Source organism: Zingiber officinale, chromosome 2B (assembly GCF_018446385.1).
Source record: "Zingiber officinale cultivar Zhangliang chromosome 2B, Zo_v1.1, whole genome shotgun sequence".
Classification (NCBI taxonomy): Eukaryota; Viridiplantae; Streptophyta; class Magnoliopsida; order Zingiberales; family Zingiberaceae; genus Zingiber; species Zingiber officinale.
The window spans coordinates 148,347,632-148,401,363 of record NC_055989.1 but is presented as its reverse complement, the minus strand read 5'-3'; the positions used below and the strand labels follow the sequence as shown (position 1 = coordinate 148,401,363).

At 37.5% G+C, this 53,732-nt stretch overlaps 6 protein-coding genes and 1 non-coding gene across 15 annotated transcripts; 3 read left to right on the top strand and 4 right to left on the bottom strand.

The window, feature by feature from the left end:
- Positions 1-6,155: 6,155 nt before the first annotated feature.
- On the bottom strand, positions 6,156-9,449 carry LOC122047745 (O-fucosyltransferase 13-like). 6 transcript variants are annotated; one of them, XM_042609204.1, is made up of 6 exons: positions 9,256-9,449; positions 9,096-9,190; positions 8,904-8,989; positions 8,702-8,790; positions 8,397-8,618; positions 6,156-6,995 (listed from the first exon to the last, which is right to left on the bottom strand). In XM_042609204.1, exons 1-6 carry the CDS (start codon positions 9,384-9,386, stop codon positions 6,263-6,265), a joined length of 1,356 nt encoding a protein of 451 aa, XP_042465138.1. In that variant the 5' UTR covers positions 9,387-9,449; the 3' UTR covers positions 6,156-6,262. The 6 variants fall into 6 exon arrangements, with proteins under 6 accessions (XP_042465138.1, XP_042465140.1, XP_042465139.1 ...); XM_042609206.1 differs by having other exon boundaries at positions 8,904-8,974; XM_042609205.1 differs by having other exon boundaries at positions 9,096-9,187.
- Positions 9,450-9,570: 121 nt separating this feature from the next.
- Positions 9,571-12,432, top strand: LOC122047744. The gene is made up of 4 exons (XM_042609203.1): positions 9,571-10,019; positions 10,097-10,321; positions 11,930-11,955; positions 12,028-12,432. The coding sequence occupies exons 1-4, from the start codon at positions 9,645-9,647 to the stop codon at positions 12,257-12,259; spliced, it is 858 nt and encodes a 285-aa protein (XP_042465137.1). The 5' UTR covers positions 9,571-9,644; the 3' UTR covers positions 12,260-12,432.
- A 97-nt stretch (positions 12,433-12,529) lies between these two features.
- TRNAG-UCC lies at positions 12,530-12,601 on the bottom strand. The gene has a single exon. It is a non-coding gene; the product is annotated as a tRNA-Gly (tRNA).
- Positions 12,602-14,183: 1,582 nt separating this feature from the next.
- Positions 14,184-15,664, top strand: LOC122047742 (bidirectional sugar transporter SWEET4-like). The gene is made up of 5 exons (XM_042609200.1): positions 14,184-14,330; positions 14,397-14,433; positions 14,507-14,888; positions 14,998-15,117; positions 15,354-15,664. Exons 1-5 carry the CDS (start codon positions 14,288-14,290, stop codon positions 15,546-15,548), a joined length of 777 nt encoding a protein of 258 aa, XP_042465134.1. The 5' UTR covers positions 14,184-14,287; the 3' UTR covers positions 15,549-15,664.
- A 109-nt stretch (positions 15,665-15,773) lies between these two features.
- LOC122047743 (protein kish-like) lies at positions 15,774-19,402 on the bottom strand. The gene is made up of 4 exons (XM_042609202.1): positions 19,228-19,402; positions 19,014-19,120; positions 18,126-18,160; positions 15,774-16,005 (listed from the first exon to the last, which is right to left on the bottom strand). The coding sequence occupies exons 1-4, from the start codon at positions 19,228-19,230 to the stop codon at positions 15,938-15,940; spliced, it is 213 nt and encodes a 70-aa protein (XP_042465136.1). The 5' UTR covers positions 19,231-19,402; the 3' UTR covers positions 15,774-15,937.
- Positions 19,403-19,735: 333 nt separating this feature from the next.
- Positions 19,736-22,143, bottom strand: LOC122047741 (protein IQ-DOMAIN 21-like). 2 transcript variants are annotated; one of them, XM_042609198.1, is made up of 4 exons: positions 21,895-22,143; positions 21,459-21,803; positions 20,562-21,023; positions 19,736-20,495 (listed from the first exon to the last, which is right to left on the bottom strand). In XM_042609198.1, exons 1-4 carry the CDS (start codon positions 21,976-21,978, stop codon positions 20,001-20,003), a joined length of 1,386 nt encoding a protein of 461 aa, XP_042465132.1. In that variant the 5' UTR covers positions 21,979-22,143; the 3' UTR covers positions 19,736-20,000. The 2 variants fall into 2 exon arrangements, with proteins under 2 accessions (XP_042465132.1, XP_042465133.1); XM_042609199.1 differs by having other exon boundaries at positions 19,736-20,492.
- Positions 22,144-32,724: 10,581 nt separating this feature from the next.
- LOC122047739 (ABC transporter E family member 2) lies at positions 32,725-38,940 on the top strand. 3 transcript variants are annotated; one of them, XM_042609195.1, is made up of 13 exons: positions 32,725-32,785; positions 32,899-33,049; positions 34,074-34,159; positions 34,266-34,363; positions 34,446-34,563; positions 34,646-34,735; positions 35,463-35,767; positions 35,847-36,042; positions 36,120-36,305; positions 36,739-37,008; positions 37,270-37,515; positions 37,862-38,006; positions 38,611-38,940. In XM_042609195.1, exons 2-12 carry the CDS (start codon positions 32,947-32,949, stop codon positions 37,979-37,981), a joined length of 1,818 nt encoding a protein of 605 aa, XP_042465129.1. In that variant the 5' UTR covers positions 32,725-32,785; positions 32,899-32,946; the 3' UTR covers positions 37,982-38,006; positions 38,611-38,940. The 3 variants fall into 3 exon arrangements, with proteins under 3 accessions (XP_042465129.1, XP_042465130.1, XP_042465131.1); XM_042609196.1 differs by having other exon boundaries at positions 32,743-32,785; positions 32,904-33,049; XM_042609197.1 differs by lacking the exons at positions 32,725-32,785; positions 32,899-33,049; positions 34,074-34,159 and having other exon boundaries at positions 34,278-34,363; positions 34,446-34,501.
- The last annotated feature ends 14,792 nt before the right edge of the window (positions 38,941-53,732 follow it).

Below are 53,732 nucleotides of genomic sequence, written 5' to 3'. Positions count from 1 at the left end.
ATTCAGCACATCAATCGCTCTTTTTTATTCTCTTGGTAATGAGTGTCTTAACAACTTTAGTTCTATATATAAATCTGATCCATCAACATCAGAGTGTCCATCATGTGTTAAAGACTCTTGAAGATTGACACATGAGAGTGTAAGAGATCATCATCATCAATAGACTTCAATCTCTCCAAACTAAATAAAAACTCAAACATTTCTTCATATTGTTTAAATTGTTCAAACCGAGTTTGAAGTGAAGAAAGAGCTTGATCAATTATAAATAGGAAGTAATTAACTCGAAAAGATTCTTTAGGAGACTGGATTACCTCTTCACTATTGATCTCATCAAATTACCTCTTTCTTCGAATGATGCATTTTTCTCGAAAAATAGGTTCAATTCCCATTTCACTTGCAATATGTTCAGCTTCAATTAATGTTTGATCAAATCCAGATTCTCTAAACTCTTGGAGAGAAGAGATAAGTCCCTTTAATTGTCTAATAGAAATATCAATATCCATATTTTTTGCTTGGAGAAACTTACTAACAATGTTAATCTCATATAACAACTTATACCAAATTACCATTCCAGACACAAACTCAAAATTCTCAAGCTCAAATGATGCCAAACACTCAACTTCACTCTTTATTTTTGAGTCATCAGAAATGTTTGCCAAATCAATTAAAGCATCTCATATTTTTGAAGTTTGATCTTTTATGGGCTTCACACTTTCAACATGTCTTTCCCATCGTGTTTGTGATAATGGCTTGACTGTAAGACCTTGCACATGATCTTTGAAGATTTGCCACCGCTTGGTAGAAGAAGAGAATAATGAATATATGCGTTGTATAACACCGAAAAGGGCATTGGTTTAGGACAACATTTCACCATATCACATAATGTGAGATTAAGACTGTGACATCCACATGGAGTGTAGAAAGCTCTAAGATTAATTTCAAGTAATCTACTTTGTACACCCTTATGTTTTCCTTTCATATTAGATCCATTGTCATATCTTTGACCTCTTATATTATCAATGTCAAGTTTGAAATTGTTTAAAATATTTTTAAGCTCTGTAAAAAGCCCAAGTCCTGAAGTTTCATTAACTTTCAAAAATCCAATCCAAAATTCTTCAATCGCTATTGCATTTTCTAGATCATCCACACATCTAATTACAAGGGGCATTTACTCCTCATGACTTGCATCTAGAGTGCAATCAAGTATGACAGTGAAATACTTTTCATGTTTAATTTTTGCAATAATTGAACATTTTACTTCAGCTGTCAACATCTGTATCAATTCATTTTGGATTTTGGGTCCAAGATAAGTGTAATGAATATGTCTTTATTGAGCACGCCAAAGGTGCTCCTCCATTATTAGATCAAATTCAGCAATCATTTCATTTAGCTGCAAAAAGATTCCATTATTCTCAACATAAAGCGTCTCATTATCTCCCTGAAGTGCCAAGTTATTCTTCGCAATTCTTTGCACAACTACAATTATTCTCTTCAATACTTGTTTCCAATATTATCTCTCCTTGTTAATTGCTACTTGTATATTTTCATCAATTGTCTTTTTCTTTCGAAGTCTTCTTTCTAATTCAATCCAACTAGTCATGTAATCAATATGATCTTTACTAGTTTCATGAAGATTGAGACATCAACTGATATTCTTCCAATCTTTGTATCCATCGTCAGCTAGATGACCAAGTTTCATTGTGGTTCTTTGAGTCTTGAATAACTTGCAACAGAAACAAAAGATCTTGTCCATAGAAATAGAATACACTAGCCATCTTCTGTCACTTTTCTTACCATTTAGCAATTGTCTCTTATAATGTGATGGATTGAAGTGTCTATCGGTGTTATCAAGAGGAAATAAAATATCATCATCTTTTCTAGGACCTCTTTCAACTAGAAAGTCCCTAATATTTTGAATTTTGTCCGAATTTCCTGGATCATCAACATTTAAAGGAAACAAGATCTCTTGATTTATATCTTCATCACTGTTATTTTCAGGCATATTGACTTCAACTTTATCATTTTCATATCATTTTGGGTCTTCATTTTGAAGTCCATTCAATTAACTATGTTCCTGATCATTCAACTTATTATCAATGTCATCCTGATTCACTTGTTCTACTACTTCTGTTTGCTCTGCTATTTGGTTGTTAGTGAAATATTTATTAAGACTTCCTACTTGGCTTTGAATTAAAGCTTCTTTCTTTTGTTTTTTCTTCTTTTTTTCCTGCTCCAAATAATTATTTTCTTATAGGAAGCATGTTTGCTAAAAGCCTAAATATTAATCTGCACCAACAGTTCATAGATTAAAAAAGTTCCAACATCTAAATGCATGAAAAATTCACCAAATCATAATATATGTAAATACCATCCTGCTAAATCATAATCAAATTTTTATCTAATCATAAAACTAAGGCAGACTAATCATATTCTTGGAGCACCCTCATTCAACCAGTAAAGAAGCAAAAAAGAAGAAGAAGAAGAAGAAGAAGTGATAGTAGATTCAAAGAAGTAAAGCATCATCTCAAAAGAACATAAATAGAACAATACTATTGTATCTTCCTCTTTCGCTTCCATTGTCTTTAAAATCTGCACATACTCTCCAATCTCAAGCCCTAATTTATAAAAGTCATGGTAAAAGAGACATTGAAGAGAAAAACTGGATGCACATGGTATCAGAACCACTAGAGTCGAGATGCAGGGTTTCACATATATTGTTAAGTTGGAAATGTAGAAAAATAAACAAGATGTCATTGAAAGTTCAATGCCTATATATTAATTATGAAAATTGTTAATTTACAGGTGATGAAGATAATAATTTTCATCAAATGACTTGTATATTAAACCATTCATAAATAGTATTTATATTTGCCATTGTTCTTACGTTTTGGCAGCCTGTCTTCCTTTTCCAATAGCAACACCAAAGTATCTCTGCAGGTAAACATTCAACAAGTAGAAGCTTTAGGTACTTCAATAAATTTGGCAATGTTGAACAATATCAGTAATGTATTCACATAGAATCACTCAAAAGAAAAACTATTAGAAGTATGAAAAGAGCGGTATTTAATATATAGCATGAGAATTTTCATAAAAGGATTGTGGAGAAATTTGTAATCCGTAATTGAATGCAAGGCTCAAATTAAGACTAATATACAACTATGAGAACTCACATATGATATTCTAGAGGGTTCAATCATATATAACTGAGGTCCCTCTCTGTCATAACCACCAAGAATAATCCCACACCCAAAAGCCCTGAATAAAACATAGTCCTGTTATATGGAATTGGATAAATGGAAGGAAGTATTTCCATTAATCTTCAGATAAGCACCACCAAACACAAAGCACCGACACCGCAATCCTACTGAGCCACTAATAGAGTGTACAAAGATGGACATAACTCGCAACACGATCTACTAGCTCCTTGACAGGGATGGATTCCCCATATACTTTGTACATCACAAAACATAGAATATATCATATATGCAAAACTAGTAAAAAAAAATAGTTGTTTTGTTGGGCTTCTGATTAACCAACATCGATTAATATAATCTATTTATGTTTTAAGGAGCATCTAACTATTCAAAATTAGAACAAGATCATGGTATAACCTACAGGTTAGAGATAGCATCTAACTATTCAAAAGAAGTAATAAGAGAACAAGATCATGCTACATGTTGATGCAATACCTATGTGCACAAAATGAACAAAAAAGAAAATTTTAGGGATTTGAGAAATTTTCTTCCAAGCATAGCACAAGATTCAGCAAGGACACAACTCACCGGTCTAAGAAGCAGGTTAGCAGGAGGGGAGATGATCAAGAGCAGTGCGAGCGATTAAGTAACTGCAACTCAGATCGCCTGTCACCACTGAAATATTTGATCGGGGCAAACTGCAACAATGGGGGGAGGCCGGAGGGGGGAGCCCAAGCCATCGAGGTGAGCGGAAGAACTAAGAAGGTGAATCAGCCGTCGTTGAGTCGCCGATGGGATCAAGAGCAGTGACACAAAGCCATAGAGGTAGAGCTGATGGAGAAACGACGGAGGAGGCTTGCAGCACTTCTGCCGTTGCAAAGGGGCGAACTGGATGTGGTATGCGGAGAGGAGAAGCAGCAGTATATATATATATATATATATATATATATATATATATATATATATATATATATATATATATTTTGGTGCCCCTAAAATTTGTAGGCCCGAGGCACTTGCCTCACAAATTACATTAAAGGTCTGGGTCTGGTTGAAACAACTGCCATCAAATGTTTATTCAACTTCTATCGATGTGTGATTGAAGTGTTCTGAGCTTAATATTTAAGAAGGCATAATGTTGTCGATATCCAACATTTGTTTGAAATGCATGAATAAAGACATAGCTTCCCTGTCTTATTGGATAGTCTTGATTGTATGCATTGGCAATGAAAAAATTACCCCGTCGCTTGGAAAGACTAGTTTACTTGGGGAGATCATGACGTTCCAACAATTGTGCTTGAAGCAGTCACATCTATAGACTTATGGATATGACATTCCTTTTTTGTGATTGTAGGGTCATGTAATGCTATTAACGTGTTTAACGAATCACCTTTATTCAACATCGTCTTGCAAGGAAATACACCCGAGGTTAATTTTATAGTTAACAATCGTGGCAAAAGGCGAATACGCTTGCCCCCAGCGCCCCCGCCAAAACAATATACAAAAGGATACTATCTGACTGATGGGATTTATCTAGAATGAGCTACTTTCGTCAAGAACTTTTCATGCCCCAGGATCCCAAGAGAAAATTATTTAAGGGACGACAAGAGGCCGTGAGAAAGGATGTCGAGCGGACATTTGGAGTGCTCCAATCTTGATGGACAATGATAAGAGGTTCAATACGATTTTGGTACAAGGATAATTTGAAGGATATCATGTATACATCTATTATTTTGCACAACATGATTATTAAGAATAAGGGAGATGCAGTAGCGAATTGGTCGGATGATGAAAAAGATCCTTCATCACAAATATTTCAAGGTTCCACCCCAAGAATTTCAAGAATATCTCTGGAGAAATTGTGAGCTACGTGATAATCAATTGCATCATCAACTTCTAGCCGACTTATTGAAACATATCTAGGCACGCTATCATCGTAATCAGTAATAAAATAATTTATTAATTGTGATAATATTATATTATTTATTTTATATATGGTAATATTTATGTATTTTTTTTAATTATTAATGTTATTCTAAATGTTAGACATATATGGATTTAAATTTTAAAAAAATAATTATATATAAAGTAAAATATGAAGGAGAGATAAAAAAATATATATAATGAAAAAAATATGAGATCCATGCAAAAAAAAGTTATTGAAAGATTTTTTTTTATAATAAAAAAAATATAAAAGTTTCTATTTTTGATGTAATGTGGATATGGTATTAAAAGAGCTCTTTGAGGATGTCGCTTTTTGTTTTTGTGTTTTTTTCCCTACCCATGCCACATCATCGAGGATGCTCACGGAGCTCTCCCCAAATGGGGAGCGGCTCCCAACTTTTATTTGCCACATCATACAATGGGAGCTAGATGCCCTAACAGAATTTTTTAAAAAAATATTTCTAAAAATTTATTAAATTCAAAAGCTATTAAATGATTTTTTTTTAAGATTAAGATTAAGATTAAATTATCTATCTATTAACGGCAGATATATTTTGATTGTATAGCAAAATGTGTGTGTTTTTTTAAGGATTGTGTAGGAGCCTGTGTATCTTAATCTCTCCATGGTCGATTCCTTTAATTATTTAATCAGATTAAAAAAATCTTTCTATGTCTCTTCCCTTCAATTCAGATCGAATATCAGTTTATTCATCGGATCTTCAAATTCGATATCCCAAGCTAAATGGAGTAGAATATAAAAGAATTTTTTAAATCTGAATAAATAATCGAGTAGGGTGATTTTTGAATTCAGATACGGAGATCGATATGGTAGAATCCTACTAATTTCTGATTATATCTCGTCCCGTCCGTGCATTTAATTTTCTCATACAGTTCCAGGGAGGAAAGTTGAATACTGACGTAAATGAAGATAAAGATAAGAGGATATAAAATCTGATCCAAATACCCTCACCACCTGTGTCGCAGGTAAAACTCAGGTCATAAACAACAAAATAATTCTTAGTAAAGAATGTGAATCTTCGGCATTAGCTAATATTTAATTGCTTGTCTTTAAAAGAGCAGTTAAGAGTTACACGTCAAAATTCCTTTCATCCAATGACTTTTTTTCACAAAATTGAATCACAGAAACAATCTGGTAAAGCAGTACCCCTTCCCATCACAAAATCTTCCCTGTGAGATTTCCATAACGCATCAGCCAGCTCCACCCCTTTCAGCCCGATTGAAGTAAAGTTTGCATAATCCCTCCTGCTCAGAACCAATGTTCTGTGATGTTCATTCACTGCTCTCATTGCAGTTACCATCTTGTCCATGTTTCCAAAATAAGTCGCTACATATGCATCACTGTTAATCGAAACATAGTAATCCAATGCGGCTTTAGTGTTGCCATGCATGGTGAGAAAATCTTCTGTTTGCAAGAGAGATGATTTAGTATGTGTGTTGGTGTAGACAGATGCGAAGCCTTCCGTCTCCATAAGACCATCACCAGCTGCCAAATAAATTGAAGTATTGGCAGGGATTTTAAGAGATTGGAGGATAAATGCTGTTTCTTTCGGTGTCAAAGGGCATTTCCCACGATTCCTCCAAGCACGTGCAGCATCACCAGTCCATGGTTTTCTATCGCCGCGTGCAGATTCAATAGAGTTCATGGATGCCAAGGACAATCCAGAGTATTCACATTGGCTGTATGCCACCATATCGGGTTCAAATCTGAGATGTAGAGAAAGGAAAGGTTTTGGTATCAATTTGAAAAGTTCAGAACCTTTAGCCTCCAAGGCCTTATTGAGACGCAGTGCTCTATAACACCCTTGGCAAAGGGCAGCCTTAGCATATAGTGGATACCTAAACCAAACAAAAATCATTAGGATTATCATTTGTTAACAATTGTTTTTCTTTCTATGTAAGAAAAGAAACGATCGGAGGAATCTGTGATCGTTGTTAAATCAAATAAAAATTAACCAGCTTTAAAATAATTCTATTGTATGTGAATAGCTATTCAAAATAATTGTAGAATTAAGAGATTCACATCTACACCAGTACACATAAAATATGCTAGTTGGAATTAGTATATCTAGATTAAAAGAATCATTTAAAAACTAAAAGATTTTAAATAGAGCAATCTCTATTGTGATGGGTAAGTCGTTCCAAGAAACATTCATTCACTAAATTTAGGGTATGAATATGAATTATGATCATTCAAGTGTCACATAAGCGGTAATTGATTTACAAGATAATTAAGGCATGCAAAAGGCAGTTGTTTCTTTACAAGATCATGAAGGATAAAAGCTACAGATGCTACACCAAATTGTTCTGATAACCAACAGTAAATTAAAATAAAAGTTCAGTTAATTTGCAAAGCTTACTGGTGACTATCAATTTTCTTTTCAAAGTATTTAACATTCTTTTCAATTATCATCAATTATTAAAAATGAAAATAAGTAGCATGATTTTACATATCAAAGCGAAAACAAAATGTAAGTAAATAGCCACTACAAATGAAAAGAGTTGTCATGACCAGATATAAACATTTGTAAAAAATTGGAACATTCCAAGTTGTTCATCTGGACATTATAGACGATGGCTTGGATATAGAAACAACAGATCAACTGTTAAGATGCTGAAAAAGATCATTTTCCATGAATAGATGGATATTATTGGTTTTGAGACTAATTCTGGAGTATCAAATGAAAGCAAAAATAGGTGCCATAGCAAAAGAAGATTCTCCAATCCAGCTTTAACAGCATGTTACCTCTAGTTAATTTCTCATACACACAACAGTTTGCTTCTCCTTTGAGGAAGATAGTATTTAAATAATCTAACTAATCCCCTAGCATCTTCATGCATATCAATAATTGCATGATTCAGTAATTAAGAACATAGGATTCTAGTATTACAGCAACCCACAAAAGCACTTCATCTACAGAAACCTTAATATCAACTTATGTGGGAACAACTGAAAAAAATCAGTGCCTTGTTATTGTAGGAAAGAATTAGTTTCTTTTCTTTGCAAAAGACAGCTAACTGGGTTAAGTTATATAATTCTGCCATGTTTATGTGCACGCCACGAGAAGCAAAAGAATTATGGTATTTTATTAATTTATATTTGATTTTTTAGTATTGATATGGTAAGCATCGATTTAAATGTCTAGTAGAGCTACAAACTTGTCTTATGATAGAGACCGAGAGAGCCTAATTTCGTCGATCCTAGAACATTTGCTATAGTAATGGTTTTTGAAAAAATACCTGTCTCTTCTCTGGCTCATAGCTGGTGTTAAAGATATAAAGCGATGTTCCAGCAACGCAGGGAGCACTGCCTCAACATAATCAAACTGCCCTTTTCGTTTGTGGCAATCCACCCTGAAAGGTTCTGTTGAAGCAAAATCTTCAGGCAACTCTTTCACAACTTGGACAAAACCTTGAGTTTGTTGAATAAAGTAGTCTACATCAAACACATCGGCGAAGCCACTGATTGAGATCAAGATTTTCAATCAGCAATAATTGACTAACGATCATTCAACACTACTCTTTCAGCATTCCTACAATCATACCTCGACTCATTCCAGTAAGCCGCCACCTCAAACTTTGGCAATACCAGAGTAGCATTTAGGATTCGAGCTATGCCGATCCCGTCGCAGAACTGAAATTGGGCATAAAGCAACGACTTTTTCATCGCCATGAAGAAAATCAAGGAAAGACGAGGAAAATAAAATAAATAACATATATTTTACAGATAGATTGAATCGCACTCACGTCGCGTCTCATCTGATTCAGGCCGCCATAGCAATCCACCCGGATGTACCCGTTGGTCTTCGCGGGCAGAGCTGCAGCATAAGAATCTTAACCCCGCTACGATTAAAAAAAAATACAGTTTGAGCAGATCTCATTAATAATAATCTTAACCCTAACCCTAAATGATGGACAGAGACTGAAAGGAGGGCAGACCAGCTAAAGGTGCGCTCTTCCACCAATTGCACGGCTTCCAATCCACCACCCTTCGCGCGCTCCAGATGTCGGACTCCTCCGGCGAGAAGGACCTGCTGAGGAGCAGGATAAGATGAGATGTGACGATAATGGGAGGGAGAGAGATAGATCTAGTACTCACTCGAAAGGATTAGAAGCGGTGGGAGAGAAGAGGAAGGCGGCGAGGAGGAGAACAGGAGGGAGTAGGAGGAAGGAAATCAGGAGGCGGCGGAGGAGCGGATGCACTCGGTGGCGCCACGAGGCCGACGACATCACGATCGCCGAAGATGGTTCCTGTCGGCGTGTTACTAGCGACGACGCAGGGATTCGGAGTTATTTCATCTTATACAGGAAATCAATGATGTAAATTACTGTTCTTTCTGGGCCTTTTCAAAAATAAACCCCGCATATTATATATCGCACATATTATTTTCCTTATTAAAAAAAATCGCTTTATTATTTCAAAGATATTTCCTGGTATTGGAACACGCTGCGCGTTATCCTCCCGCTCCCCGCCGCCGTCCTCGCCAAATGCTCCGTTCTCACAGCCTCCTCGTCCCCTTCGCTTCCTCCTCCCACCGCTCGCCACTTCCCCCTCTCATCGTCCTTCATCGCACTGCCGCCAGTGGCTCCAATTTCCTCCGCGCTTCCGGCGGCAGGCAGGCCCCCTTGGCCGCGCTCCGACCATTGCTCGCCGATCTTCCTGAAACTGATGGTTCGCAGGAGGATGCACGAGGTATCGAGGACGGTCCCGTAGAGCTCCCTTCCTCCACCGGGTCCTCCATATTCGCAGTCGATGATAACCCTACCCCACTCCAGGTCTCCACCAGCGTGCTTCTCACCGGCGCCATCTCCGTCTTCTTGTTTCGATCCCTGCGGCGCCGCGCCAAAAGAGCCAAAGAATTGGTATCCTTCTTTCCCTCTCTCTCTCTCTCTCTCTCTTCATTTTCCTGTTCAGATTTTAGGAACTCGATGTCAAACAGAGATTGCGAGCGAGCGGAGTGGAGAAGCCGAAAACCCTAAAGGACGAAGCTTTGGAGAGCTTGAAGGCGATTGGCGCGTCGCCATTGGAAGCAGGAAAACCACCCTCCCCACTGCAGGCATTGCTAGGCGGTATTGCGGCTGGGGTCATCGCCCTCATACTCTACAAGTTCACAACCACAATAGAGGCTTCTCTCAATCGTCAGACCATTTCTGATAATTTTTCGGTTAGTTTCCATTGGCAATTGTTTTTGCTCTATTATTTTTCATCTCTCAAATTGAGAATCATCTGTGACCGTAAACAGGTTTGTTAGTCAATTAAAACTAGACATGCATAGTCCTGTCCCCATTGCCGAGCAGTTTCTGGTTTGTTTGAAACTGCCTAAAAGTAGATGCAATAGTCCATCTGCAGTTCAGAGGGGAACTGCATATACTAAGAACAAAGAACAAGCTTAGATCCTAAAGGAGTTGCTAAACGAGTTCTCTTATTATTCCAATCTGATACAAATGATTACTTTTAGTTACAGTTAGCGAATTTTATGAATGCAGAATGAGTGTCAAAAGAATGTTCTAAAGGTTTTGAATCGCTTAAGGTTGACTGAGACTGCTTCTTGATTTTTCAGAGTTTCAAATTGTTTAAGGTTTGATGGGTCTTGAAATTCAGAGTGCTCTGGTTCAGAAAGAATTTTTTTTGCCTTTTAGGAGATGATTGCCGATAACCAAAAAAAGGATCACAAGGCCTAAAGTGAGAGAGTCTAACTTTTAGGCTCAACCTTTTGTGGATAATTGGTCTAAAGGAGTGTCTTGACCATTCAGACTTCATTTGCCTGCTGTGGAGTTATCCATGTTGGATGAGTCAATGAGTTTACCATCCTAGTAGGTAAAGCTCTAACAACAACATGATAATACACTAGAAGAAATTTGAGACTTGGAGTATTCCCTACAGATGCCTTGCAGAAATCAAAATTGAGTAAAGAGTTATTGTCCTCAAAATTCAAAACTGAGTTGCTTGTGGATGTAGTTGAAGTAGATTAATTATTTCAATGAAAAGAAAAATTGGAAGGAGAGAGCAGGAGCGGGAAAAAAAACAGAAGAAATTATTGACTGATGTAAGAGATTGCAACACGTAAAAATCTTGCCAGCATTTTATGAATCCTCTTACTTTTTATCCTTTTCATTGTTTTCTGCTATTTTTTATCCAGCAAAAATATTGAATCTGTAAATATATACTTACTGTTTTACGGTTCTAGCTTAGAACATCCACATCAATATCTCTAAAATTTGAGATAAATCATCCACTTTATTAAATTTAGACAATCATTTTTCACTACATACTACATCAGCTATTCTAAAATTTTCATTATCTTTATTTTTTAATTATTTTCTTCTCTCTCTCTTTCACATTTTTTATTATTTTTTCTTTCTCCCTATATAATATCTACCTTTTATTATCCAATCAATTCTCTTTATTTTTTCTCTCTTCCAAATCAAATGATATTCTAATGTTTAGGGAATGAATTTCATTACCTAAATTTAGAGAATTACTATTCATGGAATCTAAATTTAGGGAATGGATAGAGTAATTGATGTAAAATTTTGTTTTTTACATAAAATATAAAATTTAAGATAAATTTTGTGTTTAGGAAAATTGATGTCGATACTCTTACTGAAAGAAGCTCATTTATGTAACTTAAGTTATGCCGTCAATGGCCTCTTCATTTTTCTAGCCACTGAAAGAATTCTTCTCAGAAAGCTTTATTTATGTTTTCCGGAAGATGATTTACTACGAAATGTATATTTTTTTCCTAATACAATTTCATTACAATGTTGTTCAGGTCCGACAGATAACCATCACAATAAGGTATGCCCTTTTTTTCCCCTAATGCGGTTTTTTACTTGCAAAGATCTGAGCTGTGTTACATACATTTCTCAGAACTATTGTCAATGGGATTTGCTATCTCGCAACATTTGTTTTCGGTGTCAATTCTGTCGGCTTGATACTCTACGCCGGACAGTTAGCTCTTGGTTCCTTCAGTAATGCGCCTGCTACTGTAAAGGATGATACTCGGCCCAGTGAAATGGCTCCAGCAGAAGGCACTGCTAATGCTTTGGAATCCAGAACGGATGAAGTGCCACAGAACTCAGACGAAACTAAATCACCATAAAAAAAAAAAAACCTGTTTGTATTTGTATGTGTAATTTAGTCATGCATTTCTGTGTTTTCTTTGCATTTCATGGATGCCAAACATTTTGAGCTCACTGGTAACTGCAGTGCGAGATCCTAAAACACAGGACAAATGATTTATTCATTATTGACTTATTGTATTCGTTTGGTTAATCTAATTTGACTTGAGCACTCGATGCTGATTAGATAATTCATCAGAACAATTGTATTAATTCCATTGATCGGGAACAGAGAATGAAAACGAAAAAATTGCGTTTGCCGGGAGTCGAACCCGGGTCTATTGCTTGGAAGGCAATTATCCTAACCGTTGGACTACAAACGCTAGTTAATGTCTTTCAAAAAGACAAACTTATAGATCTAATAAACCTCTACTGTGCCAGCGGGACAAATCAAGCAAAAAATAGATTATTAATTAATTTTAAATTAACTAGCTACTTATTTATCCACGCACTGCTTCGCATAAGACGGTAAGCAACCTCAGTTAAATTAAGTTTCATAATGTTTAAATAAATGAGCTTAAAATAAATTAAATTATTAAAATAATTATTTAAATTTGACTTAATTTATTTTTTATATGAACTTGATTTAAGCTTAACTTCAGCTTAATTCATTAAGCTTTATTTAACTTGGATTGAGCTTCATTCATTTAGGTTGTAATTCAAATTGATTATTAAGTTTGATAATATAAAATTATTTATTTATTTTTAATTTTTTTATTTATTTAGCATTTAATAAAATTTTATTGATAAATATTATTCACAAACATTATTAACGAATATTAATTATCTAAATCTTATTTATCTAATTTAACAAATTACTCAAATTTATTTATTTAATTAATTTTATATATTTTAAATGAACATAAATAATTTTTTATCAAATCGAATATCAAATTTATTTATCAATATTTAATTTATTTACTACATTAGTGTACATTAGTATGTGCATATATACTAATACATTAGTATGTGCATATATATATATATATATATGCACATACTAATGTACACTAATGTAGTAAATAAATTAAATATTGATAAATAAATTTGATATTCGATTTGATAAAAAATTATTTATGTTCATTTAAAATATATAAAATTAATTAAATAAATAAATTTGAGTAATTTGTTAAATTAGATAAATAAGATTCAGATATATATTATACGGATCGTACGCTAAGTTATGGTATGTGCCACAATAATTGAGGTGTCAATTAAATTTTGCCTTTATAATTTAAGGATTGAATTATAATTTTCAAATTAAAAAATTAAAATTAAAAAAGATTATAAATTCTCACAAGATATATATTTAAGATGCTTAATAGTTTTTTTAAATTTATTTCTCAACTTCAGATTAATCACAAAACCTTCCAAATTACATTTATATTTTTCTGGCAGTGGTATATAAGTGGATAGGATAAGTCTTGTAACGCACACTGAGTTATTATAGAGACTTTGTTTTCTACTTCATAAATGCTCGGTCTGCCATTTGGTCACTCATCTTGATCTGAAACCAAAAACTCCAAGCGCATCACGAGTCTAAAGAGGCAAGGAGGAAGGTGGATTCCACTAATTAAATTCAAAATAAGAGCTCAAATCTATTGCATTATTGTAATAACTTACATTCAAAATAAGAGCTCAAATCGATTGAATTATTGTAACACCTCCTGATATATAAAGACCATTGGTCTACCTCCGAAGCTAACTCTGATAATAAAACAATGGCGACGCTGATCTGAAACACGGGTGGCCACTATTTACAGACATGGTGCCAGATCAGGGAAGGGAAGAGGGAGAGAGAGACAGAGGAGTTGGTCGCTAGCTTCGCCCCCACCATGCAGTCACCATCCCATCGGTACGCTTCAATTTCAAACTCTCGAACAAAGTGCCACTCTCTTTACTTCATCCATATCCGTCTCCGTCTCTCTTACTCACGCTACTCCCAACCTTACCTTATTATATATTTAGCTACCCTTTCACTTTCTCCTCGCCCATTTCACAACTTAATCATGGTTTCTGCCGACGCCATTCGCACGGCAGTTGGAATTCTTGGTATGTACTGCATGCAATCTATTGTTTTAATCGCACATTTTAATCTCTCTGTCTCTCTGTTTCCAGGGAATGCAATTTCACTGGGCCTCTTCCTGTCTCCACTGTAAGCAAATCTAGTCTATGTGTGTAAATTCTTGTCCATTTTTTGGGGGGAGTTTAATGGATGGATGTGTTAGGCCGACATTTGTAAGAATATGCAAGAAAGGGTCGGTGGAGGAGTTCTCGGTGGTGCCGTACGTCGCGACGCTGCTGAACTGCATGATGTGGGTGGTGTACGGGCTGCCGGTGGTGCACCCGCACAGCACGCTGGTGCTCACCATCAACGGCTCCGGCATGGCCATCGAGCTCGCCTACGTCCTCCTCTTCCTAATCTACGCCCGGAGCGGCAAGCAGCGAGCGAAGGTGGCCGCCATTCTGGCGGCCCAGACTGCCTTCGTCGCTGCCGTCGCACTGGTGGTCCTCACCACGGTGCACACCAACGACCGCCGCTCGATGGTCGTCGGCGTCCTCTGCGTCGTCTTCGGCGCCATGATGTACGCCGCTCCCTTATCCGTCATGGTAAGTAAACAACATACATTTAATGGAATATTAATTATATTTTTCTGGTAATTAAATGGTTGATAATTAATTAATGAATGATTTTTGTTTTTTTTTACTGATGTGGCAGAAAATGGTGATAGAGACGAAGAGCGTTGAGTTCATGCCACTGACTTTGTCGCTTGCGTCGTTGTTTAATGGACTTTGCTGGACTGCTTACGCGCTCATCCGCTTTGACCTTTACATCACTGTGAGAATTCCTGAGATGGTTAAAATCTTTTGTTAATTTACCTATCACATGCGATGTTTGGAGAGAGAGAGATATGAGAGATGGGCACTGTACGAAACTGCAATCATGCAGCTATCCCATCCCAGAGATGGGCAGTTTCGAAGTTGCTCGTCCTTGTGATACAGAATTCAGTCTCGTGAACCATTCTACCGAGTGACGCCGATGCATCGTCTTCATTTGGCCTCTTTTGCATGCAGATACCTAACGCGCTCGGCGTGGCGTTCGCGGTGGCGCAGCTGGTGCTCTACGCCGTCTACTACAGCTCCACGCAGCGGCAGATCGCCGGCCGGAGGCGGAAGGCGGCGGAGGCGGAGATGGCGGAGGTGGTGGTGGTCCAGGCCGTCGACGCTAACAACGACAAGGCTGGAAGTGGCGCCGCCGCCGCCAAATGACATGGCAGGAAGAGTTTGAATAATATGTACTGTGCTTTAATTTCCGTGGTAAAAAATTGAACTATGACTCGTCTACAACATAAAATATTTAAATCTTCTTGACTATTCCTGCCGAATTGACCCATCCAGTCTCACTCAATTCATCCAAACAACGCCCCTAAATTTTTGTAATTTAACAACCATCGAGAGAAGAGTTATCTGCTAAATCAAATAAAATCACAGACGATAGTGTAAGAGGGAAAGAATGGAATTGTACTTCAACAAATGTAGAGACCGCTAATTACAACCGTCTTCAAACTCGCTAATGGAAAATTAATATTGTTGGTGCAAAAGAAGCCAGAAGTCCACCAGCAAGTAAAAATAACTCGTTAAGTATAACTTACATTCAGTCAGAAAATAATGATGGAAATACCCATTGCAAAGCAACCCAAGGCTACCCATGGGCTTAGTCGTTCGCCTGGAGCAAAATCAAGATGGATGTCATGTAAGATATCAGGAGTATGACACATTGCAAAATTTTGAAAAAAAACTCCACTGAGATTTTGTTTTATTGCATAAATGGGAAGTGTTGGGCAACCTATGCCAACGAGTGGTCATCAATTTACATATATCTTGGAATTACCATGCAAGAGACATAACACAAAATCGGGAACATCCAGCAAAGCTTCTGGCCTTCCTAGGAGTTAAATCCAAATCCAAACTTTGCAGTTGACAATGAATTGTGTAAAATTCTTTTTCTAGGCTGTTTCGAAGAAACATAACTTGCAGATCAATGGTAAAGAAACATGAGTCCGTGCCATTTTTTAGTTTAAAAAAATATATCTTAGCATTAATAGGCTACCTACCAAATCCATAGACTGAATTTTCAAGCTCCCAATCACTGAGCAATCACAAAGCTAGTAGATGCCATTGGTAATGTTCTGTGCTTGAGATGTTGAAACTGGATTCAAATTGTTCATTGCTCCGATTTTCATCTTTTGAATTTCTTATCAGGATAGCCACAGAGATAAAGTTTGATACACTATCCATCTATCAGCTGAAAGCGACAATGTGATCTTAGTCGACAATACAAGCTATTATAAAATAACAGCCAAGTGCTTAGATGTGGACAAACTGAACTGAAGCAAGAGAATTGTTGTCAAGAAAATCTCCTGTTGGAAGTGTTGAGGTAGGGGCAGACCCCATTCATCCTAATTCGGACTCTCGAAAGGAAGACATAATATATACTGACACAATGGCCCTGGGCCCTTAATTTGAGAGGTCCCAAAATTTTTTTTTAGTATTATATATTATAGGCATGTAATTGAGACATTGAATAGTTGGGCCTAAATTCATATTTCAGAATCTTTTAATATTGTCTTTTACTTTTATCTTTTTGGACATGTAATTGGAGCATTGAATAGTTAGGGTCCAAATTTATTTTGGACTTTTTTTTTTCCACCCCGGCCTCCTATGTAGAAGGACCGGAGCTGCAACGGAGCACCCACTGTTGGACTATAGGTGAAGAGCATCCTAGCTTTAACATCCTTCCTCCCGACTCACGCCTACGCAGACACTATTAGAGCTGTGCATTTCCGAATGCAAGACTGTATTTGTGGAGCCTCCAAGCTTTGACACAAAGGCTTTAATAGAAGGAAAGAAATTGAAAGATAGAGAAGTTTATCTATAGTTAATGTACGATTTAAACACATTAGCCTTTGCAAGATACTGCACGCTATATCGATATATCTAACTATCCTGATGTTGGAAACTATATAATCATTTTTAAGAAGGGTATAATAAGTACTCTGCAAAGAAACAATTGAAAACTAAAATATAGGAATAAAATGTGTTGGCTAATAATACATCCTCTAAGATTGCTAGAATCATGAAAAATGGGATGAGAAACTGTTTAATTCATATATAGGGCATGTGGATGAGTAATACTAATATGGAGAAGTAACTGTTGTGAGTATCACAAGACTAGTTCTCAAAGAAGCCTGAAACTGCATATAGATGAAAAGAGTTGTAAAAATAATATATAAATGTTGATGTAACTTTCTGATAATGTTATTCCTGCTCCGCTCAATAGTAGTTTAGTATTTAGATTACAAAATCAAGTAATGAAGAATGTAATATTTAGGAAGGAAATGTGACTAGTCAGTACACACAACAAATGGCTGGAATCAATAAGAGGGAAGAGCAGCTCATCTCAAAAGAAAAATATTAACCATAATTTCCACTGATATTAAAGTATTTGCATGAAAATTGCAAAAGAAATAATCAACTGCAATCATCAACCCTAAAATATGAGGGATAGATATATTAATCAATTCATTTTTTACATTGTGTGCGTGCCATTGCAACATGCAAAATAAATCATCTTCAAACCATGTTTTTCCCAATTCATTGTCATATGCATATACTTAGTAAACAACAAACGCGCATATTCCTACAAAATACTTTTTTGCATGTCTACCTAATGCATTGCCAGCATAGAGAACAAGCATGATTCTGATTCTAATACAGCATAAGATTTGGAAAACCAATGGAAAATTTTACAAACTAATTCATTCTAAACAGTTAATGATAACATACCTATTCTAGCAGCCTTCCAGAAGAAACCACGAAACCTGACAGAAGTTAAACTACAAAATCAAATCCTGCAAATTATTGGTAAAGATAACGATTAAATCACTAAAGAAAATAACATCTAGAACGCTTTATGATGTGCTTCAACCCATTGCCCCATGAGAAACGTGTGTTCATTCGGAATAAGACAATGCTCATGAACAATTGTTGCAACTTCTGCTGTACAACTTTGATAACACATGAACAACAACTTTGGGGCAAATTTCAGCAAGGGGTAGCAGTAAACATTAGTGGGATGACTAACAATCCTGACGAGCACCTAATAAGGAAATCTGAAAATGCTTTACAACTGAGAATTTGTTAGGAACATGATAGTATTCGACAAAATTACCACAAGGATACTCATACTTGCACTCCTTTTCAATATCGAATGACCTAAAACTTTTACACTCTTCTGCAAAATCAAAAGAGAACTGTTGATCCATTTTTCAAGTAACAGGAAACATCTTGAATATGGGATTTTAGACTTCTGTTCCTAGACAGAGTGTTCCAAACTATCATAATGATCACAATGTCTGTGTGTCAGTTGAAGACAACTCTAAAAAGTCCCCTTTGCTTCTCCAATGTCTTCACCTCCAGGTTCCAACTTGATTATATTCTCTATTTAAGCTACCTTACAAAGGTGTCTCCAAAAGAAAGAAAAATAATAAGAAAAAACTTTAAAAACTTAAAAAACTTTCCTGCTTTACATCCTTCTCCAACTCACAAGTCACCTAAATGATACAGATTCTCAATGAACAAGCCCTAGAATACTAACATGAAATGGAATCATACAGAAAAGAGAATAATTTCGAATACAAATAAGAGGAAACCTGGGAGACTTCTGGTAATTACCCTGTCCTTTGCTCGAGAATGGCAGGGAATTGCATCTTGATGTAGGTGCAGGTGCAGATCACGAACAGCACCACCATCAGGAAAGAATGGAAATTGAACAGCGCCGACTGACGAAGCAGCCAAGTGTCAGCATCAGTAATTCCCCAAATCGATCGGCAAGGAATAAGGCAAGAGTCGATGCACGAATCAGAAAGAGGATATGGATTTCTCTTACCATGGGAGGCGATTCCTAGATATCAATCGAGGAACTGGGATCTGTACCGCCGCGGGATACCGCAGAAGGACCTTGAATGACGATCGCCGGAGTTGCTCTTTCTCTTCCAGGGTTACGACTCGGCTGCGAACGAAACCAGTTTTCGTCGAAGCCCCTCGTTCCAATTGTCTGTTGCCTGCTACTCCTTTCCCACGGTAATAAAACGCTCAGTAAATTTTCATTTTACCCCTGCAACTTTAGTATTTATGAAAAAACTCCCATTGTTTAGCAATGGGATGATTGTTAAATGAACCAAATATTTATGGACAATTCAATTTGATAATAAACATATAAGATTAGGATTGGACAACTCAGTTCAATTAAATAAACACACATATATATTCATATATATATATATATTCAGCTCATTAATATTTATAAATTATATTTATTAATAAAAATTTTCACAATATATTAAATAAACAAAAAAATTTAAAATGAGCAAAAGGACAACAAATTGTTGTGAATGAACACGTACACTTCCACTTAGAATAAATGTAAAGAACTTAGCATACGCATACAAAGAGTACACCACAAATAGGCACAAAAAGGAAAACAGAACCTTTACACAAGTGCTTGAACTTAATATTTTAACCGGCGAGTCCGGTTTGATAGCATCATTATTTTTCATCATGAAACAATTTTTTTGTTTTCTTTTCTTCAATGGAGGATCAAACGAAGCGGATAACAGAGATCCTCCCTGCCCTTTCTCGGAGCGGCGGCGCGTTGTCATATCAGTCGCAGCTGGAGTCAGGACTATAGCCAGTATGCTGCCTTCTCTGCGCATTAAGCCTAATTCCGTGACCGGGGCTTCGAGCGGCCAGATACATTGACGTGCCCCCGCCGGAGCTTGATGAGTCGGCAGCATGGCCTGGGCGTAATCTCCCAATCCCTGTCTTGGCCATGGCTGGCGGTGGCGCCTGGGCCCGCGCCTTGGCTCTGGCGGACTGCGTGGCTGCCATGTAACTTGGAACCGCGGCCCGTGGTCGGGCGGGCTCATCTTTGGAGTGGTAGGAGTAGCGAGTGGTCGGATTGATTGGGCTGGCTCTTCCAGGGTCCATCTCGACCGTCTTCTCCGAGAGGCCGTCCATGGCGGCCGTGGCCGTGACGTACGAGCTCACGGGTGGCGGCCGGAGGCCGCCACGCCTGGCCTCCCACTGCTCCACAGCCATCCACCGCTCAAGCCAGTTCCAGCCCCACTGGGGTTTCCCCTGCTCCGGCGGCCACTGCTGCAGCAGCCGTGAGAACGTGCCGTATTGCTATGGAATCGACATTTCAGTGACGGAAATAGTTACCTGATGCGTGCAAGTGTACGCGTAAGCGAGGGCTCTCTCGCGGCGGACCGCGGCTTCGTGCTTGCTCTGGGAGTCGGCGGAGACGGCGTCCATGCTCTGCTGTCGTCCGTCCCAACCCCTTAGCGGGCTCTTCATCGCGCACATGGGTCGTCGATTGGTTGCGTCCCCCTCTTCGCCGTCACCATCGTCGTCTTCTTCCACGTCGAGGCGGTGGTAATCCTGCGTCCCTCTGCTTTTCATGTGACTGAGGCGGTAGGTGTCGTGGTCAGTCGGGGAAGGGGAGAAGAGGAGGTTGCGGTGGGTGGTGGCGAGCTGGAGGCGGCGGGCGCGGACCAGGGCCTGCACGCGGACGAGCGACTGCATGCAGCGCAGGGTCGTGTACGCCTGTTTCCGGACCTGGTGGCCTCGCACCAGCGCCTGCAGCTTCACGAGTCCCCTCAACGCTCGCCGCGCTCGCCGTGCCTGCGCAACAATTGAGTGATGATAGTACAACTCTGCTTCCTTTGCTAGTTTTTACGCAACCAGTTAAGTATTTCTTCAATCACGGTTAGCGTTCTGTTCTTGCCATCAAACTGAAGGAATTTGAACGGTGCTAGATCATGTGAAATACCTGGCATTGCAACTTTTTTATTGGTAGGACGTTGAAGCGAGATAATTTTTCGTTCCAAGCGGTGTGCCAGTGGTGCATTTATGACAATACAAATTTAATCGGTTCATGTGCGCTCGCCAAAAATGCCCTTCGCAATGGGGCAATGGCAATGTTTGTAACAGCAAAGTTTCCGCAGTGAAAACGGGGAGCTTCGATTACACGTCTAATCGCGAACCGTAATGCGTAGAGAGAGAGAGAGAGAGAAGCAGGAGGAGGAAAGGAAAGGAAAGGAAAGATCGGAAACGCACCAAATAACCACGGTAGAAAGACTGGATGACGACCGCCGCGCGGTCTTTCTTCGACGTCCGCGAGCCGCCCGCCAGCCACACCGCTCTCGCCGCCGCCTCCGCGGCGGCCGCTGCAGCCCTCGTCGCCGCAGCTATCGCGCGGTCCCGTTCCACTACCACCACCCGATCATCCTCCTCCTCTTCCTCTTCCTCTTCCTCGCCGCCGCCGTGGTTGGTCGCATCCGGCGACGTCTCGACTGGGAAATGTTCCACGGACAAGATCTCGGAGGACACCTCATTGTTCTCCTCCGCTTCCGACGGCGCTGCCGCTGCGGCCGCCGCCGCCGCCTCCCTCTTCCTGTCCCTCTGAGGCGAACAAGAAAATCGGCACAGCGAACGTCAACCGGCATTTAAAGATCGAAGGCGACAGAACAATCCAAGAGAAGAGGAACATTACCCGGCGATTGGACGGCGAGTGGGTCGCCTCCTTGGACTTGAAGACCTTCTTCACCGTCGACAGCCAGCTCGTCTTCTTCCCCATCGATCGATCTCCGGAAGGACGACTGAGAGAGAGAGAGGGAAGGAGAGACCGGAATTGAAATTTCTGGTGGTGAGGAGGTGAGTTAGTTGCTAAAAGTGCTTGCTCTCGTGTTTGCCGTCGGGGCGCCGATGGAATTTATGGCGGTCACGAGGCCGCGTCTACCCCCGTTAGAGATGGATCCCATTTATAATCACGGTATTTTGCCATAATACGACGGTTCTAGCATTGGGAAATCAGTTATATTTTACCTCCATAAAAGACTTGATTCCAGATCTACCAAAGTAAACTTCAATTCATAGCATAGTTCTGAGTACCAATGCATCACTTATATAAATTTATTTCTTTTGTCCTTTTGGATGGATTTAATAGTTAGTGTATGAGATGTTGTCAATCTCAATAAAATTAAGATGAATTTCTCTATTATATGTTAGTCACTATTTATGTCATATAGATACCCATTATTTAGAGTACCATATGATATTTCTTCCGAATAAAAAATTTAGAAGGTTGGATATTGGACAACTTTTGAATTTGTCTCATCAATCTATGGGACTAGGCATCCATCTCTCCAAAATTAATTAGACCGAAAAATTCACACATGTAGTAAAAAACAAAACAACAAGATTACTTTGTATACTAAATTTTGAGAGAAATTTTGTTTTCATATATATATATATATATATATATATATATATATATATATATATATATATATATATATATATAGACGCTTTAATTATAATTTTTTTTGTTTGGTTAAAATAAATGAGTTGAATTTCTAGAATAGACAAGATAAAAATATAATTATTATTGAAAAAATAGAATACATAATTATTTATAGATTTTGTTTTAGTTTGATTTTAGTCTATCCAAAACCTGACACATTCGACCCATAAGAACGTTGTGTTCCTCTCACTTGTCTCCTATAAGTTTCCCATTCGATATATAGCAAATTGTTTCTCCCACACCTCCTAATAGCACCCTCCACATTTTGTCTCCCTTTGAAATGACTTTTATGCCCCTCTTTTTTAAAATAACAAGTTATTTGTATTTTTTCAATTTTATTTAGTTTTATTTTTTTAATCATTTTTTTTTATTAATTTTTTATTTCTTTTATATAATTTTTAAGATATATCATAATATCTCCCTTTCTTTAAATTACCTTCCTAATTTGATACTTAAATTACTTCCATCAAACTCTTAAGATATGTCAGAACCTCTCCTCCCTTTAAATTACCTTCCTCCAACCCTTGACACATGACACATGACACATGTCAAAACCTCTCACTCTTATTAAATTATTCACCCTCCAACCCTTGACATCTATCAAAGCACTCCTATCTTTAAATTACTTTTCTTCAATTCTTGACATATGTTAAAACCTCCCCTTCCTTACCCACCCTTCAATCCTTACATGTTGAAACACCCCTCTCCCTTTAAACTACTCCTTCCAACCATTGACACATGTCAGAACCTCTCCTCCTTTTAAATTACCCCTCCTTCCAACTCTTGACACATGTCAGAACCTCTCATCCTTTTAAATTACCCCTCCTTCCAACCCTTGACATATGTTAGAACCTCTCACTCTCTTTAAATTACTCATCCTCCAATCCTTGATGCATGTCAAAACACCTCCATTCCTTTAAATTACCCCCTTTAACCCTTGACACATGTCAAAACCTCTCGCTTAAATTACCCATCCTTCAACTCTTGACATATGTCAGAACCTCCCTCTTTAAATCCTCCTCTCACAATTCATTTTCAGTCACTCTTCAGTCACACCTCTCTCCACTGTTATCTCCCTCTCAACCTCTCTTTTTCTCTTCCTAGAACATAGGTATCTTGTTAGCAATTACTTTTCGTAATTCATAGAAGAAAATTATGGATAACTATTTTGGTTTATTTTCAGATAGTTGGTCAATTGAGAATGATGTTCCTAGTGGAGAGAGTATCTCCAACAACAGTCATGATTATACAGCTGAATTTACCCCAGATCAAGTTAGTTATTATCGTTGTTTTATGCATATTTGTTATTTATTTTATAAGTAGAGAAATTATGTTAAGATTGGATAATGTCATATTTATATGTTTTTGTTATATTTTTTTATATAGATATTTAAAATTAGAGAAGATATGATAAATTGGGTGAAGACAGTTGGTCTGAAGAATGATATTGTAACAGTTATTAAAAATTCTACTAATTTAAAAGGTGACAAGCTGCCAAAGTGTCATCTTGTGTGTAAAAAAGGTAAAAAGTATAAGTCACAATGATATCTAGTTGATGGGCAATCCTTAAAAAAAATACCGAGACTAAAAAAATGTGAATATATATTTGAGCTGCGAGGTATACCAATACCTTCAGATGGTGTGATGTGGAGTTTAAGGGTTGTCTGTGGTTTTTATAATCATCAATCAGTAGAATATATTGACGACCATGAGTACTCGTATAGGTTAAAACCAATAGAGAAAGAATTTATATTCGATATGGCCAACAACACCACACCTCATAAAATTAGTAGTATTTTGAAGGAAAGAGATCCGTCAAACACTACGGGGATTAAAAGTATTTACAATGTCATTTTCACAAATAAATTTGCTAAATGGAGTAACTTAAATTCTATTCAGTATGACTTGAAACAATTAATCAAGAAAAAATACCTCCATAATTACCGTACAAATCCAAACACCAACGAAATCATATAGATATTCTTTGGGTTCATCCAAAAAGTCTAGAGCTGTTTATTAACTTTTCATCAGTGTTGATCATTGATGTCACATACAAGACCAATGAGTATTGGATACCACTATTGGAGGTTGTGAGTCTTGTTGGCGCAGCGGGGCCGGCAAGAGGAGGTGAATTGGTTGAAAAAGAAAATAATACCTTTCCCATTCTTTCAACTCAAATTAAAAGCAACAATAATAATAACTTAAATTAACAACTAAAAAGATGAGGCACACTATTTACTTGGTTATTGTTAATCCAAGAGCAATGAAAAGCTCTAAAAGATCTCCTTCATGTACGCGAAAAAGCCTCTTACAATCGTTAAATGCTCAGACAATTGCTAGGAAAAGAATACAGGAGTTGATTGTTGATTTCCTAGGTCCAGGGGTCTTTTTATAACCCTTGGAAAATCTTATCCGTGGCTTGAGGGCGCCTTCCATAGAATTGGAAGGTGCCTCTAGCGAGGCACCAGTAGATAAAAGTTTATCCACTGCCAACGACAAAATCTACTTGGTCGAAGGCACCTTCCATGTACATTGAAGGCGCCTTCCATGAAGGGTTGAAGGCGTCTTCCATGCACATTGAAGGCGCCTTCCAGCAGAAGGCTTCAGTAACTACCGAGCTTCACTCTCTTCCTCTGGCTCTTTCGGTTTGGTGATTTTGCTCAACCGAAATAAGGCTCACCTGAACCCATTTTTTGGCCTTCTCCTCAAGCAAGCTTCCGCTCCAACTTCTCGTCCATCGGAACGTCACGCACGCCCTTCTCATCCATCGGTGTATTCTTCCGCAGCACCTTGTCACTTGGATGTACTGAGCTTGTCGGCTCCCTTCCTGTGTCATCCTTCTCGCTAGTTGCGTCTTCCGCTCGACTTCTTGTGTTCCTAAGTTCCTATACACTTAGACACAAGCATCGATCACAACATAACCTAACTCAACTTGGTTGATCACATCAAAATTATCACGGGGCTCAACAATTTTCTTCTTTTTGATGTGCATCAACCCAAGTTCAAGTTAGGGTAAAAAAAACCAAATTGCAATAACATAAGTTTTGTAAAGAAATTGCAAAATTAAGTTAAGCATTAACATGCATTAAGTTGCAAAATTAAATTAGGCAATAAAATGTGATTTTAAAAAAGTTTCCCTTACTCCCCTTAAACTTGTAACTATTTCTCCCCCTTTGATCACATAAAAAAAATAGGGAAAAGTAACATAGAAAGATAGAAAATTTTGAAATTCAATTTTAGGAGTAGTTAAAAAATAATAATTTTAAATAGAATTTTGAACAATTTTTCACAAAAAAAAAATCATAAAGACATACTTTGACATAAAAAACTTAACTTATTAGTTAGTCAATTAAACATTTATTCCAATAATTGGCTTCTAGGCTGTGGCAAGACACTAGACCTTCTTAGATATTGGAGGTTGTGGATCTTGTTGGCGCAGCGGGGCCGGCAAGAGGAGGTGAATTAGCTGAAAAATAAAATAATACCTTTCCCATTCTTTCAACTCAAATTAAAAGCAACAATACTAATAACTTAAATTAACAACTAAAAAGACGAGGCACACTATTTACTTGGTTATTGTTAATCCAAGAGCAATGAAAAACTCTAAAAGATCTCCTTCATGTAGGCGAAGAAGCCACTTACAATCGTTAAATGCTCAGACAGTTGCTAGGAAAAGAATACAGGCCAGAGTTGATTGTTGATTTCCTAGGTCCAGGGGTCTTTTTATAACCCTTGGAAAATCTTATCCGTGGCTTGAGGGCGCCTTCCATAGAGCTGGAAGGTGCCTCCAGCGAGGCACCAGTAGATAAAAATTTATCCACTGCCAACGAAAAAATCTACTTGGTCGAAGGCGTCTCCATGTACATTGAAGGCACCTTCCATGAAGGGTTGAAGGCGTCTTCCATGCACATTGAAGGCGCCTTCAAGTGCTTGAAGGCGCCTTCCAGTAGAAGGCTTCAGTAACTACCGAGCTTCACTCTCTTCCTCTGGCTCTTTCGCTTGGGTGATTTTGGTCAACCGAAATAGGGCTCACCTGAACCCATTTTTTGGCCTTCTCCTCGAGCAAGCTTCCGCTCCAGCTTCTCGTCCATCGGAACATCACGCACGCCCTTCTCATCCACCGGTGTACTCTTCCACAGCACCTTGTCACTTGGATGCACTGAACTTGTCGGCTCCCTTCCTGTGTCATCCTTCTTGTTAGTTGCGTCTTCCGCTCGACTTCTTGTGTTCCTAAGTTCTTACACACTTAGACACAAGGATCGAACACAACATAACCTAACTCAACTTGGTTGATCACATCAAAACTACCATGGGGCCCAACAATTTTCTCCATTTTGATGTGCATCAACCCAAGTTCAAGTTAGGGTAAAAAAATAACCAAATTGCAATAACATAAGTTTTGTAAAGAAATTGCAAAATTAAGTTAAGCATTAACATGCATTAAGTTGCAAAATTAAATTAGGCAATAAAATGTGATTTTAAAAAAGTGTCCCTTACTCCCCTTAAACTTCTAACTATTTCTCTCCCTTTGATCACATCAAAAAAAATAGGGAAAAGTAACATAGAAAGATAGAAACTTTTGAAATTCAATTTTAGGAGTAGTTAAAAAATAATAATTTCTAAATAATTTCAAATAGAATTTTGAACAATTTTTCACAAAAAAAAAAATTCATAAAGACATACTTTGACATAAAAAACTTTAACTTGTTAGTTAGTCAATTAAATATTTATTCCAATAATTGACTTTTAAGCTGTGGCAAGACACTAGACCTTCTTAGATATTGGAGCAACAATCACTTTCTTAGACAAAGTCTTTTAAAAAATTAATATTTAATCTCCTTTCTGGCATTTTTACCCTTTTAAAAATTAAAAGAATTTAGTCTAAGTATGATCTTGGAAACCAATATAAGTTCCTTCCTACTGGATTAATCAGAAATTTTGGAGTTATATAATTTCTTGGGATCTTTCTAATTTAACCCTTATGAAATCATAAATACCAGTTTAACTTACCGATAGATTTAACATTTGAATAATTAGAGGAATTTGTGCCTGCGGAATTTTGTTTAAATAATTCTACTTTTTCTTTTAATCTTTAATTTTCTAATTTTAATCTATCTAATTTTTTTTTTTCAAATCAATGTTTCCTTTTTATAATTTTACCAAATCCTTGGAAAGAATTTTAATGAAATTAAAAGACTACTTGGGAGATAGTGCACGTACCTCACTTACTTTATGTTCTGATGCTCTCCCTTCGTCGCAACTTTCTTCTATTGATTCTCCCCCTTCATCGATGCTCATTTCTGAGCTGCTTTCATCTTCTTCTTAGTGGTCAGCCAGTAGAGCTAGTCCGGAAAAGACCTCGATCTCGGACTTAGAGGATGATGATTCATCCCATGTGACCTTCAAGTTCTTGTGCTTTAGTCTATTGCCCTTGTCTTTCTCCTTCTTCTTTAGTTTAGGGCATTCATCTTTGATGTGCCCTTCCCCTTGGCAATTGTAGCATCGGACTTTTCTTTTACTTCGAAAGTGCTTCTGTGCTTGTGACTTATTAAATTTATTAGATTTAATGTATTTATTGAATTTTCTTACCATTAGAGCCGCTTTGTCTTCATCGATTAATGCTTCGGAGTCTTGATCTTCCGTTCTTGCCTTTAGGATAATGTCCTGACTCGATCCCTTTCTTTGTCCTGTACACTGAGATTCGTTTAATTCGAAAATGGAAAAGGGATTTTCTAAAGTACTCACCTCGAGATCTTTGGATATATAGTAGAAGTCTACTATAGATGTCCATTCTGGTGTTCTTGGGAACGCATTTAATGCATATCTTTGTGCGTGCCGATTAGTTACCGATTCTCCGAGGTTTGTTAATCCAGTGATAAACTCCTTGATTCTTCCATGTAGATGTGCTACTGACTCTCCTTTAACCATCAGTAGGTTCGTCAGTTGGTTCCGAAGCAAGTCCCGTCTCGTAAGATTTGTTTTGGAAGTTCCTTCATGCAGCTCCAGGAACTTCTCCCAAAGTTCCTTTGCTGATTCGTACTCACCGATCCTATTCACTTCCTGGGGTGGAAGTACGCTAAGTAGGTGGAACTCGACTCGTCCGTTTGCTACGAAGTTTGTTTGCTCCTTCTTGGTCCATTAATGTTATTCCTTTTCATTTCCTTGGGAGCTTTGGGAGCTACAAAATCATATTTAATTATTAATAGTATTTCAAAATCAATTTTGAAAAATACCTCCATGCATTTCTTCCAAGACGTAAATTCTCCCTCGAACATCGGTGGGAAGATTGTTGGTCCGACCATCGTTTCAGTGCTTCAATCGGCGGTTAGTCATTTTGAGGTTGTTAGGCTCTGATACCACTTGTTGGCACAGCAGGGTCGGCAAGAGGAGGTGAATTGCCTGAAAAAGAAACCAATATCTTTCTCGTTCTTTCAACTCAAATTAAAAGCAACAATAATAATAACTTAAATTAACAACTAAAAAGACGAGGCCCACTATTTACTTGGTTACAACCTAGGTGGTTGTTAATCCAAAGGTAATGAAAAGCTCTAAAAGATCTCCTTCGTGTAAGTAGAGAAGCCTCTTACAATCGTTAAATGCTCAGACAGTTGCTAGGAAAAGAATACAGGAGTTGATTGTTGATTTCCTAGGTCCAGAGGTCTTTTTATAGCCCATGGAAAATTTTATCCGTGGCTTGAGGGGGCCTTCCATAGAGCTGGAAGGCGCCTCTTGCGAGGCGCCAGTGGATAAAACTTCATTCACTACCAACGACAAAATCTGCCTGGTCGAAGGCGCCTTCTATGTACATTGAAGGCGCCTTCCATAAAGGGTTAAAGGTGCCTTCCATGCACATTGAAGGTGTCTTCCATAAAGTCTTGAAGGCGCATTCCAGCATAAGGCTTCAGCAGTTACAAAGCTTCACTCTCTTCCTCTGACTCTTCTTCTTGGGTGATTTTGGCCAACCGAAATAGGGCTCACTCGAAACGTCGCACACGCCTTTCTCGTCCACCGGTGTATTCTTCCGCAGCACCTCATCTCTCGGATACACCGAGCTCATCGACTCCCTTTCCGTGATATCCTTCTCGCTAACTGCATCTTCCGCTCGACTTCTTATGTTCCTAAGCTCCTGCACACTTGACACAAGGATCAAACACAACAGAACCTAACTCAACTTAGTTGATCGCATCAAAACTATCACGAGGTCCAACAGGTATCACATCCACAACGTGAACTTACTCACTTATGTTCGCATATCTTAGTAATGAGAGGACAGAACAACTGACATGGACATTAGGTACCTTAAAGAAGTGGATGCTTGAAAAGGAAGCATCGTTGTCATTGGTGTTTGTTTTAGATTAAGATTTGACGCTTATTAATGCCATTGAAATATGTTTTCCCAATGCACATCACATCATTTATATTTGGCACACAAACCAGTGTGTAATGAAGAAATGTGCCTCTATGCTTGGTCAGGAGTGGTGACGTTTTTATGCGTTATGACATTCACTCATTAATTAATCGACACAGTGATCTTACTAACAGAAGTGGAATGTCATACGAGAGGAGTATCAATGATTCAAGAGTGTTCTAAATTACCTTTGGGAGACATGGTTACACCCTTACAAAAAGTGGTTTGTTTCAGCATGGGTTGATACATATATGCACCTCGGGAGTAATTCAAATTAAAGGTATAGTCACTTTATAGCTTTATTATTTCAATTTTGTTCATTATTATATTATTTCAATTTTTTTCATTATTAAAACACAATGTATTTTTTTATTACAGGGTAGAGTATGCATATGCTAGACAGAAGTTATACTTGGAAGATACCATATCATCCCTACAAACATCTTTTGAAAAAATACATAAGATGTTGAGAATTCAGTTCAGAGATATTAAGAAGTTGTTCGAGAGATCTCTCAACATTCCACGCTATTAACATTTATATGATGACATTTTCAGTCAAATAATGTGTCATATTTCATTAGAGGCAATAAAGTTAATTTTTGGTCAGTTAAAATGTGTTGAGGAAGCATCTCACTAGCTAGCTAACAGATGTAATTGTTCTATCAAAATTATATACGACCTGCCATGCGAGCACGATCTTGCACATTACCATTACTTTTTCATTCCAATTCCACTACAAAGTAACAATGCTCATTGGAGGAGATTGTTTATGCACGTACATCAATTTAATGACGAGGGAGCACGACCTAACAGGATATCCCACATTGTTGAAAAAATGTGGAACCACCACATCAGCAGCCCCCCAGAGCCAGTTCCACGGATATGTAGGGAGGTAAATGCAGGTACACAGCTGAAAGCGCATAGCCGAGACGCTAACCTCAGGCAATGACACCCCGAGGATCGAACCTTGGACCTCTCGACCATGAAACCATGCGCCCCCAGCTGTGCTACGCCCTGGGGACGATATCCCATGTTGTTGTGATATTAGATGGGATGGATCCACATATGCGAGAGCATGTGATAGACAAGTTTTTTTGATATGATAGATCCATCTCAAAGTATAGTTCGAGCCCCTTCGTACAACACAGAACATAGAGGTCGACCTGCAGGTAGAGATGAGTAAAGTAGACGTCACATACCTTTTTTTCCAGATGCATCCACTTCAGGATCTAGGGTCTCTTAACCGATTGCAACATCTTGAGAGAGAGTAAGACGTGGAAGGGGGTCGAAAGTTCATAATACTCAAACAACCCATGATCACTTTCTAGTTCCACTCATCCATGATACTTATATTGAGGAATTGTCTGTGCCTTTGCAGAGTTATATTTCTCACACTGTTGATGTTTAATCTGACGACCATTGTGGATTCAGGGTAATAACTGCACTAATTGGGTATGGTGAAGAAGATTGATTTCAAGTACGATTCGAGTTTATAGAACATATTCAATAAAATAAGGATCTATATGATCAACTTTATCCAGATCAAAATTTGGTAGTCAATCTATTATTTTCGTTGAATTGGTTCGAGCCGTAGGCACCAGAAATGTATTGGATGAACTCTATACCTTTGGAATTGTCATTACATCAAGGTAAAATCTTGTACTGCATACATTTGGTGAGAATGTTGAGAGTTGTTTTACTCACTTGCCATTAAGAACTTCTCTAGTTCCAAACCAAGAGTATTGAGAAATAGCTATTGCTCATGTTGGCAATCACTTTGTGCAAGTTTTCTTGCACCCTCATCACCCTGTACCACCCATTATTCCAACGTAGTGGTGGCAACATTTATTGTATAAAGTTAAAGGATGAGTCACTCGTTATAAGACACATGTTCATTTGTAATACGAAGTAATATGTATACTACCGAACGCGTCGGGAACGGAATTTGGAGGTAATATTAATTAAAAATTTTATTTTTATATATTTTCGTGTATTTTTTTATATTATTATATGTACTCTTCATTTGGAAAAAAATATTTGTTCATAAACTATAAATGTGTTTACTATTAATTATTAGTATTTTTGTTACTTTTATATATATAATTTTTATTTTGATCCATATTTTTAAATTTTTTACAAATAATAACTCTTGAAATCTATAACTAAAAAATAAATAAAACATTATCAACATATAATAACAAAATTATTAAAAAGAGAGATAAAACTGATAAAAAAAAGAAAATTGATAAAAAAAAATGGTTAAAAAAATAAAATCAATAAAATAAAATAAAATAAAAAAGGGAAACATAAGGGTACAAGTCGTCCGGATCCTCTGTCTCCAAATTTTTCTGTCCGCGAGTCCTCTGTCGATCGAACGAACCAGATTACATCTCAAGGCATCATGACATTCTTAAGATGTGTGCAGTATCCTCGTGATGTGTAAGGTATCCTTGAGATGTAATATGTTCTGTTCGATGGATAAGAAGATACGAGGATAGAAAAATTTAAGGATAGAGCATCAAAACTCGCTACAAGTGTAAACAATTTTAAAATTAGGGTGGGACCGGGAGGTGCTATGTCAAAAGCACCTCTCGGTATATAAAAGACAGCTTGGCGTTGGACGCTAGGGTTTCCGCTATTTTTTCTCAGCGAGAGAATCTGAAGTTAGTCGAGGTACGTTTCCAAACCCCTTTTCCGTTCCTCAACTCGAATTTGTGTTTTTTCGTTGTCTTTCTGAGTTCTGGATTTGTTGATTATGAGTAATTTGGTCTCCGGTGTCCTCGTAGATCAGGGATTGCGTCGCCTAGCGTGGGTAGGTCTTCGTTCTCTCAATCATGGCGGATCGGCTGACGCGTATCGCTATCGTCAGCTCTGATCGATGCAAGCCGAAGAAGTGCCGCCAGGAGTGCAAGAAGAGTTGCCCAGTCGTTAAAACGGGTTCTTAGATCCTTGCTTGCCTATAGGCAACGCTATTTATTCAAAACGTTCATTTTTAATACTTATTTATTGGATGCTTTTCTCAATTCAACAAAAATTTTGTACTATTCATTTTGGCGTTTGTATCTCGAAGTTCATGCCCTGTTTCTTAGATATGTTGTTAGCTTGTATATATTGCGAGTAACTTATTGAGTCAAAGTTTTGATTTTTCATGTTTTTCAGAGACATAATCGATCTCGAAGTTGGATATGCATTTGCTATGCCTCTAAAATTTTCAGATAAATTCTATTTATGGTTACAATTAAGAGCCAAGTTCTGGTTAGATTAAAGTTTTTCAATCTTTAGGCAGTGGAGGAAGGGGAGCTTTGGCGCAACGGTAAAGTTGTTGCCATGTGACCAAAAAGGTCACGGGTTCGAATCCTGGAAACAAGCTCTTGCAAAAAGCAGGGTAAGACTGCGTACAATGGATCCTTCCCCGGGACCCCGCATGGCGGGAGCTTCGTGCACCGGATTGTCCTTTTTTTTTTTTTAATCTTTAGGCAGTGGAAGGGGCTAAAAAATTTGTAGTTGATTTCACATCTCCCAATGGTAACAATCATAACAACCACCTGTAGTTTGTGCTTACTAAAATTTCATGTGAGTAAGGCAAAACCTTGAGTCTGGTTCAGCATGATTTAACAAATTTATAAAACCAGATGTTATTTTCCTTTTCTTTCATAGGCAACTGCTGAAATTGATTAAACAGTCTGAATTAGAAAATAATTGCACTGGGGTCTTTCTTATTGATCACCGCCATATTCATGAACATGTTTAAACAATATTACAAAATTAGTCATCATTAATTTAATGATTTGTATTTAAGAGATTTTTTCGTCCACTTCTGTTTAGAGTTCTAGCATCCAGTTCTGTCATAGTACCAGAATACAGAATCTTCTATTATGATTTGAATGCTGATTTTTTATTGTGTTTTATACTTATTTGTTTATGGGAATCATATTGTTTTGTTTTTCAATTGATTTAACAGGAAAGCTTTGTATAGAAGTAACTTCTGCCTCAAAAATTGCTTTCGTTTCCGAGGAGTTATGCATTGGATGTGGTATCTGCGTCAAGGTCTCATAGTTTTCCTTTTAATTTAATTATAAATTTTATGACATTGAGCATCTTCGAGACTTATCTATGTCTTTGAACTTTGAAATTATTTTATATCTGGTTGTAGAAATGCCCATTTGAGGCCATTCAGATTATCAACCTACCAAAGGACTTGGATAAAGATACAACCCACCGTTATGGACCAAACACATTCAAACTTCATAGGTAAGTGAAATCTTTATGTTATAATATAGTCTATCGTTTTTTGCTTTTATTGTTTTTCCTGTAATGGATGGTACTTATACAGGTTGCCAGTTCCAAGACCAGGACAAGTTCTAGGCCTGGTTGGGACAAATGGTATTGGTAAGTCTACTGCACTCAAAGTATTAGCTGGGAAGTTGAAACCTAATTTGGGGCGATTCAATGTAATTAACTATTCTGAGGCTCTTCTTATTTTGGTTTCCATTATAGTATATATAAGTGTTATTTATTTTTCTTTCTTCGTAGAATCCTCCTGATTGGCAAGAAATTTTGACATATTTTCGGGGCTCTGAGCTTCAGAATTATTTCACTCGTATACTAGAGGACAATCTAAAGGTGCTCAAAACCATGTTTTGCTTCTATTTCTGTCCTTATTTAATAGTAGGCTATGTACCTGGTGGATGATTAGTTCCATCTATGCACATTCGATAACCTAATGAACCTTTTCATTTAGTTTTGATTGGGACTTTATCTGTTCTCAAGCTGGTTTCTTAAAGCCTAAAATTTTTTCCCCTGGAAGATATTTTGGTCAAGTTTCTTCATTGTGAATTCAATTGTTCATCAGATGGTTGGGAAAAATGATTTCGACTGATTTGCATAAGGCAACCATGTCTGGATATTAAAAGTCAATTTTTTAGCCATTTTAGTGTATTCTCTCATGCGTAACTACTTATATTTGCTAGATAACATCAACTATCTGTGAGAACCTTTTCAGTTCAAGAATGAAAATACGATAATTACGAAGATTCATGCAAGGACCAAAATTTATTTGGTTTGGGACACTGGGTAGAGGTAGCTTATGATGAAAATTTGAACATAAGAAGCAATTATGTAATTGCTTTGCGGTACAACAGTTTATTCTTTCAGTTAATGCTTCTAAATTTTTGGACATTTAAAAAGGCATGTAAAAATACCTATTTGAATGTTTATTGTTTTAATATTATTTTGGGAACGAAATACTTACACATATTCCAGTATATATCAGCTTTATTGACTATGCTTAGTATAATAATATATAGTGCCTTGACTTTTCATGCGCTTTTTTTTTTTTTGCATGATGTAGGCAATCATCAAACCACAATATGTGGATCACATTCCAAAAGCTGTTCAAGGGAATGTGGGCCAAGTTCTTGACCAAAAAAATGAGAGAGACATGAAGGCTGAACTATGTGCTGACCTGGAGTTAAATCAAGTTATTGATCGAAATGTGGGAGATTTATCTGGCGGGGAATTGCAAAGATTTGCTATTGCAGTGGTTGCAATACAAAATGCAGAGATATATATGTTTGATGAGCCTTCAAGCTATCTTGATGTAAAGCAGAGGCTTAAAGCAGCACAAGTTGTACGCTCCCTGCTTAGGCTTAACAGGTATCAGTTCCTTGTTTTTTAAGTGTTTTTGTGAGTTTGACATTAAATTCCCCAACTCTCTTAATTTGTTTTTGCTCAGCTATGTGATTGTTGTTGAGCACGACCTGAGTGTATTGGACTACTTGTCCGATTTTATTTGTTGCTTGTACGGGAAGCCAGGTGCTTATGGAGTTGTTACACTTCCCTTCTCTGTGCGAGAAGGGATCAACATTTTCTTGGCTGGCTTTGTTCCAACAGAAAATCTCCGGTTTAGAGATGAATCACTAACATTTAAGGTAGAACCTAGTATTAGTGGAAAACATATGGCACAAAAAACATCTATTATCATCTTTTATGCTATTGCATCATTTAGGTTGCTGAGACTCCCCAAGAAAGTGCTGAGGATATACAGACGTATCAACGTTATCGATATCCTACCATGACTAAAACCCAAGGGAACTTCAAGCTCAAAGTGATTGAGGGTGAATTTACTGATTCTCAGATAATTGTAATGCTGGGTGAGAATGGGACTGGAAAGACAACATTTATAAGGATGCTGGTAATTAACATCTTTTACTTCTCTGCTTTTTTTTTCCTTGTTGCACCATCTAATGTTTGCTGAGTGACAATTTGTCTATGAATTCCCCTCCTGAATTATATAGTTATTATACTCCTAAATGAGCATATTAATTACTTTGATATTGATGATCATTGCAATGGACTGAAAAGTAAATGGGAGTTGTATCATGATATAAGGTGTTTGCTCTTTGGAACTGGAATTTGAATCGTGTGTAGATTCATTAGTTTAAAAATAATTCATATGCCATATTTTGCTTGTTTGTAATTTAGTTTTATGGATGTTTTAGAAATCTTCCTGCTGCGAACAACCCTGGTCTTGATTTGCTTCTGTTACTAGAGACCTAATAAGTTTGTGGTACACAAGAAGCTTTGATTTCATTTTGCTCACCTTGTTTACATTTGACAATTTTCAGGCAGGATTACTGAAGCCTGATGCGGTGGAAGATTCAGATGTTGAAATACCTGAATTTAATGTTTCATACAAGCCTCAGAAAATTAGTCCAAAGTTTCAATCAACTGTTAGACATTTGCTGCATCAGAAAATACGGGATTCTTATTTGCATCCGCAATTTGTCTCTGATGTCATGAAACCATTGCAAATTGAACAATTAATGGATCAAGAAGTTGTGAATCTTTCTGGTGGAGAATTACAACGAGTTGCATTATGTTTGTGTCTTGGGAAGGTTTGCCTTTCTAGAATTTATTTCTTCTTTATGTTAGATTGATTTTAGGGTAAATTATAGAAATATATAATATGGCTTAGTAAGTATTGAGATTCTAGTACTATTTTATAAATGTCTCTGATAGCCAAGGAATTCCAATTTTCCTTTAGATTCTCGTTAAGTTGCATTTGACCACTATTCAAATGAATTGCAGACTAGAATATGCATTTTTCATCTCTGGTAATCTTTTTGTGAGATACTGATTCATGTACATTTGTCCAGCCTGCAGATATTTATCTGATAGATGAACCAAGTGCTTATCTTGATTCGGAGCAGCGTATTGTTGCCTCAAAGGTAATTAAAAGGTTCATCCTGCATGCAAAGAAAACAGCTTTTGTCGTCGAGCATGATTTCATCATGGCAACCTACTTAGCTGATAAAGTCATTGTTTATGAGGGGAGGCCTTCTATTGATTGTGTTGCTAATGCACCTCAGTCTTTGGTATCTGGGATGAACCTATTCTTATCTGTAAGTACCAATCAAATGCCATCTTTAATTTCTTTCATCTATAGAAAATGTTTGCTGCCATTTTCTTGTATGTAGTCTTATGTAGTGCTATTGGTTAGTTAGTTTTTCGCATAAATATTAATATATGTAAATAAAGCACATACATTGGTTTTGTTAGATCTGCCAGTGATCGAGGGAGTTCTTTCAGATGCTGACTCATCTGCTCTACTGTCTTTGGCTTTGTTACAAATATTCTTTTTTGATTTCACTGCCTTATGCTCTTTTTATACATGTCTTCTGAATCATGCTTTTCATAAATATCTCCACCTTTGGCAAACGATATATCATTTCTCAACCTTCCTTGCAGCATCTCGATATTACTTTCCGGCGTGATCCAACTAACTACAGGCCCAGAATAAACAAGTTGGACTCTACCAAAGATCGAGAACAGAAAGGTGCTGGATCTTACTACTACCTTGATGATTAATCAAAAGTTTTGCTCGGCTACAAAGGTTCGTGTTGTCCTTGTTCCCTCTACCTGTGTACTTTCTGTTTGTGCTTCGAACCATGGTTATGAAAATTGAACTGGAGATCCAACCAGAAAAGTTCCAGAATACTATTTCACTAGTTGAACTAGTTGGTCAACTGGTTCAATTTAATTGCATATCAAATTCAGTACCAAGCCAGACATGCTAAATGATCGGCTAGCCCAATCTACTCAATTGCTTGAAAACTATAACAATCCTAAATTTTATTATAAAAAACACATTTATTACGTTTACCAAAATAAATATTTGTAATATCTTAGGAACGTAAAAAATAAGTATATGCATAAAAGACATCTTTACTTATCTAATATTAAAGTAGAGAAATTGGTTTGTCAAAATAAGCATTTCAAGAACTTTCAGAATAATAATATCCACATCTGATCCCGTTGTATGGCTTTCTTTTTAGTTGGTCGGGCTGGCTGATCCTCACCGGTTTTTAATAACCATGCTTTGAACAATGCCATATATTGGTTGTCTGTATAGGTGTTCATCCTCAAATGTGTGCATACTTTTTTTCTTCTCCAAGCAAAACACATGTTCTACAACACTGAGCTACATTGTCTTGCAGACCTATTCATCTTCGCTCCTTTTTTTTATCCTGAGGTTGAAACTCTTCGGCAAACAGTTCATTACCAAAGGCGGCAGATTCAGAATTCTTTCCTTGCTATCTTCATGAAGTAACTTGAAGATGCTGCTTTTCTGATTATTGCGAGCCTACTTGAGAATAATAAACCATTACCAACCAAATGATGTATTGATTATCAAAGTTGATTTCTTCTAAACTGTCACTTATGTATTCACATATTTGTTTCTTTGTATGTATGACCGAAACCTTTCTAAACGTCTGGTGTCATTGTTTCAGCTGTTTGGGAAGTAATTTTTAAGTATTTTTGTTGGATGTGGTATAGACTACCCGTTGGTACTTTATGTAAGGTTTGTTGATGTAGATCTGCTTACATGGGAGGAAAGGAAGCAGAACATAGATTGAATGGACGGCCGTGGGTAGGATTAACTGAGTTCAGTATAATTGGCCGCATTGGCATTCCAATAACGAGATAGTGACTGAATTTAACATTAGAAAAAGGCTTTGGAAGATTGGTTTTGCAAGCTTGTTATTATATTCATACAATAAAGATAAAACAATAATTTCTCAAAGGGTGCAGCCAAGATTTTGGATTGCCCGAAAGGTGCTCCTAAGAATGCCTAAAACGCGTAATTCTTTTCCATTTTATTTCTAACTTTTTCTTCTATTTCTTATCTCCTATCCAACAACTTTCCTTTCTGTTTGTGTTTTTTCCTCCTAAATTAAATTAAATTAAAATTTTCTGACCTTTACATGCATGTAACAATCACTATGTCTTGGTTTTTAAAAATTAATACCACATTTAATTATATCAATATCGTAATGGAGCTGGGGGTGTGCGTTGATTTTTAAAAATTAATATCACAATGATATTGATATATTAAATTATGATGTTATTTTTTTAAAAATAGTAAAAAATAATATTTGAATTTCGGAGTATTATAAAAATATATAAGAATTGAAATGAATTCAATTGAAACTGTATAGGTCTATCAATAAGTTTTGATTGAACTCCTTATAGACCTAAGAGATTGAATCTAAAAGATTTATATTTTTAAAAGGTTGACATGTAATAAAGTAGTTTAATGAAGATATTTAACATGTTCATGTCTAAATTTGACATTCCTATAATAAATTATGTAAATATATCAATTGCTTTAAAGTCAAACTTTGAAATATTTGGATCACGGTTGTTAATGACTTCAAGCTAGGCACATATAAACTCTAGAACACTTCAGAAATCTAGAGTACTTGGAAAAAATCCAATCGGAGCTCTCTAGGTTCATCAATGAGTTTTAATCGAAACTCATTGATGAACCTTATAAAATTTAGATTTCTAAAAAGTTGACATGTGAAGAAAGAGAGTAGTACAGTGAATGTATTTATGGTGTCCATGCGATTTTGACATTCATATAATAAATTATGTGTATGTATATATAAATTGCTTACTTTCATATGTCATAACTTTTGACTATGGTATCACAACAAGACATAATATTTTTTTTTTGAATTGAAACTCGTTCAGAGATTTACATTTGTTATCGGGTGTAACTCGTAATAACCCAGTTTTGAGTCCCAAAAATATCATTTAAAGCTTTTTTAGAGGTATTAATGAGTTTCAATCAAAATTCATTAATGTATTTAGAAAGCTCTAATTGATCCCATTCCAAATGTTGTAGGTTTTTGAAGTGTCTCGAAGTCTATATGTGCTTAGAGATATCAACTTTAAATAATTAACAATAGTGATCAAAAGATTTTTAAAATTTATAACTTTAAGACAATTGATACATACACATAATTTAATATAGGATTGTTAGAACCAAACATGAACATTATAAATATTTTTATTGAACTATCATCTTTCATTACATGTCAACTTTTTAAAAATCCAAATCTCTTAGATCTATTACGTTTCGATTAAAACTTATTAATGAACTTAGATAATCTAATTGGACTCATTCAACTCTTGTAAATTTCTGTAATACTCCGGAGTTCAAATATAATATTTTTTTCTATTGTTAAAAAATTAACACTACAGTTTAATACACTAATATCAGTGTGATATTTATTTTTAAATACAAGTATCATAATGTAATTAAGTTGTGGTGCTTATTTTAAAAAATTAATTATTGCATCCATGTAAAGAAAAAACAGAAATTTTTAATTTAATTTAAAAGAAAACATAAGAGTGAAAAAAGCAAAATTATTGCATGCAAAGAGATATGACAGAGAAAAAAAAAATGGGTCAAAGGGATAAAATAGAAAAGAAGTGCGTCTTTGAACATTCTTAAATTTCATGGCGTCTTTTGGGCAATCCCAAACTATTTGTGTGCTCTTTAGAAAATTACTGAATATAAAATGAAAGGGGCGGAAGGAGGCTAAAAACAAATTGAGAAAAATAATGAGGAATTATTTTTTTTTTTCTCAACAAAATTTTGCACAGGCTTTACCAAAATTGGTGGATAATTTATATGCTCAAACTTATTTCTTCAAATATTTATCATTTTTATTCACTACGAAAAATATGGTTTAGCGACGGAATTATCCATTGCAAATGAGTCGTTATTTTCAATTAGTGATTGATTATCAAACACTTATTTCCATCGTAAAATTGGTCACTGACATCATTTAATGATGAAATTAAATTTCATTGTAAATATTAACAATGAGATTAAAATAGCCCGTCAGAAAATTCTTTAACGGCGCCATTATACCATAGCTAAGATTTGCGATGAAATTATTAAAAACCGTCGCTAAATAGAGATGAATAAATAAAAATTGTTGCTAATTAACATAATATTTTAGATTTCATATACAAACGCTAGCGACGAAAGTTAATATTCCGCTGTTAAGTAGAAATAGAATTTATATATATGTCACTGTATAGAGACTAAATATAAATACCTTGTTGCTAATTATCTGAACTTTTTAAAAATCATACATAAACATAGCGACGGAAATTAAATATTCTATTGCTATATAGTAACGGAATTATCATATTCATTGCTAATTAGAGATGAAATATTAAATTTTTATCGCTAACTATCATAGTTTTTTAAATTTCATGTAAAAATATAGCAACATAACATTAATGTCTGTCGCTAATTAGCAACGGGCTTTGTCCGCAGCATATCACTTCTGTATATATATATATATATATATATCAATTGAAAATGTAGATCCGTTACATTAACGGTCCCTTAGTGTTTGTCCTAGGGATATGAAGAGAGATACATATAGGTACACATGCGTCAAGCACATTATATATATATATATATATAGTTATGTTATCCTGCGCGACGCGCACAGTGCACGTTGCGCAGGAAATCAGTATTTTTTTTCTTTTTAATTTTTTTTTAAATGTTGAATTAAAAAATTAATATTTCTATATATAAATCCTTAATATATAAATATATCTCCTAAATATATTATAATACTCCATAAATATTTAAATATATTTTATTTTTAATTTTTCTTTTTACTAAACATTACAATCCAATTGGGATGCATAAACCCTAGAGGTAAAATCTTAAAAAAAGTTTGAAAATTATAACTCAATTGGGATGCATGAACCTTAAAACAAAATCTTAAAAAATATTTTAATTAATTTTTTTAATTCAAAATTTTAAAATAATAATAATAATAAATAATGAATATCTATTATTTCGATTTTAAATTTTTTTAATTCAAAATTTAAAAAAAAATTAAAAAGAAAAAAAAATACTGATTTCCTGCATGACGTGCACAGTCACACATCGTGGGCGTCGTGCAAGATAACATAACTATATATATATATATATATATAAATTGAAACTATCACATACAATGGTTTCAAGCATATTTTCATAAACAACATCGCACATTCATAAACACATGCATTACGCATTCACGAATATAATATTGATATTCATAAACAAACACATTATAACATCTATCTTTTTTAAATTCAAAAAATAATTCATTTATAATACATTTACAAAAATAGAAAACATCAAACCCAATCCAAGCAAGTATCAAATTAATAACAACAAAATAAAAATAAATATCCAAACATCTGAAATAAAGTATTACAATATCTAAATCTAATAATATGACATACAATACTCCTAGTGAAAACAGTCTAATCCAAAACTAGCGAGTAGTATTCAATTATGTAGAAAATATAATACAATAGATTATTAATAAAACAAGGAACAAACTAGTACATATCATTACAATTATGACTAACATATTGAATTTAATAATATAAAAATTAGTTTACACACCTGAATGCTAGTTTGGATATCTGCTGATGGTGATGTATAAAATAGATCTATAGTGTTTGTGAAAAGATATAATACAATTATAGATGCCTTTAATATAAAAATTAATATATATATTTTTATAAGTGATAAATAAAAAAAAAGTCAAAGGTCAACACACCTATGAGAATTTATTGATCAATATGGTCCTGAGGGTCCCAAGTCTCCTGAGAGTAAAAATGATGCGGCGTTTGACTCAGCCAAGCCAAGAGTTCCTGCATTTCCCATCAAATTTCCTCAAGATTCATTTGGGATTGCCACTCATCTTGAAAATCTCTCTCTAGGGCAAAGAGCCGAGTTTTCAAATTTGTATTTTTTTGCTCTAAGTCTTCTACTCTACCAGATGATCAAGATTTGCTAGATGATCCACTAGGACGACCCATGGCCTTAGGAGCCATCACCCGATCATATACAACTCTTGCCTAGGACCCAAGATTGACTATAGAGGGTTGAGGTCTTTTTCCTTCCAGTGATCATATAATAATAAATCTTATTTATCTGGTCGGCGCCACCTCTCTCTGTATTAGGCTGAGATGCTTGTGCAACCCTAACAGTTATTTCTTCCTATTTGCATTAAAAAAATATTCTTATCAAATATTTATTGAAAAATGTAATCATTGTTAATAGTTAAATATATTCAAATTTATATTCTTATGTCTAATGTCGACGATCAAGGATCGATAAATATGTCATCTTTTGACTTATGTGTCTTGGTAAATACCTCCCGACAAGTAGGAAGTGTTGGTGCAATTGATCTCCAAGATTCTATTGTCCAACAAATATGTTAAAGTAAGTTTAATGAAACTTGATCATGGGAAGTCCTAGTCGTGGCTAGGTAAGGGTGGGAAGTCAACCGAGTGACTAGTCCTAACTGCAGTTAGGCAAGAAAAGTCCTAGTTGCAGGCTAGGCAAGGGAAATCTCGGTAGATCATGGAAGCCAGGTAGATTCAATAGGTCTGGAGGACCTGATCCCTCGGTAGCCGAATACTGAGGCAAGGGAAATCTCGGTAGATCGTGGAAGCTAGGTGGATTCGATAAGTCTAGAGGACCTAATCCCTGGGTAGTCGAATACCGAGTCTTGGTGAGTGAAGTCAGGTGGAGAAAACCCTAGGGGGTGGTAACCGTAGGTTCTGGTGAGTGAAGTCAGATTGTGAAAATCCTAGGGGGAGATAACCTTAGGTAACGAGAAGTCTTGGAGGAGTGAACTCCAAGGAAGGTTGATTGGATAGTTTCCAGTCGACCATGCACGGTCTACCGAACCAGCGGATCTCGGTAAATCTAAGTTTAGGTTTACCATAGTATTTTGTATTACTATTATTGTTGTTGACTAATGTAGTATTACAGGAAAAGTCTTAGTGGATCAAGTGCTGAGACACTGAGCAGGTAAAGTCCAAACAGATCTAGAGGATTAATGTTTGATAGGTAGGTTGAGGTAAGCAACTGGAGGAGTGACAGTGAGGTCGTGTTCCTGAAAGGAACAACCTAAGGTCACTGATCCAACTGAAGAAACCAGGAAGGTTTCCAAGTTGAGATCAAGATAGTTGAACTGTTTATTATTATTACTCATGCATTAGATATATTATTATTGTGCTAATATCTGTTTTGCAAGATTATTGTCTAACATTATTTTGCAAGTTTGGCTTGATCGGTTGACCGAACCGATAATCGATCGACCGAACAAGGCCAACTCAGGGCAAATATCAGTTCAGACCAAAAAAGAGCAGGGTCCGATCAAAGCTTGATCGGTCGACCGAACCAGCGGATCAGTCGACCGAACCCTGATGACTCAGCATAGTTCAGATCGAGCAGAAGCAAAGAAGGAAGAGCGACTAATCGGTCGACAGAACCAGGGAATTGGTCGACCGAACAATCATCAGTTAATGGCACATTAATTCCAAATTTTGACGAACATGAAAGGATCTCTGTCGGTCGACCCAATAAGGGGATCGGTCGACTGAATACTTTAATGTCATTAAATGCCGAAGATCGAATCAACATCAGATCTCAACGAAGATGGAACGGAGCTGGTTTGATTGACCGAACCTAGGGATCGGTCAATCGAACGTCGACGATTCTTATAAAAGTGAGCTCGAGGTCCGAGGTTGAGTAATGAAATCTATTTGGTTCTAAGTTCATCTCTGTGCTAGCTGCTGTTATTTGTGCTACTGCTCTACAACTCGTTTTAACGCAAGCAACTACTTCGTTCAAGTGTCGACCGAGCTTCATCTTCCATATAAGTGTCGGTATACTTTTATTTTAAAGCTTGCATTGCACTTAAAATCACATAAGATAGTAGGTTGTTACTATCTTATATTCTTGCATATTGTACGCACTGATTCTTTCAGAGGTTTTCATAAAGAAGAGTTTTAGTGGATTGCTCAATGGTGCAATCAAGGATCGCGGATTTTGGAGTAGGAGTCGACCTAGGTTTCGAACCAAATAATCGAACCTGTTCTTTACTTTCCGCTGAATGACTTTGATTTAAAAGATTAAAAGGAAAAATTGTAAAAGCGCGATATTCAACCCCTCCCCCCTCTATCGCACTCTTCACAGAAATAGGTACATTTATATAAAATTGATTTGAGAGGTAAAGACTCTCAAACCGAATATCAGATCATACATTATAGTTAGGAGTTTATCTTCTATAATTGAGGTCAACCCCTTTATCATCACTCAATTCACTTATATCATCATGCACTCAACTTCCCTCACACTATCATTCATCACGTAGCACTGATGTATCATATTACAATCAAAGCCAAAGTCAAACCACTCATGAATCACACACACACAACATCACACAAATACGATTACATGCATTACAAGTGATGAACGACAGGTGTGGCAATCAAACATGGAGAGCAAGTCATGAAAAGCATGGGTAGCAAATGGAGCAACAAAATCACAGACAGTAGGTGGAGTATCAAAATCACGGACAGCAAACACCCCACGGCCAGCAGCATAAAATGCCACTTCAAAGCATCCTGCCATAGATCGTCGCCCTACTTTTATCAAGTGGTCAACTATCAATGGATTTGTCAAAGCCCGAGCCATTTACTGCGGACTAGATAGATTCTTATGGTGGATTTATGAACCCTCTTGGGCATTTTGGCAAAGCCCTAGCCATCAACAGATTTAGCGCTGTCCTTATCACGAGCCATTTGCTGTGGACTAGATTGATCATTATGGTGAATATATTCACCCACTTGAGCTTTTTGGCAAAACTCCAGCCATCAACAGATTTGTCATTGTTTTTACCGGGAGCCATTTGTTGTGGACTAGATAGATCAATTATGATGAATATATTAACCATCCTCTCCCATGCTCACATACAAAAGCAAAAGACAAATACAAAACTTGCAACAAAAATCTATCAATCCAATCATCATGTGCCACCAACGTTAAAAATTGTCCAAGCATGCATGTGCCCCCAACGCCACTGATGTAAAATCTGCTCAAGCCTCCCTTGTGCCACCAAATTAATATTTGCTCCATTCGCCGATGAAATCAAACATTAAATTGTACTGCCTTCTCCTTTCACCGATGAAATTGATTCGCCGATGAAATTGATTCGCCGATGAAATCAACTTCAACACTATCTGCATCATTCTTATAATTTGTACCGTCCATGCTTTTGTGACGTGTATCACTTCAATTTCTACATAAGTTCGTAAAATGATAAACATGAATTTGGACCTTACGCAATATTTTGTCAACATCAGGAACTATCCCCTCATAGCGACACCTGTTGCGAGCTTCCCACAAAACATATATCATACTATAAATTCTAAGATACCTCACCTTCATTCTCTGGCTCACACCTTTGTAGTATTGGCCAAGGATGTGAAATAACTCCTCTATTGAGTTAACTTCATGATTTATCTCCAATCATCTCCGCACCTTGTTCCAAAGAGTGCATGTGATAGAGCACTCAAAGAACAAGTGACCATTCGATTCATCTTGACATTGGCAAAGCATAAAGTCTTGTTCTCCACATATGACATTTTATCTGTTGTTTATAGCTTCCTATGAGCAAGTAACCATAGAATGAATCGATGCTTCGGCATAATTTCCGACCTCCAAACTAATGACGCCCACGACACCTCAAGACCTCTCGGCATGAAGAAACCATATGCATTTGCAGTGCCACTATTTCTTCCTTCAAACCACTCACCCATCAACAAGCTCGCCCCTCTGCTTCCATTTGTAGTGCTTCAAATTTTGTTTCGAATGTCTACAAGCCGTTTAATAAGAGGAGAGTCCGAGGCTTTGATCTCCCATTGTTAAAAATCAGTTCCCTTGAAATAATGTTGGTGCACCCATCTTACCCATATCGAATCCGCATTAGTTAGGATCTCCCATAGTATCTTTCTAAGAAGTGCTTCGTTCCATGCATAGAGGTCTCGAAGTCCATAACCACCATCATGTCGAGAAAGACACATAGTGGCCCAAGAAATAGGAGGATGCTTTGAAGACCACACAAAGGTACAATATATTGCTTTGATCTTTTCAATGGCACCGCCAGGAATATGGAGCATGGAAAGCCAATAACACTCTACACCTTGAAGCACCGTCTTCACCAACTCCAAGCGCCTTGCATAAGATAAAGTATGCTTTAGCCAAGAATTAATCTTCCTTATAATAATATCAAGTAATGGTCCATAGTTTGCAATCCACAACTTCTCCGCCGCTAGTGGAATCCCCAAGTACCGGAATGAAAATGTTCCTTCTTGGAACCCAATAAGTTGGAGCAATCGGTCATTCATTCTATCATCAATCCCCGCCACATATATATGTGACTTCAATGAATTAGCTCAAAGTCCAGCTTCATTGCCAAAAACCTCCAAACAATCCGCCAATATTTTTATTGAGGACTCATCCGCCTGTGTAAACAACATCAAATTATCGGTATATGCAAGATGTGTAATGCCAACCTCTTTACACATAGGATGGAAGTGAAAGGAGGGTGACAAGGAGGTAACCTGTAACCTGCGTGATAATACTTCGATGCACAATCCAATAAGTAGGGGAGAAAGGGGGTCACCTTGCCTTAAACCGCGACGCCCACTAAAGAATCCATAGATGGCGCCATTTAGAGAAATAGAATAGGAGGTCATAGTTACACACTCTCTAATCCATCTACAATATCGTTGGGAAAAATCAAAACCAACGAGGGCACCCATGAGGAAATCCCAATCTACTGTATCAAATACCTTCTGCAAGTCAACCTTGATCATACATCTCGGGGAAATTCTTTTGCGTGCATACTTCCGTAGTAAGTCATGTGTGAGATTAATGTTGTTACCAATAGATCGCTCTTTCACAAAAGCCGCTTGTGCTAGATCCAACAAGTCCCCCAAAACCCCTGCTAATCGGCCGACTAGTACCTTTGCAATGACCTTGTAGAACACATTGTAACAAGAGATAGGTTGGTAATCTGAAACTCTTGGGGCATGGTCTGCCTTTGGCACCAAAGATATTAATGAATGGTTCCATTGTTTGAGTAGTTCGCCACTCTGAAAAAAATTCTTGAACAGCTGTGATAAACTCCAGCCCAACAATATCTCAAGACAAGGTGAAAAATTTTGCTCCATAACCATCCGGACCCAGTGCTTTATCACTCCCAATGTCATATAAGGCTGCTTTAATTTCCTCCACCTCCACCGGCCTGATTAAGTCCTCAAATTGACCATGAGTGAGTTTTCTTTCAGAAAATCCACCGCTATCCATGGGGTCACACGCCACCTTTTTCCCAAGTAGATTATGAAAGAAGCTCACAAATTCATCCCCCACTTCACCTAAGCTTGATGTTTACTCCCCATTTCGCTTTGTGAGTGTGATGATGGATTGTCTCTTGTTGTTCTGCTTCACTACATCATGGAAGAATTTAGTACACTTATCAGAGCTTCTTAAGTAAACATTCTTCGCACGCTATTGATAAAATTATTTCTCTGCCTCCGCAAGTAGGGTGGCCTTCCTCCATATATGATCGTAGTCAATGGGAATAGTACCTCTTACTAGAACCCCTTTCTGTATCTCCTCTAAATCTACATTTGCTATCTTTGCCTTCTCCAAAATATACCCAAAATTATTTTTATTCAACTCCCTCAATCTTTTCTTCAAACGGTGCAACTTCACTTTAAGAATGAATTGAGCATTCCCAATAACCGGGGGTGACCATGAGTTCATCACAAGTTCGGTGTAACCTTCATTTAGTGATCACATATTAAGGAACTTGAAAAGTCGATTTGGAAGTCAATCCTTCATTAGAGTGTGCACTATGGTCCAAGAGTGGTCCGAGAGACACTCGAGCACCGTAAACTCCGTATAAGTATCGAAATCTGCTAATAACCAAAAAGAATTCACCAAAGTTATATCTAATGTACAAGAAACAGTACTATTGGTCCAAGTGAGTCGACATCCAATGGAGTGCAGATCCACCAAACTGCATACTTGAGTAAAATTTTGGAAATCTTGTATTTCATAATTAGTGACTGGAGAGCCTCCTTGTCTATCTAATGTTGATATAATAGAATTAAAATCACCAAAAATCAACCATGGTTCTGAAATGGACTCCCCAAGGTCTGTAAAGGCCTCCCATAACGGTCTCTGAGCAACAATAAAATGAAGTTCATAAATAAATGTCACTAAGAAGTCCCTCCGGAAAATCCGACTCCGAACCCGACAATGAATGAATTGTTCGGTCATTGAGAGCACATACATATCAACTCTGTGTATATCCCAAAGAAGTGGTATACGACCATGATTAGACATATCAAAATTATGAACATGCCCCATACATGAAAACCACCAACGCATAATAAGATCAAGAGAATTGTCGTACAACTTCGTCTCCAATAATGTCATCACTTGAAGATCTTTCTGTTTGAGGAGATGGTACAACCCCCCATGTTTTAGGGACTTGTGAAAGGCCCTAATGTTCCATGCGGCTACCTTCATTTTACACCTCCCGGTCGGGTTGCTCGGGCCCGTAGTTATCGTCCACTCTGTAGGGGCGTTGTACTGCCGATCACTTCCTTGTTCTTCCCTTTATTACATATAGAATTAGCCTAAGAGGATGCTGAAGAAGATGATCCCAGTGTTACTGATGCAGTTGAAGATGATTGTGCCGAAGCAGCCGAAGATGATTCTATCGAGGATCGATTTGCATCACTACTAGCCATTTGGGACTAATGATCCGCTGAAGAGGAAGAGGCCTCCTTGCTACTTGAAACCTCTGGTATAGCAGACAACTCCTCTTCCGCATTCGGCACCTCTTCATGCTGTATGTGCCGCGCACCCACCTCTTCATGAACTAGGGGAGGTTCAATCGCCACAGGCTCAGGACTATGCACCACCACAATCGCAAATCCATTATGTGTTGCAAGTTCCTCCACGTTCTGCAGTTGTTGGTTGGTTTGCCTTGCCCGACTTCTGTATCTCGGTTGCGATCTCGTTCTCCCCCAGTGACCCGTTGATTTAGAGCTCGGCCTTCTTGCACGAGGCACATTCATATTTGATTGAGATGCACCCCGACTGTCTTCCTTTTGATGACCAATCTTATTACAAACTTCCCAATATTTGGACAATATTTCATAAACAATCCTGAGATCAACCTGGACTCCAATAGATAACTGTTGGTGCAACATCCCTCAGGTCAAGGTTGACCTGGTTGACCAAGCTGAGTCTTGGTTTGAGTTTAGATGTTTGACAATAAGAAATTAATTGAAGAAGAGTCAAGTAGGTCAAGGTTGACCGGATACTTGACTGGGAAGTCCTAACTGGGATGTTAGGTAGAATGGAAGTCCTAGTGAGTGAAGCCAGGCAGAAGGAAAGTCCTAGTGAGTGAAGCTAGGCAAGGTTGACAATAAGAAATTGATTGAAGAAGAGTCAAGTAGGTCAAGGTTGACCGGATACTTGACTGGGAAGTCCTAACTGGGATGTTAGGTAGAATGGAAGTCCTGGTGAGTGAAGCCAGGCAGAAGGAAAGTCCTAGTGAGTGAAGCTAGGCAGATTGACAATAGAAATTGATTGAAGGAAGCAAGTACAAGAGGCAGATTGACTGGAAGTCCTAACTGGGATGTTAGGTAGAATGGAAGTCCTGGTGAGTGAAGCCAGGCAGAAGGAAAGTTCTAGTGAGTGAAGCTAGGCAGATTGAAAACCCTAGTGAGTGAAGCTAGGTGAAAGTCCTGGTGAGTGAAGCCATGCAAGGAAAAATCCAGATGGATCAAGGATGATCGGACATCTGGTGTTGGGAAGTCCAAGTAGGTCAAAGGATTGACTGGATACTTGGCACAAGGAAATACAGATAGGTCAAAGGGATTGACCAGACATCTGATGGAAGTCCAAGTAGGTCAAGGGAGTGACCAGATACTTGGCATGAATAGAAAAGTCCAAGTGGGTCAAAGGGATTGACCAGACACTTGGTGGGAAGTCCTAGCAGGTCAAAGGAGTGACCAGATGCTAGGCGTGATGTACCAACAGGTCAAGGTTGACCGGATGTTGGTTTGAGAGGCTTGGAACTTGGTTTTGGGCAAAAACAAAGTGTTGGATCGATCAGTGGATCGATCCAGGCCTTTTCTAGCGAACAGAGAGCCTCTGGATCGATCCGTGGATCGATCCAGATGTCCCAATCGATCAGTGAATCGATTGGGACGCTGCTGCTTCGCGCGATAAGCGCTGGATCGATCCGTGGATCGATCCAGGCATTTTTCCAGAGCACAGAGGCGCTCTGGATCGATCCGTGGATCGATCCAAAGCCTCCCCGATCGATTGGGAACATTCGAATCGATCGGGATCCGACCGTTGGCGTCGATAAAGGCCGCAGGCGCACGATTCCTTCGACATCTCTTCACCGATTCACTCCAGATCTCTCGCCAGCTCCTCCACAGTACTCACAAAGCTCAGATCGTCAGTTCTTGAAGGATCTTGGAAGTTCTCCAAGTCAAGAGGCGGATCAAAGCAAAGAATTGTACTCATTGTAAGCTTGTATTTCTTGTATCCTTTCCCTCTCTTCTTGTGTTGAGTCTTGTAGGGCTTCTCCGCCTTTGGTAGTTACCATAAAGGAGTATTATTCATAGTGGAGGGTGTGTGTGTTGGTGTAGATCCTTGGATTAGTCACCTCTTGTGAGGTGGATACCAAGTAAACCAACCGTGTTAGCGTTGTGTGATTGTTTCTTTGTATTTCCGCTGCACATCTTTGAAGGAACAAGCAACGCCGACCACCGAGCGAACGCGACGAGCTATTCACCCCCCCTCTAGCTACTTTTGGTCCTAAGAAGTGGTATCAGAGCAAGGCCGCTCTTCACCGGAATCATCGCCGGAAGGGTCAAGCATAACAAGAAAAGCTAGAGGGTGAAGAAGTTGAAGCAAATTCATCAAAAGTCAAAGATTTCAAGAAGCTCAACTTCAAGATGCAATTCCAAGATGGACTTGGATTTGACACAAGAGTGGCTCCACCGTACACTTCCACGAGCTTCGATTCTTGGAAATCAAGAATCGAAAACTTTCTTATGATGGAGATAGAGCAATGATTTGCTCTAATGGAAGGATTTAAAGCTCCAACAAACTCCAAGGGCAAGCCTCTCAAGAAAAGCAAATGGAGCTCGGAGCAAATTCAAAGGTGCAAGGCAAATGACAAAGTGACCAAGCTTTTGGTCAATTTATTGCCAAGCACCATCCTTTGCAAAATTGGAGAATTTGAAGATGCAAAGGAATTATGGAGCAAATTGGCCAAGCTTCATGAAGAGATCCCCTCCACTGTACAAGAGCAAGAAGTATCCAGAGAGGGTGACTCTTTGGAGCAAGACCAAGAGGAGGACTCTGAGGTTGAGAGATGCTCAACCTCCGAAGAAGAGGAAATCCAAGAAGCTTCATCCTCAAGGGAATGCAACGAAGGGAACAAGGAGGGAGCATACTCCTTGTTTCATATTCAAGATGATGAAGCCTCCACTTCTAGGATTGAGGGAGAGCAATCCTTGGTGACGCCGGATCAAGAAGAAGGAGAACCTTCTACATCCGAGTCGAGAGAAGAAGAGGAGGAAGAAGCAACTACCTCCGCAAGTCAAGAAAAATCAAATGGAGGAGAATCAAATTCATACCAAGAGGAAGCTTCTACCTCCGGATCAAAAGGAAAAGATGCCACCCCTACAAGCAAAGGTATAAATATTTCAATTAATAATAAAAATCATATTATATGCTTTGAATGTAGGGAACATGGGCACTACAAGAGCAAGTGCCCCAAATTGGCTAAGAAAAAAGGCCAAATGGCACAAAAAGGCAAGGAGAAGCTCAAGGAGACCATCCCCGGAACAAAGAAGAGCAAGGAGCACATTGTGTGCTTCTTGTGCAACCAAAAGGGGCATTACCGAAGTCAATGCCCTAAGGGGAAGAAGGTGGTTAAGGCTCATGGAGGAAGCTCAATTCAAGGGGGAGTCTCCAAGGTAAAAAGAAAGGTAACTTTTATTGAGCCTACCCCTTTAAATTATGGTAAAAAGCATGATAGTTCTAACTTATATCATTTTAATGCTATTTACCATGAAAATAGGAAGCATGATAGCGTTAAGGAAAAACATATAGCTTTTTATGCTAAAACCACTACACCTAGGGCTAGGAATGTGGGTAAAAGTCTAGGCAAGAACTCTAAGGATTCTAGTTACAAGCCTAGAAACAAAAATGCTCATGGATCAAATGGAAAAACAAAAACTAAGGACTTAGTGATGGAAAATCAAGTCTTGAGGTCAAGACTTGACAAATTAGAAAAGACTCTAAAACGAATGGAAAATATCCTAAAAGGGCAAAACGAGC

Coding starts and splice junctions, on each gene's coding strand:
- LOC122047739 (XM_042609195.1), top strand. CDS start 32,947: ATGGCGGATCGGCTGACGCGTATCGCTATCGTCAGCTCTGATCGATGC. Junction 37,009..37,269: donor TATGTTTGTGTCTTGGGAAG/GTTTGCCTTTCT, acceptor ACATTTGTCCAG/CCTGCAGATATTTATCTGAT. Junction 37,516..37,861: donor GGATGAACCTATTCTTATCT/GTAAGTACCAAT, acceptor CCTTCCTTGCAG/CATCTCGATATTACTTTCCG.
- LOC122047743 (XM_042609202.1), bottom strand. Junction 18,161..19,013: donor ATTCTCGAGCAAAGGACAGG/GTAATTACCAGA, acceptor AACTTCTGTCAG/GTTTCGTGGTTTCTTCTGGA. Junction 16,006..18,125: donor CTGGAAGGCTGCTAGAATAG/GTATGTTATCAT, acceptor ATTTTGCTCCAG/GCGAACGACTAAGCCCATGG.
- LOC122047742 (XM_042609200.1), top strand. CDS start 14,288: ATGGTTTCTGCCGACGCCATTCGCACGGCAGTTGGAATTCTTG. Junction 14,331..14,396: donor CACGGCAGTTGGAATTCTTG/GTATGTACTGCA, acceptor CTCTGTTTCCAG/GGAATGCAATTTCACTGGGC. Junction 15,118..15,353: donor GCTTTGACCTTTACATCACT/GTGAGAATTCCT, acceptor TTTTGCATGCAG/ATACCTAACGCGCTCGGCGT.
- LOC122047745 (XM_042609204.1), bottom strand. CDS start 9,386: ATGTCGTCGGCCTCGTGGCGCCACCGAGTGCATCCGCTCCTCCGCCGC. Junction 9,191..9,255: donor ACCGCTTCTAATCCTTTCGA/GTGAGTACTAGA, acceptor CCTGCTCCTCAG/CAGGTCCTTCTCGCCGGAGG. Junction 8,619..8,701: donor GCTTACTGGAATGAGTCGAG/GTATGATTGTAG, acceptor GATCTCAATCAG/TGGCTTCGCCGATGTGTTTG.
- LOC122047741 (XM_042609198.1), bottom strand. CDS start 21,978: ATGGGGAAGAAGACGAGCTGGCTGTCGACGGTGAAGAAGGTCTTCAAG. Junction 21,804..21,894: donor ACTCGCCGTCCAATCGCCGG/GTAATGTTCCTC, acceptor TGTTCGCCTCAG/AGGGACAGGAAGAGGGAGGC. Junction 21,024..21,458: donor CTTTCTACCGTGGTTATTTG/GTGCGTTTCCGA, acceptor ATTGTTGCGCAG/GCACGGCGAGCGCGGCGAGC.
- LOC122047744 (XM_042609203.1), top strand. CDS start 9,645: ATGCTCCGTTCTCACAGCCTCCTCGTCCCCTTCGCTTCCTCCTCCCAC. Junction 10,020..10,096: donor CCAAAAGAGCCAAAGAATTG/GTATCCTTCTTT, acceptor GATGTCAAACAG/AGATTGCGAGCGAGCGGAGT. Junction 10,322..11,929: donor CCATTTCTGATAATTTTTCG/GTTAGTTTCCAT, acceptor AATGTTGTTCAG/GTCCGACAGATAACCATCAC.